The sequence below is a fragment of the Scyliorhinus torazame genome, chromosome 10 (assembly GCF_047496885.1).
Source record: "Scyliorhinus torazame isolate Kashiwa2021f chromosome 10, sScyTor2.1, whole genome shotgun sequence".
NCBI lineage: Eukaryota > Metazoa > Chordata > Chondrichthyes > Carcharhiniformes > Scyliorhinidae > Scyliorhinus > Scyliorhinus torazame.
The window spans coordinates 46,033,774-46,105,862 of NC_092716.1; the positions used below are offsets into that span (position 1 = coordinate 46,033,774).

At 47.3% G+C, this 72,089-nt stretch overlaps 1 protein-coding gene across 1 annotated transcript; it reads left to right on the forward strand.

Moving 5' to 3' along the window:
• Positions 1-23,704: 23,704 nt before the first annotated feature.
• On the forward strand, positions 23,705-48,910 carry LOC140430539 (thyrotropin-releasing hormone receptor-like). Its single transcript, XM_072518066.1, has 3 exons — positions 23,705-23,819; positions 24,814-25,703; positions 44,456-48,910. Exons 2-3 carry the CDS (start codon positions 24,906-24,908, stop codon positions 44,876-44,878), a joined length of 1,221 nt encoding a protein of 406 aa, XP_072374167.1. The 5' UTR covers positions 23,705-23,819; positions 24,814-24,905; the 3' UTR covers positions 44,879-48,910.
• Positions 48,911-72,089: the final 23,179 nt, after the last annotated feature.

Sequence of the window (72,089 nt, forward strand, 5' to 3'; positions counted from 1 at the left end):
GCCTACGTGGCGTACCCCGACAGCCAACAAGATACGGTCTCCCTACGAGACCTGGCGCCCGCCGGATCCCCACGCACACCCCAGCCACTAGTGTGTGTGAGAGAGGCAAGAGTGCGTGTGTGACAGAGAGATGAGCGTGTGTGTGTGAGAGAGGCAAGAGTGTGTGTGGGAGAGAGAGATGAGCGTGTGTGTGTGAGAGAGGCAAGAGTGTGTGTGAGAGAGAGAGATGAGCGTGTGTGTGAGAGAGAGAGAGGCATGAGTGCATGTGTGATAGAGAAATGAGCGTGTGTGAGAGAGACACGAGTGTGTGTGATAGAGAGATGAGCGTGTGTGTGTGTGAGAGAGACATGAGTGTGTGTGTGATAGAGAGATGAGCATGTGTGTGTGAAAGAGAGAGATATGAGTGTGTGTGAGAGACATGAGTGTGTGTGTGATAGAGCGATGAGCGTGTGTGCATGAGACATGAGTGTGTGTGAGAGAGAGACATGAGTGTCTGTGTGTGAGAGAGATGAGCATGTGTGTGTGACGGAGAGGCATGAGTGTGTGTGATAGAGAGATGAGCGTGTGTGTGTGAGAGGCATGAGTGTGTGTGTGATAGAGAGATGAGCGTGTATGTGGGAGATGAGTGTGTGTGATAGAGAGATGAGCGTGTGTGATAGAGAGATGAGCATGTGTGCATGGGAGAGAGAGAGGCTTGAGTGTGTATGTGATAGAGAGATGAGTGTGTGTGAGAGAGAGGCATGAGTGTGTGTGTGATAGAGAGATGAGCGTGTATGTGAGAGATGAGCATGTATGTGAGAGATGAGTGTGTGTGATAGAGAGATGAGCGTGTGTGTGTGAGAGGCGTGAGTGTGTGTGTGGTAGAGAGATGAGCGTGTATGTGAGAGATGAGTGTGTGTGATAGAGAGATGAGTGTGCGTGATAGAGATATGAGCGGTGTGCATGGGAGAGAGAGAGGCTTGAGTGTGTATGTGATAGAGAGATGAGTGTGTGTGAGAGAGAGGCATGAGTGTGTGTGAAAACATGAGTGTGTGTGATAGAGCGATGAGCGTGTGTGCATGAGAGAGACATGAGTGTGTGTGAGAGAGATTAGCATGTGTGCATGGGAGAGAGACATGAGTATGTGTGTGATAGATACATGAGAGAGAGCAATCAGTTTGTATGTGATACATGGATGAGCATGTGTGTGACAATCAAGCATTCCAGCAGCACTCTTTTCATTTAAACCAAAGGAACAGCAACACTCCTCCCACTAAAAATGAAAAAATAGTAAGATCCCAAGTACATTTTCTACTAAAGAGAACTTTTAAATTATAGTAAATGTATACATATAAAAAATAGCAAAAGCGTCCATAAATTAGGCTTTTGTATGTTTGTACCTATTACAGGAAAACAATCAACGTTTTGTGGTTTGGCTCTTCAACACAGTAATTGAATTCTCCGCTCTGTGATGTCGGAAACGGAAATCGCGATCCGGCAGAGAATTTTGCAAAATGGATAAAATTTATTTTGCACCCAGCACCAATTGCGAATCTATGCTCCGGTCCCTCACTGGCGATGATATCAAAGTTTGCACTCTGCACCAGCGGGTCCATACAAAACTGTTCTTTGCATGGAATTTAGTATCATTAACCTCATGCTCCACCACTCTGCCCCCCTTAGGCGGAAGTCTCATGCACAAATTAGTGCAAGTAAATGCAAGCAGGACCTGGGCACCATGGCTGCAGGGAGGGAGCAGAAAATTTGGTGCCAAGCCCATGGACTCGGGGTGACTCCCTCGGGATCTGGGTGGCCTGGCTCAGACTTTCAGCACTGCAATATGTGTTTAAACACACCCCTCTGGTGATATGTGTTTAAACGCACCCCTTAAAAACCAGCGCCACTCCCGATTTCGGCACCAAAACGGATTCTCTGCCCTGCCGGCGAACGCGATTTTGGCGTCGGGGAGTGGAGAATCCAGCCCCTGGTCTTCACATTGAGGATACTCTCCATCATGTTGCATGGCTCCACAAATATTCCCATCGTCAATGATGGCGGAGCCCAGCACATCTTTGCAAAGGACAAGGTTGAAGCATTAGCAATAATCTTTAGCCAGAAATGCCAAGTGGATGGTCCATCTCAGTCTCCTCCAGAGGTCCCCAGCATCACATATGCCAGTCTTCAGGCAATTCAATTCACCCCGCATGATATCAAGAAATTGCTGAAGGCACTGGGTACTGCAAAGGCTGTGGGCCCTGACAACCTTCTGGTAATAGTACTGAAAACTTGTGCTCAAGAACATGCCACACTCCCAGCGAAGCTGTTCCAGTACAGCTATGACACTGGCATCTACTTGGCAATGTGGAAAATTGCCCAGGTGTGTCCTGGACTCATAAAGCAGAACAAATCCAACCCGGCCAATTACCACCCTATCAGTCTACTCTCACCCATCAGTAATGTGATGGAAGGGGTCATCCACAGTGCTATCAAGCAGCATTTATTTAGCAATAACCTGCTCACTGATGCTTAGTTTGGACTCTGCCAGGATCAATCAGCTCCTGACCTCATTACAGCCTTGGTTGAAACATGAAAAACTGCTCCAGAGGTGAGGTAAGAGTGACTGCCCTTGACAAGAAGACAATATTTGATCGAGTAATCAAGGAGCCCTAGCAAAACTGGAGTCAAAGGGAATCGGGGGAAACCCTCCACTGGTTGGAGTCATACCTGGCACAAAGAGAGGTGGTTGTGGTTGTTGGAGGTCAATCCTCTCAGCTCCAGGGTATCACTGCAGGAGTTCCTCAGGGTAGTGTCCTCGGCCCAACCATCTTCAGCTGCTTCATCAATGACCTTCCTTCCAACATAAGGTCAGACTGTTTGCTGATGACTGCACAATGTTCAGCACCATTCACAACCTCTCAAGTACTGAAGCAGTTCATGTGCAAATGCAGCAAGACCTGGACAATATCCAGGCTTGGGGTGACAAGTGGCAAGTTATATTCGTGCTATACAAGTCCCAGGCAATGACCATCTCCAATAAGAGAGGGTCTAACTATCGCCCCTTGACATTCAATGGCATTACCATCACTGAATCCCCCAAAATCAACATCCTGGGGATTACCTTTGATCAGAAACTGAACTGGAGTAGCCATATTAATACTGTGGCTACCAGAGCAGGTCAAAGGCTAGGAATCCTACAGCAAATAACTCACCTCCTGACCACCCCCCCCCCCCCCCCCCCCCCACAAGCCTGTCCACCATCTACAAGTAACAAGTAAGGTGTGTAATGGAATACCCTCCACTTGCCTGGATGAGTGAAGTTCTAATAACACTCAAGGAGCTCAACACCATCCAGGACAAAGCGGCCCACTTGATTGCTACACCTTCCACAAACAGTGGCAGCCGTGTGCACCATCTACAAGGTGCCATGCTGGAAATTGCCACGGTTCCTTCGGCAGAATCTTCCAAACTCATGACCACAACTATCTAGAAGGACAAGAGCAGCAGATACCTAGGAGTCCACCCACCTGGAGGCTCCCCTCCAAGTCACTCACCACCCTTACTTGGAAATATATCGCCGTTCCTTCACTGCTCGCAGGGTCAAAACCCTGGAACTCGCTCCCCAACAGCACTGTGGGTCTACCTACACCCTAGGGACTGCAGCGGTTCAAGAAGGCAATTCACCACCACCTTCTGGCGGGCAATTAAGGATGGGCAATAAATGCTGGCCGAACCAGCAACGCCCACATCCCATAAATGAATTGAAAAAAATCAACCTGTTAACCTTTAACAACCATACTACTCCAGCTTGTCACATTAAAACAAAGAACAAACAACAAAGAACAAAGAAAAGTACAGCACAGGAACAGGCCCTTCGGCCCTCCAAGTCTGTGCCGACCATGCTGCCCGTCTAAACTAAAATCTTCTACACTTCCGGGGTCCATATCCCTCTATTCCCATCCTATTCATATATTTGTCAAGATGCCCCTTGAACGTCACTATCATCCCTGCTCCACCACCTCCCCCGGCAGCTAGTTCCAGGCACCCACTGCCCTCTGTGTAAAAAACATGTCTCGTACATCTCTCTAAACATTGCCCCTCACACCATAAACCTATGCCCCTAGTAATTGACCCCTCTACCCTGGGAAAAAGTCTCTGACTATCCACTCTGTCTGTGCCCCTCATAATTTTGTAGACCACTATCAGGTCATCTTCAACTTCCTACGTTCCAGTGAGAACAAACCATGTTTATTCAACCTCTCCTCATAGCTAATGCCCTCCATACCAGGCAACATCCTGGTAAATCTCTTCTGCACCCTCTCTAAAGCCTCCACATCCTTCTGGTAGTGCGGCAACCAGAATTGAACACTGTATTCCAAGTGTGGCCTAACTAAGGTTCTATACAGCTGTGACATGACTTGCCAATTCTTATACTCAATGCCCTGGCCAAAGAAGGCAAGCATGCCTTTTGCCTTCTTGACTACCTTTTCCACCTGTGTTATCCCTTTCAGTGACCTGTGGACCTGTACACCTAGATCTCTCTTACTTCACTGTGAACACATGTAAATACATTCATCAGAAAGGAAGTTAAACTATTTTTAAATGCAATTTTATCTCTAAATTTCCATTGGGTTTAGTCTTTAACCCATGATTTAGAGGGAATTAAATTATTCTCTCCACTACCAAACTCAGTATTGGCACGAAATAGAAAATGTTGGAAAATCTCAGCAGGTCTGGCAGCATCTGGAGGGAGAGAAAAGAGCTAACGTTTCGAGTCCGATGACTTTTGTCAAAGCTAACAGACAGAGAAAGTGGGAAATATTTATACTGGGGAGTGAGAATGAAAGTTGAATCATAGCCGAAGAAACCCAGGGAAACCGGGTGCTAATGGCCACAGAAACCAAGGGGAAAGAGTGCTAATGGCAGTCCCCAGAGAGAACAAAAGATGTGAAAGGTCAAACAGCAGGGAAACTAACATCAGAGGATGAACTGTAGATGTGGGGGTGGGGGGGGGGGGGAGGGGAAGGGGAAGCAAAGAGGAGAAAGGTTAAGGAAAGGTGGATAAGAATGGGGGGGGGGGGGTTAAATATATATTAAGAAACACAGTTAAAATGAAGTGGGATGAAAATAAATGGGTCGAGGTGGGGTAGAGCTGATCATCTGAAGTTGTTGAATTCGATGTTCAGGCCGGAAGGCTGTAGCGTGCCTAACCGGAAGATGAGATGTTGTTCCTCCAGTTTGCGTTGAGCTTCACTGGGACCTTGCAGCAGGTCAAGAACAGACATGTGGGCATGGGAGCAGGGTCTTTTGTTAAAATGGCAAGCAACGGGAATGTCAGGGTCCTGAATGCGCACAGACCGAAGATGCTCAGCAAAGCGATCACTGATATAGAGGAGACATTGGGAGCAGCGAATGCAGTAGACCAAATTGGAACAGATGCAAGTGAAACGCTGCTTAACCTGGAATGAGTGTTTTGGGCCTGGGATGTTAAGCATGGAAGAGGTAAATGGGCAGGTGTTACACCTTCTGCGATTGCATGGGAAGGTGCCATGGGTGATGGGAGAGGTACTGGGTATGGTGGAGGAGTGGACTAGATTGTCTCGGAAGGAACAGTCTCTGCGGGATGCTGACAGAGGGAGTGAATGGAAAATGTGTTTGGTGGTGGCATCACGCTGGAGTTGGCGAAAATGGCGGAGGATTATGCTTTGCATACGGAAGCTGGTGGGATGAAATGTGAGAACGAGGGGGACTCTATCCTTGTTCTGGGAGGGAGGGGAGGGGCGAGGGTAGTGGTGCGGGAGATAGACCGCACACTGTTGAGGGCCCTGTCAACAACTGTAGGTGGGAAATCACGGTTGAGGAAGAAGGAACATATTTTCGAAGCACCATTTTGGAAAGTGGCATCATCGGAACAAATGCGACGGAGGCGAAGGAGTTGAGAGAAAGGGATGGAGTCCTTACAGGATGTAGGGTGCGAAGAGCTGTAGTCCAGATAGCTGTGGGCGTCAGTGGGCTTGTAGTGGATATTAGTGGATAGTCTATTGCCGGAAATGGAGACAGAAAGATCAAGGAAGGGAAGGGAAGTGTCTGAGATGGACCAGGTGAAAGTGATGGAGGGGTGGAAACTGGAAGCGAAGTAAGTGAATGTTTCCAGGTCTGGACGAGAGCATGAAGCGGCTCCAAAATAGTGATCGATGTACCGGTAAAGGAGTTGTGGGAGGGGGCCCGGATAGGCCTGGAACAAGGAATGTTCCACATACCCCATAAAAAGGCAAGCGTAGCTAGGACCCATGCGGGCACCCATTGCTACACTCATAAAAAGGCAAGCGTTAGTATTGGCATCTGTCGAGTTAAGGTAATTATTTTATCAATTCTGTATTCTCACATATTTAATCTTCAACTGACAGTTTATAATTGAGATTGATGAGCAGTTTCCCTTTTTTAGCTGTTCGAAAACCAGCATTAGGACAGATTTCTGTTTTATTGATGTACTATGTAGAATCATTGAACATTACAGCAGAAATTGTCTGCTGTGAAGAGCAATCCCATTAGTCCACTCTGCTGTTCTTTCCTCCACACGCTCTTCTCGCAAGTATCTAATTATTGTATGAAGGAGAATTTCTGTACAGAAATTATGGATGGAAGTGTTGTTGTAGGCAATGTGTTTTTCATCATGTTAAAATGATATCCCAGCCCTGAATTATTTCAAATCTTCCATTATATAAATTAATTTAAAAAATATTCCTTTATTATGCTAAATTAGTTGCCGAGTGGAATCATTGGAGTAAAGGAGAAAGAAATACTAGTGACAGTGAAGCCACTCCCCAGTTAAATGTGGCAAATTGAGTTTTGTTCTCAGCTATTTGATATTTGTAAGAATAAGTTCCAGAATTTAGGCGAGAGACAGTTGCAGTTAAATACCCAACAAAATAAATAATTTTGCAAGTACAGGCTGAAGAGTTGTACAGTTGTACAAATTTTTGCATTTATTTATATGTCATTGTTCCTCCAATTAAACATTAGAAAGACAGAGGCTGTTGTTTTGGTCCCCACTCCTAACTCCGTTTCCTGGCTACTGACATTATCCCTCTCTCTGAAATTCAGTATTCCAAAACCAGCATCAGGACGGATTTCTTCTTTTATTTGTCATGCTATGTAGAATCCAAAAATATTACAGCAGAGAAGGAGGGTCCCATTGAGTCTCTTTCGAAGGGCAATCCCATTAGTCCACTCCACTGCTCTTTCCTCCTTGCATTCTTCTTCCAAGTATTTATTTATTGTGTAAGGGCTGAGAGTCCCTGAGGTCTAAGACCTGAGACCAAACCAGTTTATTCCTGGTGCCATATTTTATTCCAGGGTGAAATTATGACCATATATTTGCATCATTACTAAGATCGTCTATGTTATCCTCCAAAACTCATCTGCCGCTGAAACCCACATTAATACCTTGGTTCCTTCGAGACTTGACTGGTTCTATGAACTCCTGGATGGTATCTCATATTCTACCCTCTGTAAGCTTGAGGTCATCCAGAACTCTGTTGTTCATGCCTAAACTCAGACTATCCCGTTCACCTTTCATCACTGTGCTTGCTGAGGTATATTGGCTCCCAATGTCTTCCAGTTTTAGAATTTTTGTCCTTGTTTTCAAATCCCTCCATGGCCTCATTCCTCCCTGTCTCCTTAATCTTCTCCAGCCCCCCGTACTCTCTGAGATATTTATACTCATCTAACCGTGGGTCCATGAGCATCCATGATATTAATTTCTGCACCATTGGGAGCTGTGCCTTAGGTTGCCTCGGCACTAGGCCATAGATTTCTCTTCCTCCTCCTCTCCACCTCCCCACTGCACTTTTGTCCTTTACGATACCCCTTAAAACCTACCTCGAGCCAAATGTTCGGCCTTAAATCGCCTCATGTGGTTTTATGTCATATTTTGTTTAATAATACTTCTGTGAAGTGACTTGAGATTTTTTATTGCATTAAAGATGTTATATAAACATGAATTGTTTTTGTTCTTTTTAAACATTGGATACTTTCATATGTTAGATCTTATGGAAAGGTACATGAAAAAAAATGTAATTTTTGTTAATCAGAAACACCAGACTCGATACTCAATAAGCCCAATGAATACAAAGCAACAATCAACAAGGTCACTAGAATGTTGAACTACTTAGCAAGCCTAAGCATACAGTGCTCTAGTCGTCAGACTGCACATTGAACACTGCCCAGTCCTGGTCATCATGGAAAAATTTAGACATTGAAATACTGAAAGCTTTGGAACCATTGAAGAAACAATTAGAGGAGGAGTTTCAGTTGCCAGGGGTGTGAGTTCCGGTATCTGCAGGTGAGGGATTTTATCTGGAGGCAGGTTTTGACCTTCCCGCACCTGCTGCTCCATGGGGCTACAGGATAAGGTGGTGTCGAGAACAGGAGTAGGAGAGGGAAAGGTCTCAGAGATCTATAAGGAGCTGGTGGAGTGGGCGGCAGCCCGATAGGGGAGGTGAAGGGAAAGTGGGAAGAAGAGCTGGGTGGGGAGTTGGAGGCTGGGTTATGGGAAGAGGCCCTGAGGAGAATTAATGCATCCTCGTCGTGAACCAGGCTCAGCCTGATGCAGTTTGTGATGGTCCACAGGGCACACATGACTGTGGCCAGGATGATCAGGTTCTTTGAGGAGGTGGAGGACAGATGTGGGCATTGTGCAGGGGGTCCTGCGAAACATGTCCATATGTTTTGGGCATGTCCAAGTCTGAAGGATTTCTGGCAGGGGTTTGCTGACGCCATGTCAGAAGACTTAAAAATGAGGGTGGTTCCGAGTCCAGAGGTTGCGATCTTTGGTGTGTCGGAAGAGCCGGGAGCCCAGGGGATGAGAAAGGCCAGCATCCTGGCCTTTGCCTCCCTGGTGGCCCGGAGACAGATCTTACTAGGTTGGAGGGACTCGTAGCCCCCGAAGTCGGGGGTGTGGGTTAGCGACGTGGCTGGGTTTCTCAGACTCGAAAAAATTTCATTCGCCTTGAGGGGTTAGATGCAGGGGTTTGCACAGAGGTGGCAGCCGTTCATCGACTTCTTCAAGAAAAATTAAGCTGTGTGGGGGGGGGTTTTCTAAAAAAAAATGAAATGAAATGAAAATCACTTATTGTCACAAGTAGGTTTCAAATGAAGTTACTGTCGCCACATTCCGGCGCCTGTTCGGGGAGGCTGTTACGGGAATTGAACCATGCTGCTGGCCTGCCTTGGTCTGTGCTAAACCAGCAAACAATTAGATTTAGCAATGAGTGGCTTATTCCAGACAAATTTTTTAATGGGTTGAATAGCCTTCCTCATCTCTAAGGGTCTGCTAATAATAATCTAAGGGTCAGCTTGGCTCGGTTGGATGTACAGGGCAGCACGGTGGCACAGTGGTAGCACTGCAGTCTCACGGCGCCGAGGTCGCAGGTTCGATCCCGGCTCTGGGTCACTGTCTGTGTGTGGAGTTTGCACATTCTCCGCATGTTTGCGTGGGTTTCGCCCCCACAACCCAAAAGATGTGCAGGGTAGGCGGATTGGCCACGCTAAATTGCCCCTTAATTGGAAAAAATGAATTGGGTACTCTAAACTTAAAAAAAAAGTACTGAGCACATCAACATTTAGGGGTTTAGAAGACCAATGGACAGCAAAAATAAAAAAATTTGTTTAGGGCAGCACGGTAGCATTGTGGATAGCACAATTGCTTCACAGCTCCAGGGTCCCAGGTTCGATTCCGGCTAGGGTCACTGTCTGTGCGGAGTCTGCACATCCTCCCCGTGTGTGCGTGGGTTTCCTCTGGGTGCTCCGGTTTCCTCCCACAGTCCAAAGATGTGCAGGTTAGGTGGATTGGCCATGATGAATTGCCCTTAGTGTCCAAAATTGCCCTTGGTGTTGGGTGGGGTTACTGGGTTATAGGGTGGAGGTGTTGACCTTGAGTAGGGTGCTCTTTCCAAGAGCCGGTGCAGACTCGATGGGCCGAATGGACTCCTTCTGCACTGTAAATTCTATGATAATCTATGACTTGTCTCTGAGTCACAAGATTGAAGATTAAAACTCTAGTATCCAATGCAGGATGTGTCATGATATTCAAACGCACACATCATGATGGACACACCAACGGACAAATCAGAACACACACCACAACCAATCACACACAAAGACAGGAACCATATAAAAGCACAAACACGACACCTGGTGGACAGTAGGTCTGGGGACAAGGACACGGACACGACCTGTTTTAACATCACAAACAGGGAATCCCCACGTGCAGAGTATCAAGACAAAACTGTACATAGAAAGTTTAAATAAAATAGCGTTGTACCATATACAACTGTGTTGGCTCATCTGTGTGTCAGAACGCCCAACACCACAGGATGTGCACCTTTTGTATGCAACCTTAAACTTAAAGTTCTGTGTGCTTGCTCAAGTAGCTACTATTTGAAGAAAAACCGGAGTTGGCCTGGTTTCCTGGCGTACATCCCTCCCTCATTCAACACCAGCAGCTGATTGCGCAGTGCTGTTTGGGCTACCGAACTTTGCTAACACCCTAGCAATCACTGTCCTTCATTCGTTTAGCAGTACTTTGGATCATGCTGAAGATATATTAAGATGCAGTGTATTTCTAATTGTACACATGTCAGGAATCCACTTTAGAACTCAACAGAAAATAATGAGAATCCTGGAGCTCACTGGTTTTTATGTTGTATTTTCTTCCCATATTACTGAATGTGGAAGCATTTACAGAACTGTGGATAATTTGTATTGCTCTTTCCAAGGCCAAACAGAGATAAGGTGGGTTGAATGGCGACCTTCTGTGCTGTACAGTTCAATGCCTCTCTGTTCAGTGTCTGTTTCCCCTGCAGGATGCACGAATTTGAAGTTTTTATTGATCTAAAGAATCAGCTAAATGAAAATGCACAAATTTTGGGGAGGGTATGTTTAACACTGCAAACGACATTCGTGAAGAGTTGTAAACACTTTCAGCGTACGACGTACCTCCGATGTATTTTCAGTGGTCTAAATGTCCTGATTTTCAAAATGAGTTCCTGAGCATAACAACATTGTCAGAACAACATCATTGATCAGATGTATTTTACCCACTAAAACCTTAAAAACACATTTCACATTATATAAAATAACTGAGTGTCACAATCTCTGACAGAAGATGGCACTATTGAGTTTCCTAGCATATTTTGAATTTTCAATCGAAGCATTTCTTTATGTTCAAACAATGAAACCACTCGAAACTCGTGTTATTGTGGGGTGTGAGGAGGATGTTGAAAACCTTTCTGGGTCAAACATATCAGAACCACGCTGTTTATGTAAGTACACTTCTACTTCAGCAGACCGTTCTAATAAAGCCTATAGTGCTGGAAATTATATCATCCGTGTAATTAATACATTTAATTAGCCAAATGATCACATACTAATAGACTCAGTCCAGCACTGACTCAACCAGAAAATGCAAAGGGCGAAGAAAATCTCATCTTCAGATAGGCCAAAAGCCAAAGTTGAGAAGTCAGAAATTCACCCTGTGATAGATGAAATGTTGCACAATCATCATAGAATCATTGAATTCCTACTTGCAGTAGGAGGCCATTCGGCCCATCGAGTCTGCACTGACCCTCTGAAAGAGCACCCTCCCTAAGCCCACTCCCCCACCCTATCCCCATAACCCACCTAAACGTCACATCTTTGGACTGTGGGAGGAAACTGGGAATCCAAGGAGACACGGGGAGAATGTGCCACACAATCACCCAAGGCTGGAACTAAACCTGGCGCTGTGAGGCAGCAGTGCTAACCACTGTGCCGCAGTGCTGCCCTTGTAATCTAGTAATTCATATCTCCTGGAAGACATGGTACACAGAAATGATTGATTAATTGAAGGAGCATGCAACAATGCTTGACTGAAGATTTGCACGTCAAAACAGGGGGCTAGATTTTCTGTCCCAGGTTACCCAGGTTGCGTTCCCTGATGGGACGGAGAATCAGGCATTGGGGCAAAATCAGGATCGACGTTGGGCACTGATCCGAACGCAATGCTCCGACCCATCACGGTACACGAGGTCCACGCTGCGCACTCGTGGGAGCATGACCCATTTGCACCCATTTCTCCGGTCCCCACGGCCAGGAATCACGTGGGCGCGAATCACTTGTGGTCTCTACCAGCGCGGCCCTGGAATGGTGGACCTCACAGTGGGCCAAGAGGGTAACTCCATCCAAGGAGTTACCCCCTTGGCCCAACGTGAGGTCCGCCAAGCCTGGGCCATGCTCGTAGAGACCAGCCGAGGGCCACCTGTCATTCACAATTCACTGCCTCCTCCCCAGGTACCCCTGCAATAGGGGGACCCCCCACATGGACCCGTGCCTAAAGGGACCCCCCCCCCACACACACATAAGACCCCCCCCCCACACACACACACACATACAGAAAAGTGATGCCTGTCTGGAAACTGCAGGGCAGTCCAGATAGGGGCAGTTACCTTGAATTCCACCTATCCAGTCCTGAAGGACAGCAGTTTTGACCTGCAACTGGTTCCCACAGATCCATCTGCTGCAAGTCATTCATAGCTTTCTAATAGTGGTCTGTGATTGACAGCTTTTACAAATCATCTGGAGCTTTGATCATTCATCTCGTTTCCGGTTCAGTGGCCTAAGAGGCGATAGTCCAATGTTTACAAACATTGACCACATCAAAGAGTGGTAAGTGCAGTGCACAGCACTGGAATGCACTTAGCTCTCTTTGATGTGGTCAATTTTTGTAAACATTGGGCCACTGGTGGGATAGGTGGGGTGCACCTGCGCAATCAGGGATGGGGAGCTGCTGTGTGGTGCGGGGGGAGGGTTTGGGGCTGGTATGCAGTGAGCGTGGAGGTTGGCCGGCCGTGGGACCTTGCTATTCGGCCACCCACTCAAAAATGCAGCTCGATATCTGGATTCGTTCGGAATCTCTTATATCCCACGCTATGCATAAATTTGCATGGCAAGAAATACGGAATTGCTTGCTGGTTCACAAGCAATTTCAAGAGGGTCATTAGCCGGTTGCAATTCACCTCCGGCAAGAGAACATTGGGCTTAATTCTCTGTTTAGGAGACAATGTGTCACCAGAGTCAACACAGAATGCAATAAATTTGTTGTTCCTTTGGAGTTTTCAAGAGGTTAGCATCCTAACAGGTCAAAGGCATCATTCAATGAAGCTTTTGTAGTTTTAACTATCGATTCAATCTATTTGTATAATGAAATGGCTTGAGTCTTGAATATGAGACAAAAATGGTCGGAGGGCATTGAAAAGCATCTTGCCATTGTCTCAAACTATTTTCTCACCATTTTTAAAAAGCTTTATATACATTAGAACATAGGACATAGAACATACAGTGCAGAAGGAGGCCATTCGGCCCATCGAGTCTGCACCGACCCACTTAAGCCCTCACTTCCACCCTATCCCCGTAACCCAATAACCCCTCCTAATCTTTTTTGGTCACGAAGGGCAATTTATCATGGCCAATCCACCCAAACTGCAGGTCTTTGGACTGTGGGAGGAAACCCAAGCACCCGGAGGAAACCCACGCAGACACGGGGAGAACATGCAGACTCCGCACAGACAGTGACCCAGCGGGGAATCAAACCTGGGACCCTGGCGCTCTGGAGTCACAGTGCTAATCACTTGTGCTACGGTGCTGCCATTCCCAAAAATGACAACAGTTCGTCAATGAATGCAATATGAAGATAAACAGTTTCATCATATACCCAAAAGGAAAACATTTTATGACTTTAGTCAACCATGGAGGTTTTCATAGAATCTCTGCAGTGCAGAAGGAGGTGATTCAGCCCATCTAGTTTGCTCCAACCCTCAGAAAGAGCATCGTACCTAGGCCGACTCCCCCACAACCACACTTCACCATTGGACACTAAGGGGCAATTTAGCATGGCCAATCCACCTAACTAACACATCTTTGGACAGTGGGAGGAAACCGGAGCACCCGGAGGAAACCCGCACAGACGTGGGGAGAATGTACAAACTCCACATAGACAGTCACCCAAGGCCGGAATTGAATCCGGATGTCTGGCACTGTGAGGCAGCAGTGCTAATCACTGTGCCACCGTTAGTTTTCAATCTGAGAATTTAAAGAGATTTTTTAATCTTTTTAAATACGGAACTTCCCAGTTGGCAACATTTCAATCAAAGTTGTTAGTTCTAAATGGTTTCCCCTATTGATGTCGTTGCCTGTGATCAGAACCTAATTGTGGAAGGCTATTCAAAGTTTAGGTCAGTCCCTATTGAGATGTTAATGCATGTAAATTTGCAAACTCGATGAAATAGTAGAATTCATTACCACTAAAACTGACCATCATGATCATCTTGAAGAGAAGACAGTTAATATTTCACATTTGACAAGTGCAACAATAACATTTTACTGGCACTAATAATTTTTGTTCAATGCTGACGTTCAGAGTTTAACCCCTAACCCGATCCAGTTTCTGTAATTGATTCTGACTTGATGTTGTGGACAGTGACACCACTTGACTAACAAATAAACATTGCACCAAAATGCTGATGCACATAGATAGGTAGAAAGCATGTTGTCAAGAGGAGGTTAGGAGTTTACAAAGGGTATAGATAGGTTAGTTGAGCGGGAAAAATTTGGCAGATTGAGTAAAATGTGTGAAAATATGAACTTGTCTACTTTGGCAGAACGATTAGAAAAGCAACATAATATTTAAGTAGTGAAGGATTGCACAATTTGGTGGAACGGAGGGATCAGGGAGTCCGCCACAGTTAGTATGCAGGTAGAACAGATGATTCAGAAGGCAAATGGAATTTTGGGGTTTATTGTAAGGGGAATGGAGTATAAAAGTGAGGAAGATTTACCGCAGCTGTACTGATCCTTGGTGAGTACTGTGGAGTACGTCACATCTGGAGTACTGTGCATAGGTTCGATCTCCTTATTTGTAAAAGGATGTGATTACTTTAAAAGCTGTTCGGAGAAGGTTGTGACTCACTCATGGGATGAAGGGCTTATCTTATGGAAAGGGTGAACAGGTTGAGCGTATATCCATCGGAGTTTAGAAGAATGAGAGTTATCTTATTAAAATATATAAAATCATGATGGGATGGCATAGGATGAATACTGGGAGGATGTTTCCTCTTGGGGGGGAGACTAGAACTTGGGGGCACAGTTTTAGAATAAGAGGTCTCCCTTTTTAAGACAGAGATAAGGAGAATATTTTTCTCTCAGAGGGTCATTAGTCTACCACAGAGAGCCGTGGAGGATAGGCCATTGAATATATTCAAGACTGAGTGAGATAGGTTTCTGATAGGCAAAGGTGTCAAGGGTTGTGGGGACAAGCAGGAAAGTGGAGTAGGCATCAAATAGCGGAGCAGGCTCGAGGTGTCTGCTCCCAAGTCCTATATTCATACGTTCCTAGGTTCCTAATCCTAGGTTCCTAAAACAACAGTCTGGAGACTCCTAGGTTTGGAGAGGACACAAATCCCATTTCTGCCAAGCTGGACCCGGAATATTGACTCGCACTCAACTTGGTCGCATTCTCCTTGTTCGTCGGGGACAGATTGATTGGACTGTAATTTATTGCCTTTTGGAGTGAAACACAGAAAGTCTGGGGCTTAATCATGTAAGAATGAAGGTAATTGCTGCACCTGTGACATGCTAATCCATTCAAGCCATGCATTAAGAAGAGTTGGTCTTCTTATGAAAACTGCCTGTTGGCAGTGAACCTGAGTTAGAAAGGTTGCAAGGGAGTCTGAATCATCGTAATTACCGCAAAGGCAACAGATCCATTTTTTCAATCTACTTTGAGTGGTGATGTTGGTTTTCCACCCACTCCTTTACTAATAATAAATTTATAGCGTAATTGCAGGACAGGCAATATCATAGAAATGTTCATTCTCTCTGCAGATGAGAAAAGAAAAATCAAAAATTCATGAAACTTTAACAAATCTTAGGCATTTTAATGTCTTGTGATCTCATGCAATCCATTCCATTCCATTTCATGTGTGCTTTGCCCGAAAACAGATCCTTGGCTCATTGTCCACCGACACTTCACCCTGCATTACTTTCTTGACACTTTTTGTCTGTTTGCCAGTGCGTTCCGCTCTCAGGGGCAGGCTGAGGGGACAGGTCCCAAGTCTAGGTCAGCCAGAACGGGAATCGAACCACACGCTGGCTCTCTCGCCAACTGGATAAACTACCCCTGCCCTCCCCTTGTCATCATCCTTCTGTAGCGCTACACTTCTGAATCAGAGGTTTGGGACTAGATTCTAGTTTTTCAAAGCCAATTATTGATTCATCCCCGAGACAGTTTCTCAGAGTACCTTTTAATATTAAATGGAAATTGTAATATTACAATGTTCTTCTGCATCTCACAATCAAGGACTCATTATTATGTCGTTACATTATTATTAATATTGTTGCACAGGTAACAGGTCATCATATTAGAAATAATATCAGTACTGTTTGGTCACTGAGATATAAAGTTATGCCAAGGTATGATTTTATTTATATAAAATCAAAGGTTTTGAATGTTTTCTATGTGGGAGAACCCCCCCACCCCCTCGAGAATATTCACATATTCCAGGATCTGCCCCTCTCACCTCTACCCTGTAATAAACTCCGAAACAAAGGACAACAATACAATCAATGTGGAATCAGTCAACAGCAACAGAAACAGAGGGCACAGGATCCCAGTGTGGACCTGCTGCAGGTTGCATCTGATAGTTTACCATCCATAATGTGATCACTCATTCTGGCCCATGGTGTCAAAGAAGCCACGTACTGCTTTTGCAATATACTAGATGAAATTTCAATGACCAGTGAAAGAGTGTGGCCCAACTGTTAATAGCCAGACTGGTGTTAACTGTCTGCTCCACCTGTTAACTTTCCATAATTACCCATTATTGTTTGCTATTGCAGTCAATAATATAGGAAACATTTCTTGGTAACTAGTGCCAGGATGTTTCTCTGACACACAGTGAATCTTTCTGAACATCTCTTTCTTCATGGCTTCCTCTACTCAGCCACCATCAGGCATTTTTGGTCAATAGATCAAAGATATGAGAGGGTTGAAAGCCTTGTGATGTGTTTGCCTTTCCATGAAGTAACAGCTGCTGCTTTCTACACTTCTGTCTGAGGCAGTAGGTGTAAGGGGTGGGTTGGTAAATGAAAAAGCAGTGATTTTATTTCACTTGTTTCTGCCTGGACTGCTCTTTAGCTTCTAGGCAGGGGTGACTGATAGGGGAGTTTCTGAAATGGGGATATCTTTGTTACGGGATCTCTGATATGGGGTCTCTGATGAGGGGGTCTATAAGACGGGGGTCTCTGAGATGGGGGTCTCTGATATGGTGGTCTCTGATATGGGGCGCTCTGATACAGGGGTCTCTGAGATGAGGTCTCTGATATGTGGGTCTCTGATACAGGGGTCTCTGAGATGAGGTCGCTGATATGGGGGTCTCTGATATAGGGGTCGCTGATATGGGGGACTCTGATAGGGGTCTCTGATAGGGGTCTGATGGGGGTGGGTGGGGTGGTGGTCTGCTCACCCTCATACGTAAGTGCTGTGGGGGGTGGGGAAACCCATAATTCCCATGATGATGGGGTATGGATGCCCCTACCTGTCAGTGGGAGAGTGGGGGGTGCCGGGGGGGGGGGGGGGGGGGGGGGGGGGGAGGGGGGGGGGCGAGGCAGGATTTGCATTGTGGCGGGGATGGGGGGCCAGCCACCAGACCTTTATATCGGGCCGCCCGCTCGAAATGGCAGCTATCCTGTCAGCAGTCATAATGCACTCATTCTGTGCCAGCCCACTGTTCATCGATCTTTCAGCCACTATATCAAACCAGAAGGCTACTACTTAGCAATAAGTACTGCCTTGTACCTGACTGATAGTCCCCTCACAACAAAAGCACTTGCGGCAGGCCTCATATAAATGAGAGTCATTCTGGCACAAGAAACATCACTGAGCTAACAACTGGAGTGCTGAAGAAAAGGTCCTATTGCCTCGACCGCTGTGGAGGAACCCTCCTCGACTCACCAGAGCGAGAGATAGTGTGCTGCATTCTCCAGAGGCTGACCACTAGCAAGGCACGGCCTTAGCCACCACAGTGCAGTAGGTGGCCATTCGGCCCATCGGGGTTCGGTGGATTGCCCATGATAAATTAGCCCTTAGTGTCCAAAGATGTGCAGATTAGGTAGTGGGGCCAGAGAGGGGGCTTTTCTGGAGGGTCAGTGCAGAAACATTGGGCCAAATGGCCTCCTTCTGCTCTGTAAAGATTCTATGAATAAAGGCAGGGCAGAGGTAGGGGAGGGGTAAAAGTAAGAAGTTCATGGGTACACCATCTGCAGATTATACATTACATAATGTATAATGTACATTACATACCCTACGCAGTGCCTCACTCCATGCTCCACAATTGATCTCCCCTCCGCTTCCCATTTCTCCTTGATCTTAACCACCCGCTTGCCTCCCTGCTCCCCCAGCCATTTGTATATATCCCCAATTCTTCCCTTCCCTTCCACATCGGGAGTAGCAGTCACTCCAGCAGGGTGTATCCCGGCAACCTAGGGAACCCCCTCCAGACCTTTTGCGCAAAGTCCCTGACCTGCAGATACCTCAGCTCACTACCCCTCGGCAGCTCTGCCCTCTCCCTTAGCTCCTCCAGACTGGTGAACCATTCCTCCAAATACAGGTCCCTCACCTTGACCAGCCCCATTTGCCTCCACCTCCTGCATACACTATCTATCCCCCCCACCCCCCGGCTCAAACTCATGATTCTTGTGCAGTGGCGTTAGCTCCGACATCCCTTCCACCCTAAAATGCCTCCTCAGCTGATTCCATATCTTCACTGTGGACTGCACCACTGGGCTCCCTGAATACCTACTCGGAACCATTGGCAATGCTGCCGTCACCATAGCCCTCAAACCCGACCCCTTACAAGATTCCTCCTCCACCTAACCCACTCTACCCCTTCTCCTTCCCACCACCGCCGCATCTCAGCAGTGCCTTCGTACATTTATAGGGGCTGGTTTAGCACACTGGGCTAAATTGCTGGCTTTTAAAGCAGACCAAGGCAGGCCAGCCGTACGGTTCAATTCCCGTACCAGCCTCCCCGAACAGGCGCCGGAATGTGGCGACTAGGGGCTTTTCACAGTAACTTCATTTGAAACCTACTTGTGACAATAAGTGATTTTCATTTCTCAGTTTCGTTTCCTCTTGTCCACATTCGCCACCCAATAATAATGAAGCAGGTTCGGCAACGTCAACCCCCCCTGCTGCCTCTGCTCTGTAGCAGGGTCCTCCCCACCCTCGGCACCTACCCCGCCCATACAAAGTCCGAGATGATCGTGTCCACTTTCTGAAAAAAGTCCTTTGGTTTAAAGATCGGGAGAGCTTGAAAGATAAACAAGAACCTCGGCAGAATATTAAATTTGAATGCCACTGACGTTGACCATTCGTCTGAGGTGAGTGAATTTCGTTTGGCATTGCATCCAGGTGACTGCTGATTTTGACCGCCACAATATATCTATTCTCAGTGCCTTCTCGGTATCTGGTCAGCCTTCTTCCCCTTGAACGAAGGCCTCTCTCTTCCTGTTCATCTCCAGCACTGCGTCTGAGAACATTGGGATGTCCTCTCTGGCCTGTTGCACATTTTGCAGCTTTTTAATATTCCTGTAACTACTTCCAGCTACTGATTCAGCGGAATGGAATCAGAATGAAAGGCCATCAACCAGAAAAGTTTAATAAATTTTCTCTCTTCACAGTAACTTTAAGTAATGCTAGCTTTGCATGAACACAGGCCCCCGGCTGAGATACAAGGCACTCAGCAGTGCATTCAGTGCTGGCTGCGAGCCACAACAGGTAGCTTGAACTTTGCAGGCTGCCTGAATAACTTTGATCAGGCACAAGGTAATGGTGCCCCACAATCCTTGTTCCACATTTACTGTCAAGCTTCCCCTTCTCTTGCATGACAAGATGTCCCCTAATTTAGCCCCCATTGACCAGAACCCTAGGAGAATTCCCTTGCTCCTTCTTTGTCCTGAGAGATCACGGGATGGATTCTCTGTTTTCGGGACTATGCCCCCACGCCGTCGTGAAAACTGGCGTCAAAAGGCCACAGATTCACAGCCTTGCAGGGGGCTAGCAGGCAGCTGTAGTGGAGCTCGCAGCTCTAGCTGCCGATACGGCCCCCTGCACCTGCGGGTCAGAGGGCGTACAGGCGCACGGCGGAAGCCTCCAGCGGCCGTGCCGTGCCCCATGGTGGACTCAGCCAGCGGACCTGGACCGCCGAAATAGTGCCCCGACCCGGACACATAGCCCCCAGTCCTGAATGAGGCCCTCCCCTGCCCTCCGATCGGCCCACACCCGACTGGATATGCAGCCGCCTCGCGAGCGGCAGGACCAAATTAGAAATATGCCGTCGGGAATTCGGCCGGTCGGTAACGGAGAATAGCAGGGCGGGCCTCAGGCAATGGCCTCAGGTGGTGGATACTTGGCGCAGCATACTCCCTGAGTACGCCGATTTTCGGGGGACGGAGAATCACTGAACTGGTGCCGGTCCCGGTTTCATGCGTTAAACTGGATTCTCCGTCCCATTGCTGAATGCGATTTTGCCGTCGGGGTGTGGAGAATCCAGCTCCAGATCAGGCCTCAGTGATTTCTTCCATAGAATTTTACAGTGCAGAAAGAGGCCATTCGGCCCATTGGGTCTGCACCTGCTCTTGGAAAGAGCACCCTACCCAAGCCCACATCTCCACCCTATCCCCATAACCCATTAGCCCCACCCAACACTAAGGACAATTTTGGACACTAAGGGCAATTTAGCATGGCCAATCCACCTAACCTGCACATCTTTGGACTGTGGGAGGAAACCGGAGCACCCGGAGGAAACCCACGCAGACACGGGGGAACATGCAGACTCCGCACAGACAGTGACCCAAGCCGGGAATCGAAGTTGGGACCCTGGAGCTGTGAAGCAATTATGCTATCCACAATGCTACCGTGTTGCCCATTAGTTGCCCACAGCACTCCCTCTGACTGCGTTGGATTGATCATCTGCTCAAGTTTCTGAAGTGGATTGCAAACTTCTGACTCAGAGGCAAAAGTGCCACTACTGAGCCAAGGCTGACACCTGATAATACTACTTTCACTGGCACCCTTCACACACAGATTGATAGGTATAATTGAATGCTTGGTAAATGCAGTTCTTTTTTACAGGGCACAGTGACAGCGTAGCTGTGCTGAAACAGTCAAATTAATTTCCAGACTTGAGACGTGGTGCAGGGCACTTAATCAGAAGCGATTTAATACAATTGAGTAACATTCCGATTTAGTTTCCAACAAGTGAATTTTTTTTCTTAATGCTTCACTTATTACTAATGAAACAGACAGCACAATATATTTTTACAAAATCTCTTTCAGTTGTATCATGACAGATGATGATTGATGCAAATTCATGTCATTCTCTATGCAGTGATCCATTTTGGATATAAATCTATATGCAGCCTCTGAGCCTGGGTAAATTGTAGGTCAAGAGCAACAAACCTCATGCAATGCACTGTTTGAAATTCCTTCAAAGTTCATTTAGTTGAAGCAGAGGTTTGCCATCTTTTCCTTGTTACAGGGGTTCCAAGTAGCATTTCCTTTATTCACACCATCAGAAGCTACTATATTTACCTGTTTTTTCTTCTTTCGCACTCAGTAATCCCAGCTCACTGTGGACTACACCAAGGGAAGAATTTGTGCCCGAGTACAATACTGCTTTTATACTTTACTATCTATTGTTCAATGCATGCTAGCCACTGACATTACAACCACTGCAATGGGAAGCTCCTGAGAATGTGTGCCAGTGAAATGTGTTCCGTTCAGCCAAAAGGTCAGTAAGAGGCAAGTCAACGGCTGAAAAATAATAACAGAGAAACAGAATTGATTTCAGAAGCAAACATCGTCAGCTGTGGCCTAAATATATGATGGACTTTTGAGATAGGAATGAATAATAATAAACATGAAGCAATAGCAACTTTAAAATTCCAATTTCAGTATGTAAGATTTGCAGAATATAGAAGTAAACAGGAAATAAAAAAGTTAAATTTTAAAATGATTCAACGTAAGATATTTCAATAAATATATGATTATCCTATTTTGTTAAAAGAATAAAATTACTGAAGGCAAACCCTGGTTAAATCCCCACATTTATCCCATTACAGTCAGTAAAACATAAAAATAAAAATAACGTCTGTTTTCAGAATATTAAAACTATTAAATTCCCACCCTGTGAAAAGATTATCTGATCACTAACTTTCAGCTGTTGTTCTCCTCCCCACTCTCTCTTTTATTCTGTCCTATAAAGAATTTTGTCTAAAGTTCAGTTTCCAACAAATCACACCTTTGTTAATCAAACTGCTAAAGGTGGCACTGTACAATGTATCAGTTCCAAAAGTGTCCTTGCGAAGAAGGCACTACTAACAATAACCTAACTAGATCTAACTGAACTAACAGAGATTAAAACTAAAGTATTACAGCTGTCAGTTATACTGTGAACATACTGCAATGCCCACTGATCACGGAAGGCTTTGAGCATTCTCACAGACACTGCATGCTCCCTCTTCACGATCACCCGAGAATAGGCAAGACTGGGGAAGAGAAGTGGGCAGACTGAACAATCCCCATGTTTCAGCCTGGCTGGGGAGCAGGCCAATCATCTGCACAACCCTTTGCGAACCAGGTCAATCCCTATTGGGATGACTTTACTTGAGATTTACTTCGGTGTACAAACAAAATAACAGTGCAGAAGCAAAAACCCTCATTAGGACACTGCATCAGAGAGTGAGGACATTTTCCAGGTGGGCTTAATTAGCTTCTGAATGATCAGAATTAAATCTTGTAATGAATTATTGATATTGACAGCCAACCAATTTTTATGATGAACATTTCTCTCAACAGCAGCTGACATCACAAAAGATACAATTCATTACAATATAATAGACAATATGCACATAGTTTGAAAATAGCACGCAATACCCAAAAGGGTTAAATAACCGATGAAAGAATTGAACTACAGAAATTCATGCCACCACCAAAGCCTTTCAAAATAGATCTCTAAAATAACTAGAAAAATATATCTTGATTTCTTCATTGGTAAAATGTGAACCTTTACCTTTGCTGTTACTCCATTTAAGGCTATTTTGTAAACTAATTACTGAATCAGATAGTCAGAAAGTTCTGTGAAATTAAACAGTGGGTGATGAATGCTATCTGTCTATGCACCATGTAATTATCTGCAATGTAACACAAGGAAAAAGGCAAAACAGCAGCTTCAATAAGTTCAACAGGTTGTCTACTTACTGAAAGCATCTTATATTATAGAAATATCATCAATGATTTTACCAAAATAATTATATAATGCATGTATAATAACTTACAACTAAATGATGTGTTTAGAAACAAGCTGTAGAGCAATAGCAAGAGGAAAAGAAAGACTTAATAACTACATTGTGCTAAAGTCAATGTGATTTGAAATTGATGGGCATTGGATGACTAAATTGTCGAATTACGCGGAAGAATATAAGCAGTGTAACCATGGGAGCATATAAGCTGTGTAACTATGGTTACAAATATAAATTCAGATCAAAAGCATGTGACTAGTGGCTGATTGAAGGGGACTATATCAGCGCGCTTCTGAGCTGCTTGCCTACAATATAGTAACAAGTCTTCTACAGGGGGCTCTGCAGTCTTTCTCCATAAAACCCTGCCTCACCAGGTACAGAAATCAAGGATATGCACACAAATCTTTTTAGAAAGCGACTGTTACCAATGCAGTGGATCTTATTTTAAGGTATGCTATTACTTAGAAAACTATTAATTTTGGAAAAAGTGCAAGTTTGAAAGTAGGAAAAACTGGCAAGAATCTTCTGTTACAAAAACCTAAAAAATAAAATGTTCATTGCAGAATGCTTACAGTAAATTAAAGGCTGACTAACGAAGCTTTCAAAAACATGAAATGAACATATTTTACAATTTGAAAATTTAAACTCTGTTAATTAAACCGATTACATTCCTGACTCGCTTAATTGAAATATTAACTGTATTGCTGGAGAAACAAAAAGGAAGACAGTTGCAAATAGGGGTATGGATAATTTTTTCAAATGCCTCACAGCATGAAGGGAAGTTGATAATCTGAGATGTTGCCTACCTTTAGCTAATCCGTGTTCATTTCTTTTTTGTTTTAAATATATTCCAATTAATTGTTAATTATATGTGAGGTGCTTATGTGAGATTGTATGCTAAAGTTGCTATTTTGAATCAATAACACACTATGGATGCTTGTATTAATAGTTTAGTAACCTTTTATTATTAGAAACTAAAATCTACAAGTAATATTCAAGAAGGGAAAAATTGCATTAAAAATGCCAAGGGATGTAAACAGCTGAGTGAATGGATGAGTTTGTAAATTTCAGGACAATTTTATAGTAACAAAATAAATATGTTTATCACATATTTTACCACTTGATGCATTTTTGTAATAAAAGAAGAATGCTACAGGGTTATATTTTAAAATAGACTCCAAAAGCATTACATTTGAACAAATCTTTGAAAGTTCTCTGTTTTTTTTAATGAAGTCAATCTTTAGATATTGATGTAGCAATCATTTCTCAAGATATTTTCAGGAAAGTAAGCATATGCTTTTTGAACTTTTTTCAATTTTCAAAGGCTATGTAATCGGTTTGTGCTGAATAGGTGAACAATTTTGGTATGCTGTCTGTATATTAATGATGTAGTCTTGAATAGAATATATTGAGTGTAAATAATGGGAACTGCTTATTTTTCAGCACATACACACTCAGTGGGGCCACAGAAACATCATCGTCCAAGTTAAACCCTTTATCTCCTCTTAACGTTGAGAGAGACTTCTTTTTCCACTATGAAAAACGTGAGCAGATTTCTCACCCCCACTAATATCTCCCTGGCAAATGCAGCTTCTGCTGGAACAGACCTGATATACAAATCCATAGAGTACAAGGCTGCCTCAGTGCTGTTGGTGTTGGCCATTTGTGGAACTGGAATCATCGGGAATATTATGGTGGTCCTGGTGGTTCTGACTGCCAGACACATGAGAACCCCAACCAACTGTTACCTCGTCAGTCTTGCAGTGGCTGACCTGATGGTCCTGGTAGCTGCAGGGTTACCCAATATTTCCGACAGTCTGATTGAGGAATGGATCTATGGGCATGCAGGCTGCCTGGGTATTACCTACCTCCAATACTTGGGCATTAATGTGTCATCATGTTCCATCACAGCATTCACTGTGGAAAGATACATCGCTATCTGCCATCCAATCAAAGCCCAGTCCATCTGCACTGTCTCCAGAGCTAAGAAAATCCTTGCATTTCTATGGGTAATTACCTCCTTCTATTGCATGTTGTGGTTTTTCCTGGTGGATATCAACATCAATAGCAGGCAGAATGCTGAGTGCGGCTACAAAGTCTCCAGGAATCTATACTTGCCTATCTACTTCATTGATTTCACCATCTTCTATGTGATACCCCTGATTGTGGCCACAGTACTGTACGGTCTGATTGGGCGGGTCCTCTTCCTCAGTCCCCTTCCAAATCAAGCTGAGACAGGAACGGAGCGTTGGAGGGAGCGTCCTGGGACAGAAACGAACAGCTCACAGTCTTCCAGCCGGACCAGCAAGGGGGCCATCTCATCCAGAAAACAGGTAATGCCATGTCCTAGCAAAATTAACTGGACTCAGTTTTGAATTTTTGTTATTAATCTGGAAAACTAGGGTGAAGAAGAGAGAGTGCTGAAAGTAGACTGGATACAAAGTAAAGAAAGAAATTAGACATTTAGTGGAAAATAAAAAGAGAACAAAGAGCAGCTCATGGATGTATTTGTCCCTGAGGGCTAAATTAGGGGACATCTTGTCATGCAAGGGAAGGGAAGCTTGTCAGTCATTATGGAACAAGGATCGTGGGGCATCATCTTTTTCCTTCAGTGCAGTAAGGAACATTTCCCCTTATTGAAGCTTCTCAGCCTGGCTTTATTTTCCATTAAATGTCTCACTCAAACTGCTACGGTGATGGTGCAGCCCTTATTTTTAAATCACACCTTAACCTCTGGCAATTTCTTTCTTTGACCATCTCCCTTTGTCCCATTACTCAAGATTCTCGTTTTTCAACACTCACCTAAGTATCATGCTTGGAGGGCGGCACGTGGCACAGTGGTTAGCACTGCAGCCTACGGCGCTGAGGACCCGGGTTGAAATCCCGGCCCTGGGTCACTGTCCGTGTGGAGTTTGACCATTCTCCCCATGTCTGCATGGGTTTCACCCCCACAACCCAAAGATGTGCAGGGTAGGTGGATTGGCCACGCTAAATTGCCCCTTAATCGGAAAAAAATAATTGGGTACTCTAAAATTTTTTTTAAAATACCACAAGGGTATTCACCCTCTGCACCAGACAGCTTCACACCTTTGGTGAATTTAATCTCTTCCTCAACTCTTCTTGCACTCTTTCCTCCGAGTCACTGCTCTCACTTCCTCCATAAACCTTGCCTTGCATATTTTCTGTCCCCTCCTCAATTTTGCCATCTCATGTGGCCTTGCAGTTTTCATTGTAAATAACACTGATAAGGTAACCTCTGATAACTTCTTTATATTACTTTCCACACATTTTTTTCCCTTCCAGCCCCACTTCGCTCTGTGTTAACCCCTGGAAAAACACTCCTGCAAGTCACTTCCCTCTGCACTTTCCAATTCCCAACTATCATGCCTTTGGCCCACAAGACATTCCTGCAACAACTGATCTGTTAAATCGGACCTTCTCCGCCACCTTTGACCTCCATTAAAACCATTACACTGTCTCATCCTAGTCATTCAGCCCCATTCCGCCCTCCCCCCCATCCCTTACCTCTGTTCCCTTAAGTATAGGGATGCAGATTTGAATTACTTTGGCGGAGAAACTAGCTTAATCATCCATTGCCAGATCTGGCTGGACCCGTCAAAGCATTATTATTGGACCCCGATGTCCATCACTAAAACTGCTTACTATTCAAAGATCTTGCAGGAGTGTAATGGTGGCTTCTCTTTTTCACCACAAACCATCTCCCTAAACCACCCTTGCATGCCTCCTCCACCTTCACTCCAACAACAAGTGTGAGGACCTCATGGATTTTTTGCCACATATATCAAGACCTTCCATTCAGTTGCCTTTCCTGACCATTTCTTTCTCCGAATGGTCCCAACAATCTGAACCCCTAGGTGACATCATCCAAAAACAGCATCATTTTCCACAAGTATCTGAAATCGTCACCCAGCTCAACCTCACCTCCACCTCTTCGAATCCCTCCATTGTCTCTGCATGTCCAACTTCCAATAGTTCAGTGAGCAGAAATTTCCTTCAACTAAATATTGTGATGCAGAAGCCCTTTGGGCGGGATTCTCCATCCAGCGACGGCGGAATCACGATCAGACGGAGACTCGCGCGTCAGCCGAAGGTTGAGGCCGGTGCCGGGGGGTGAATGGAATGCCATGCTCCTGTGCCTCGACAGTGGCGTGAATGTGTTCTACACTGCATGCCGACGTGGCCATGCAAATCGTACAGTAAACGCCGCTGGCATGTCATTAACAGGCCCGCCGCAGCATTCTCCTGGTCTCCAACGATGCTCCGCCTCTGCCACAAGGAATTCTCAACGGTGATGTTCACTTGTGGTATTTAAAATCAGGAAACAGTTGCCATGGCTGCTGAGGGAGAGAGAGGAGGTAAGACATGTTCCCACAGTAAAAGGCACAGCTGTGGGCTGCCAGTCTGGCTGGAGGTGAGGGGGAGAGCGGGGGGGGGGGCTGTTAACCACCAGGGCTGTGGAGAGGAGCGGCCAGGGGATGGTTCCTTGGGGACGGGGTGACCCCCGGGTCTGAGGTGTCCAGGCACGGACGCCATTGCTGCGGCCTGCAAGGCACCCAGCTTGCAGCACTGTTGCTGATTTTCTCCTTGGTTCAATTGGCTCTGTTTTATTACCTTTGCTCTCGAGTCGCCAGGTATCTTTATGATACCGCCACGAGGTTTAAGTCCGAGTAATGATCAATAACCCAATACACCGATTAGTAAGGTTTAAATCAAAGCACATTTATTATACACAGTAATCGCTACTCATGCACAAATTCTACGTCTAAGCTACTTCTATAACTAACAGGCCTATTCTTAACTTCGGACTGGCTCACCAGGTCAGGGGAACAAATGGCCTTTCGTTCGGGTTCTGAGTCTGCGGGATTCGGAGTTGGTACGGATTGGTAGCTAGGAGTGCCTATCCCTTAGCGAGCGTTGAATTAAGACTTACTTCAGTCGATGATCACTGCACCGGTCACGGTCAATGTTGGTTCGTGTTGCTGGGTGACCCGGGCAGGAAGAAGAGGTGAAGAGAACGATTTGAACTTGGGGCTCAACTCTTATAGTCCCCAGGGGCTTCCCGCCTTTCGGGGCGGACCCTGTACCTGGTCCCAAGTGATTGGACTTTGTCCCAATCGCTTAGTTCGATTTTCTCCAATACTGGAGCGGTTCCCTGATCGATGGGCGGTCTTGACGTGCTCGTTCACCTCCTTTGTGTTGGCTCCTGCTGGCGCCGAGGAGTCTGACTTTGCTTTGTGTGTCCAAAATGTTACTCATTGTTCCTGGGGATTGCTCATCAGTATGCAGATGACTGTTACTTTGTTATGCTGATGGATACTGGTATATCGATGTTGTCTGGCCTTTGCAGAGGTAAATACACAGCAAACCTGCAGCTGCTGGTGTCTGTCTATGTTGGCTGACTTTCCCATCAGCCTTTGCCGTTCGCCATTTTAAATCAGGAGTTGGCCAATTTAGGTTGCCACAGCACACCCCACTGGTTGCCCACCACGGCCTGTAGTTGCGCAGAGCGCCACCTGCCTTATGCCCCCCCCCCCCAAGGTTGCCCCCCTCCCCCCCGCCCCCGCCCCCCGAGGAGCCCACAGATCCTGTCCCCCCACAACTAGGTGCCACCCGACTGGTGAGACACCATGCAGCCCACCCAAGTGAGACACCCACGGGAGGGCGCAGGTCAGGGGGCGCAGAGCGTACCTCTGGCACGGGTAGCACCAGCCACCAGTACGCCTGCCGGCACGGACGGGTGCTGGGGTCAGAGGATCTCTGATGCAAGGCACTGACGGGGCCAGGGGTGCGGTGCAGAGGGCAACATGTCCGGGAGACTGGCTGGGGTGGGGACCGGGGGGGAGGGGGACCGCCATGCTAACATGTCTGCCTTTCACCCCCTACAGAGAATGGATTTAGGTATCCAACCAGGAATGGTTGACATCTGCCTGGCCGCCACAGCCCTGACGGATGCAATGAGGCTGTACGATCAGGAGCTGGTGGGGTGGGACTCTGCAGAACAATCCTTCCCCAGAGGAGCAGGGGCCAGCTGGTGAAGAGGAGAGCTGGCCATCCAACAGGCCGAGGAGGAGGTGGATGGCAGCGCTCCATCAGGCCTCCTGTGTACCGGCAGCGCCTGTCATTCAAAGATCTGCTGGATTGACTGTGTCGCTGAAGACTCTGGCTGAACAGGGGGACCATGTGGTATCTCTGCTGCACCTGGAACCGCGATGGGGGAGGGCATCGGGTCCAGGTGCACCAGCCATCAAGATGACGGTCACCCTGAACCTTGATGCCATGGGATCCTTCCTGGGGACCTGTCTGGGATCTCACAGAGCTCCATGCACAGGTGCATCCGTGCCATTATGTAGGCCCTGTAAGCCTGGCCAGCGCAATACATCAAGCTGAATATGGACCTAGCCCACCAGTTTGCCCGGGCAGCGGGGTTCGCCACCATCGCTGGGATGCCCCTAATTCAAGGGGTCATCGACGGGATACCGGTCCCCCACATGAGGAGGTGGCCTTCACAAACCGAAAGGGGTCCAATCGATAAACATGCAGTTAGTGTGTGACCACTGTCATGTGAGAGTACCTTTAAGAAGTGGGTGCTTAAGAAATGTACCTTTAAGAAATTGGGTGTTTATCAGTGATGTCAGAGTGTGGGTGGAGCTGGGCTGTCTGTCAGCTTTTTACTTTAATTTTAGGCTGTTTGCTGCAGGGTTTGTTTTAGTTTTGTTTTCAGTGTTGGAGCTGAAGCCAGACAGAGCAGGTGTACTGTTGATCTCTCTGCCATCAAAAGACTATCTCTTGATCATTTGGTGAATTCAGAATTATAAATGTTCTCAGTAGTGAATGTAAACCTAATGTGCTTCTGTTAAAAGGTGTTTCTTTTGTCTGGATGTTGTTTGGGAAGTTATTAAGGATTACTTAGTGTTGTATTCTTTGGGGGTTGTATTTGAATTGATGGTTGCTAAGATGTTCACTGTGCTTTAAAAAGGTTAACTTGAGTTCATAGAATAAACCTTGTTTTGCTTTAAAAAATACTTTTCCATTTCTGCTGTATCACACCTGTAGAGTGGGCCGTGTGCTCCCCATACCACAATCTAGTAAAAGTTGTGGGCCAGGTGAACTCCATGATACACTTTGGGGTTCTCTAAACCCTGGCCCATAACACCACCTGCTGCTCATCGTGCACATCTATGTCCGATACCCAGGCAGCATGCATGACGGATTCATCCTGGCACACTCGAGGGTATCCCACACCTTCAAGGCACACCCACAGCTGAGGGGTTGGCTCCTGGGCAACAGGGATTACATGCTGCAGCCATGGCTGTTGATGCCTATCCGGAGGCCACAGGCAAACGCGGAAACCCGCTACAACGACACCCATGCCGTGACCAGGGACGTAATCGGGCGGTGCATTGGCATCCTGAAGATATGGTTCAGGTGTCTGGAGCACTCTGGAGGGGCCCTCCAGCATAGCGCTCGAAGGATCTCCCACATTGTGGTGGCCTGCGACATTGTGCAGCAGAGGGGTGACCTGCTGGAGGAGGAGGATCTACGCCAGGTCTCATCCGGTGAGGAGGATGTGGAGGAGGGCCAGGGTGGGCAGAGCATGGGCCTGGCCACCGGTGGGTTGATCGTCCTGTCCCACCCCACACATTTATCACCCCCTCTGCCCTCCGTTCAAACTCCCCCTCCCCTGTGCACCCTTCGCCGCACAGTCCAGAGTCTCCATGCTCACGGCCATGGAGCACATTGACTGTGCCACGACCCTCTGAGACTGCCACACCGCTCAGGAACAATGCTCTGTCACTCAGTGACTGTGCCAGTTCGCTCTGCGCCTGGTTGAGGCCAGCCAGCGCCTGGTCAATGTCATTGAAACCCGCAGCAATGGCCTGTTGGGATTGCTGCAATGTCCATATGGCCCTGGTACATTGCTGCCTGCGACATGGCCACCCTGCCCAGTGCCTTGGCCACTACCAGCACAGAGTGCCCCAGGCCTTGGACATCCTGACCCATGGCTGATACCGTCACACCACGGCGGTCACGGCCTCTGCCACCTGCACCCAGGCCCGGTTTTTGTCCATGGGTGGCTGCCTACATCCCACCCCGGGAACAGAGGGCTGGATTCCCCAGTTGCTGAAGTCAAAATTGCGTTCGCCGATTGGCCGGAGAATCACAGTTCCCGATCAAATCGGGGACGGCGCCGCTTTCGCGATGCTCCGCCCCCTCCAAAGCAGCGTACTCTCCGAGTACACCGCGCCACATATCCATGGCCTCAGGACATTGCCCAAGTTCCTCCTCCCAATGCTCTGCCCCCAACCGGCCAAGTTCCCGATGCCGTGGGTCACTCATGGTCTCACCCGTCGGGAACTCGGCATGGCGGCTGCGGACTCAATCCAGCGCCGCCACAGTCAGGGGAGGACCGATCCGCAGGGAAGGGGGACTTTATATTAGGCTGGGGGCAGTGTGGGGAGTGGTCCTGGGGCCGCAAGCCGGCCAAAGGGGCGGGGTACTATTTCGTGGGCCGGATGCGCGAGTGGCCTCCGCCATGTAGCATGGCGAGGCCGCTGCTGGCTGCCGCCCAGCGCATGAATCACAGAATCATAGAATCATTGAATTTACAGTGCAGAAGAAGGCCATTCGGCCCATCAAGTCTGCACCTCCACCCCATCCCCGTAACCCAGTAATCCCACCTAACCTAAGGGCAATTTGGCATGGCCAATCAACCTAACCTGCACATCTTTGGACTGTGGGAGGAAACCAGAGCACCCAGAGGAAACCCACGCAAACCCACCCGGAGGAAACCCATGTGTGGCCACGGACCTGGCAATTCTCTGGGCGACATTGCACTATTCAAATTGCACTGGTTCTATGTGGTGTCAGTGCAAGCCCATTAACGTGTCCTGAATCCCTCCGGGACCGGCACCGCTTTCGCCAATGTAGAACTCGCGCAATTCAGCCCCGGCGTCAGCACTTAGTCTCTCAAACAGAGAATCCAGACCCTTGAGTGGGGTTCTCCGTCGGACAACATCAAAATCGGGAAACGCGATTGGACGGAGAATCGGTTTTGCTGCTGAAATTGTGGCCCCCACCGGTATCACACCAAATCGGAATTCTCCAGTGCTTCGAAAGCGGTGTCAAAGCGTTCTAATCCGTACGTACAGTAAGCAGAGTTAGCATATCATTAGCAGGCCAGACCGGGGCCTCCACGATTCTCCACCTCTACTGGGGGAATTCCCGGCAGCAATGTTCACTTTTTAAAATTGTGAAACAGGCTCCGGGTTGCTGAGGGAGAGAGAGAGGGTGCGGGACGTTTGCTGACAGTTGTGCAGCTGGCCGGGGGGCTTCTGTCAGGGCCGGGGGGAGTAGCAGGGGGTGGCCAGGAGGTGGGGTTGGGGTGGACGGGCACAGAACATCATTGCCGCAGCCGGCAAGGCAGCCATGCAGCTGTGCACGCCTCTAACAGCCCACTGTGAACCTAGGGCCACAGGTCGTATAGGTGTCCCCCCAGGCCACCCACCGAACCCTCTGACCCCAGCTGACACATCAGCAGAATGGGCGCACTCCATTTGTTGGCTGAGTCCGCAGCCGCCGCGCCGGGTTCCCGACGGGTGAGACCACGAGTGAAACCACGCCGTCGGGAACTCGGCCGGTTGGGGGCGGAGCATCGGGAGGCGGGCCGCAGACAATGTCCTGAGGCCGTCGATATGTGGCGCGGCGTAGTCGGAGAGTACGCCACTTTGGAGGGGGCAGAGCATCGCGAAATGTGGCTACAGCTTGTCAGCCTTCCGAGTGTCAATTGCGAATCCGGCGAATCCCACACCGTTTCTCATTGGAATCAATTGTGTTCCATGTGGCGCCGGTGCGAGTCCCTCAATGGTCACTGAATCAGTCCAGGTGCGGCGCCAATTTTGCTGTCATGGAGAATCGCACCATTTATTTGATAATGCGACTGTGAAACTCCTTGGGATGTTTTATTGCTGATAGGCACTATATTAGTGCAAGTTGTTGTTGTGAATCTGAAAGTATCCTTCGTGGGTTTGGAATTTTTAGCTTTTTGTTGGGCTTTATTTAATTTCTCTTCAGCGATGGATACTCTCCAACTGAACAAGGGAGAAAATCTTTCCTGTTTTATTCTTACGTCAACTTCCAAGCTTTTGGGTGAATTTTGGTGCCTATCAAAATATGATTATTGCTACTGTGAAATTCAACATTTCTTACTTGTATATCGAGGGGCAGCACCTAATACTATTGAGACATTTGTGGCAAAAGGCAATAAACACTTTCCCTAAATACCTCTGATAATACAATCAGAGTCAGCTTGGTTCACATTGGTGGTACTTTCACCTCTTGAGTTAAGTCATGGTTCAAGCTGCATTCACAACTTGAACTCATATTTAATGAATTTCATAAGATATCTAAGCGGTGGTTTATTTGACCCTTTGAGCCATCTTCACCATTTAACAAGACAAGTTCTTGTCTACTATCTCTGCTACACCTCCAGCACTATCCCTACATCCATCATTTATCAGTCCCTGACTTGAATATTCTCAATGACAGAGCATCTACTGCTCCCTGGGGTAGAGCACTCCAAAAGTTCACAACCCTTTAATAAAAACAATTCTCTTCATCTCAGTCCTAAATAGCTGACCCTTTATCCAGAGGCTATGACCCCCAGTTTTAGACTCCCAAGCCAGGGGAAATATCATCCCAACATCAACCTTGTCAAGTCACTGAATCGTTTTATACCTTTCAATGAGGTCACCCTTCATTTTGCTAAACCCCAGGGAATGAACGTCGAGTCTACTCAATCGCTATACATAGGCAGGTCATTTCATCCCAGGAATCAGTCTAGTGAACATGCATTACACACCCTAAGGCATGTATATCTTTCCTTAGTTAAGGAGATCAAAACTGTCCACAGTACCCCAGGTCTCAGCAAGGCACTACACAATTGCAGTTAGACATTTTACTCTTATACTCCAATCTCTTTGTAATAAAAATGAATGTGTCAGTTGCCTTCCTAATTGCTTGTTGTACCTTTATGTTAACTGCCTGTGATTCATGTGCATGGATACCAAGGCCCTGAATATCAACGTTTCCCAGTCTCTGGCAATTTAATAAATATTCTGCTTTTCTATCAAACTTCACATTTTCCACATTATATTGGCCACATTTTTGCCCTTTCACTTAACCTGTCTCTATCCTTTTGCTGCCGCTTTATGGGCTCCTCACAGCTTCCTTTCCCACCTAACTTTGCATAACCAGCAAATTTGAATACATTACACTCAGTCCTTTCATCTAAGTTATGATGTAGATGATAAATAGCTGAGGTCTAAGCACTCATTCTTGCAGCACCATATTAATTACAGCCTGCCAACCCATGAATAACCTGTTTATTCCATTCCCCTGGTTTCTGTTCATTAACTAATCCTCGATCAAAGCTAAGATAGTGTTTCCTCTGTGCCCTAGTTTTGAGTAATAACCTCTTATGTGGCACATTATTGAATGCTTTTTGAAAATTTGAAGCCATTACTTCCACTTATCATTCCTGCTAATTACCAAAAGATTGATCAAACACAGTTTCCCTTTCATAAGTCCATGTCAACTCTGCCCAATCATATTATGATTATCCAACTGGCCTGTTACCACATACCTAACAATAGATTCTAGCATTTTCCCTACTACTAATATCAGACTCACTGGCCAATGGTTCATCATTTCTCTCTACCTCCTTCCTTGAACACTGAGATTACATGTTCTGCCTTGCCATCCATGGGGACTTTACTAGAATTTAGGGAAGATCTTTTGGAACCTTAGCATGGACAGAGTGAGATCCGGGGAACTTGTTGGGCTTTAGTCATATTAATGTCTCCAGGACTATTTCTTTAAAAATGTGAAATTTCTTAAGCTTCTCATTTCACTGCTATACTAGAGGAGACATTACATGAGGCCCTGTCAGACTCTATGTTAAAAGACCCTATGGCACTGTTCAAAGGAGGGAAACAGAGCAGAAGGTTCCTCGGCAACATTTGACCCTCAACCAAAACCATCAAAAACAGGTTTTCATTTCTATTTATCGCTTTGCTGTTTTTAGCATCATTTTCTTCCCTGTATTATCTGCACAACAAGAGTGATTATTCATCAAAAATAATACACACTGACTTCCGGGTGCGGCTATGCAGAGCTAGGTCGCAAATTCGGCAGCTCCCGCTTGGAACGGACTTTTGGGCTCTTTTACAGGGCCCCACGGCATTTGTTTGACATTTCCTGGTGTGGGAAGAAGACTGCAACATTCCCCCGACAGTGTCCCCCAGGAGTGTTGTGTCCTTTGGCTACCAGACCCGGCAGAAACAGTGAAAGATTTGGCTTGAGCTGCAGCAGTAGACGAGGACCTCTTCCAGCATGCAGGCGGGGGAAGGGCAAGCTTAAAGCTGCAATCTGGCTTGACTCTATCATAAGTGAATTCTAGCAGCAGAGGGAACAACTGTGAAAAGATCTACCAGGGCCATTGAAGAAGCAGGGACGAGGCTTCTGGTGGCGGCCATGGAGGAGTAGGTCGCGCATTCGGCAGCTCCCGTCTGGAGCCGACTCTCAGACCTTTTTCAGGAGTTTCCATAGACTTTTTGGGGCAGACTGGTGAAGCAAACACTGCCAACTTATATGAAACGGACCAGAAGTGTAACGGCCAAAGGAGCGGCACTGGAGCAACAGGAGAAGCGAGGGAAAGAAAACAAAATGGCGGCGGCCAGGGACAAAGGGGAGCTGCAGGAGTTCATCAAGCGCTGCTTCGAGGAGCAGCGCGAGGAGATGCGCAAAGAGATGTTGGCGCCTATGCTTTTGGCAATTGAAGGACTCGGGATCACGCAGAAGGCCCACGAAGCTAAGATCCAGGAGGTACAGAAAAGAGTCAGTCAGAACGAGGATGAGCTCGTGGGCCTGGCGGTGAGAGTGGAGCAGAACGAGGCGCTACACAAGAGGTGGGCGGGAAGACTCGAAGACCTGGAGAACAGGTCGAGGAGAAAGAATCTGCGAATCCTGGGTCTCCCTGAGGGAGTGGAGGGGGCTGATGCCGGGGCATACGCGAGCACGATGCTCGAGGCGATGATGGGCACAAAGGCCCCTTCGAGGCCGCTGGAGTTGGACGGGGCACATCGGGTGCTGGCGAAGAAGCCCCAGGCAAATGAGCCGCCAAGGGCGATGGTGGTGAGGTTCCACCCGTTCACGGACAGAGAGTGGGTCCTGAAATGGGCCAAGAAGGAGCGGAGCAGTAAGTGGGACAATGCAGAGATCCGAATATACCCGGACTGGAGAACGGAGGTTGCAAAGCGGAGAGCGGGTTTCAACCGGGCCAAAGCGGCGTTGTACCGGAAAGAAGTGAAATTCGGAATGCTGCAGCCAGCGCGACTGTGGGTCACATACAAGGGCCAACACTATTACTTCGAAACGCCTGAAGAGGCGTGGACCTTTGTACAAGCCGAAAAGTTGGACTCTAACTGAGGGTTTGTGAGGGTGGGGGGGATGTTTGAGGTTTGATGTGTGGTGGTTGTTGTATATAGGGGGTCAATCACGCGCAGGAAATGTTACACGGGCTGGGGGAGAGAGGCAAGGTCGCGACAGGAGCTGCGCCAGAGGGGGCGGAGTGGGCTTTGGAAAGCGCGGGGATTTTTCCCGCGCGCGGGAAGAAAGGCGGGAAGGGGAACGAAGGTAATGCATATGGATTGGGAGACTCCCACGCGGGGAGGTCAATGGGACAGCGGGGGAAGCTGGGGTCAGCAGGCATCAGCTGACTTACGGGAGTGACATTGGGGGAGCAAAAAAGCTAGACAGGGGTCTAGCGGGGGGAGGGGAGGGGGGAAGGGGGGTGGAAAGGGTTGCTGCTGCACTGGCCGAAAGGCAATGGGACACAGAAGAGGTGGTCGGGACGGGGGTCCCCCCTCTGGGGGACTGGAGGGTGAGGGAGGCGTGGACACGGGACTGGCCCAGAAAAGGAGATGGCTAGTCTGCGGGGCGTGGGGGGAGGTGAGAGTCCCTCCAATCCGACTGATAACGTGGAATGTGAGGGGCCTGAATGGGCCGGTGAAGAGGGCTCGAGTGTTCGCGCACTTAAAGGGACTGAAGGCGGACGTGGCCATGCTCCAAGAGAGACATCTGAAGGTGGCGGACCAGGTCAGGTTAAGAAAGGGATGGGTAGGACAGGTATTCCACTTGGGACTAGACGCGAAGAATAGAGGGGTGGCAATATTGGTGGGAAAGCGGGTGTCATTTGAGGCCAAGACTATTGTAGCGGACAATGGAGGGCGATATGTAATGGTGAGCGGTAGGCTGCAAGGGACGCGGGTGGTGTTGGTAAACGTATACGCCCCGAACTGGGATGATGCAGGATTCATGAAGCGCATGTTGGGGCGCATTCCGGACCTGGAGATAGGAGGCCTGATAATGGGAGGGGACTTCAATACAGTGTTGGATCCAGCACTGGACCGCTCCAAATCAAGGACTGGAAAGAGGCCGGCGGCGGCCAAGGTACTTAGGGGGTTTATGGATCAGATGGGGGGAGTGGACCCATGGCGGTTTGCAAGACCGCAGGCCAGAGAATTTTCTTTCTTCTCCCATGTACACAAAGCCTACTCCCGGATAGATTTCTTTGTTCTGGGTAGGGCGCTCATCCCGAGGGTGGAGGGGACGGAGTATTCGGCTATAGCCGTTTCGGACCATGCCCCGCACTGGGTGGAACTGGAGCTGGGAGAGGAGAGGGACCAACGCCCGTTGTGGCGGCTGGATGTGGGACTGCTGGCGGACGAGGTGGTGTGTGGGAAGGTGAGGGGGTGTATCGAAAGGTACTTGGAGGCCAACGACAATGAGGAGGTGCGGGTGGGGGTGGTATGGGAGGCGTTGAAGGCGGTGATCAGGGGAGAGCTAATTTCCATTAGGGCTCATAGGGAGAAAACAGAGGGTATGGAAAGGGAGAGGTTAGTGGGGGAGATTTTGAGAGTGGACAGGAGATACGCAGAGGCCCCGGAGGAAAGATTACTTGGGGAAAGACGGCGGCTCCAGACGGAGTTTGACCTGTTGACCACAGGGAAGGCGGAGGCACAGTGGAGGAAAGCGCAGGGGGCGACCTACGAGTATGGGGAAAAGGCTAGTCGGATGCTGGCACACCAGCTCCATAAGAGGATGGCAGCGAGGGAAATAGGGGGAGTCAAAGATGGAAGGGGAGCCACGGTTCGGAGTGCGACAAAAATAAACAAGGTATTTAAGGCCTTCTATGGAGAGCCGTACAGATCCCAGCCCCCAGCGGGGGAAGAGGGGATGAGACGATTCCTAGATCAGCTGAGATTCCCGAGGGTGGAGGAGCAAGAGGTGGCTGGTTTGGGGGCACCAATTGGGTTGGAGGAGCTGAGCAAGGGTTTGGGGAGCATGCAGGCGGGGAAGGCCCCAGGACCGGACTGATTCCCGGTGGAGTTCTACAGGAAGTACGCAGACCTGTTGGCTCCGTTACTGGTGAGGACCTTTAATGAGGCAAGAGAGGAGGGGACCCTGCCCCTGACAATGTCGGAAGCGACAAGTTCTTTGATCCTAAAGCTGGACAAGGACCCACTGCAATGTGGATCGTACAGGCCGATCTCGCTCCTCAATGTGGGTGCAAAGTTGCTGGCAAAAGTGCTGGCCACGAGGATCGAGGACTGTGTCCCGGGGGTAATCCACGAGGACCAGACGGGATTTGTAAAGGGCAGGCAACTAAACACCAATGTGCGGCGGCTCTTAAACGTGATAATGATGCCATCGGAGGAGGGAGAGTCGGAGATAGTGGCAGCTATGGACGCGGAGAAGGCCTTTGACCGAGTAGAGTGGGAGTACCTCTGGGAGGTGATGCGTAGGTTTGGGTTCGGGGTAGGGTTTATCAATTGGGTTAAGCTCCTTTACAGAGCCCCGATGGCGAGTGTAGTGATGAGCCGGCGGAGGTCGGAGTACCTTCGACTGTACCGAGGGACGAGGCAGGGGTGCCCCCTGTCCCCCCTGTTGTTCGCATTGGTGATCGAACCATTGGCCATGTCGTTGAGGGAGTCTAATAAATGGAGGGGGGTGGTCCGAGGGGGAGAAGAACATCGGGTGTCGCTATATGTGGATGACCTGTTGCTGTACGTGGCGGATCCAATGGAGGGGATGGTGGAGGTCATGCAGACTCTAAGGGGGTTTGGGGAGTTTTCGGGCTATAAGCTCAATGTAGGGAAGAGTGAGCTCTTTGTATTACAGGCGGGGGACCAAGAAAGAGGGATAGGGGACCTACCGCTGAGGAGGGCGGAGGGGAGCTTTCAGTATCTGGGGATCCAGATAGCCAGAAGTTGGGGGACCCTACATAAACTGAATCTGATGAGGTTGGTGGAGCAAATGGAGGAGGATTTCAAAAGATGGGACATGTTACTGCTCTCGCTGGCGGGTAGAGCGCAGTCGGTCAAAATAGTGGTCCTTCCGAGGTTTCTGTTTGTGTTTCAGTGCCTTCCCATCGTGATCACTAAGGCCTTTTTTAAGAGAGTAGGCAGGAGTATTATGGGGTTTGTGTGGGCGAATAAGACCCCGAGGGTAAGGAGAGGGTTCCTGGAACGCAGTAGGGACCGAGGAGGGTTGGCGCTGCCAAACCTGGGGAGCTACTACTGGGCAGCAAATGTGGCGATGATCCGCAAGTGGGTTATGGAGGGAGAGGGGGCGGCATGGAAGAGGATGGAGATGGCGTCCTGTAAAGGAACGGGCCTGGGGGCGTTGGTGACGGCACCGCTGCCGCTCTCGCCGACAAAGTATACCACGAGCCCGGTGGTGGTGGCAACGCTAAGGATCTGGGGCCAGTGGAGACGGCACCGGGGTGCAATGGGAGCATCGGTGTGGTCCCCGATCAGGGGTAACCATCGGTTTGTCCCGGGGAAGATGGACGGGGGGTTCCAGAGCTGGCATCGGGCGGGGATTGGAAGAATGGGGGACCTGTTCATCGACGGGACGTTTGCGAGCCTAGGGGCACTGGAGGAGAAGTTCGAGTTACCCCCGGGAAATGCCTTTAGATATATGCAGATGAGGGCTTTTGTGAGGCGACAGGTGAGGGAATTCCCGTTGCTCCCGGCACAAGAAGTTCAAGATAGGGTGATCTCGGGTGTATGGGTCGGGGAGGGCAAGGTGTCGGAAATACACCAGGAGTTGAAAGAAGAGGGGGAAGCGCTGGTAGAAGAGTTGAAGGGTAAATGGGGGGAGGAGCTGGGGGAGGAGATCGAGGAAGGTCTGTGGGCTGATGCCCTAGGTAGGGTTAATTCCTCCTCCTCCTGTGCCAGGCTCAGCCTGATACAATTTAAGGTGGTCCACAGAGCGCAGTTGACGGGGGCGAGGTTGAGTAGGTTCTTTGGGGTAGAGGACAGATGTGGAAGGTGCTCAGGGAGCCTGGCGAACCATGTCCATATGTTTTGGTCATGCCCGGCACTGGAGGGGTTCTGGAGAGGAGTGGCGGGAGCAATATCTCAGGTGGTGAAAGTCCGGGTCAAGCCAAGCTGGGGGCTAGCAATATTTGGAGTAGTGGACGAACCGGGAGTGCAGGAGGCGAAAGAGGCCGGCATTCTGGCCTTTGCGTCCCTAGTAGCCTGGCGAAGGATCTTGATAATGTGGAAGGAGGCGAAGCCTCCCAGCCTGGAGGCCTGGATAAATGATATGGCTGGGTTCATAAAGTTGGAGAGGATTAAGTTTGCCTTGAGAGGGTCTCGCAGGGGTTCTACAGGCGGTGGCAACCGTTCGTAGACTATCTCGAGGAGCGTTAGAGGAAGGTCGGTCAGCCGCAGCAGCAACCTTGGGGGGGGGGGGGGGAGATGGAGGGGACGTCCTGGGAGGGGGGGGGGAGGGGGGGGACTGCCTGGGAGGGTGGATGAGCAAGAGATAACATGAAGGGTTGGGGAAACTGGCACGTACGGGTGAGGGCCAGTGTACAAAGCTGTGTGAATATATCATTTTGCCATGTATATATCTTGCTCTGCGCGATTTCTCGTTTTTTTTTGTTACGAAGGGGGGGGGGGGGGTTATTGTTTGTAAGGGAGAAAAATTGTGTTAAAAAACTTTAATAAATATATATTTTTTTAAAATAATAGTACACACTAAAGTCCCACATTCAAATGAGAGTTTATCTGTTTTGGTGGTAGTAATTGATAGATAAATGCCAGCCAGGAACCCCCTTCCCCGCCCTGTCCTTCTTCCAGTTTGGCAATGGGACCTTTACCACCCCAAGAAGAGGCAGCTGAAATATGAGGCGGGATTCTCCCCTACCCAGCGGGGTGGGGGGTCCCAGCGTGATGGAGTGGCGGGAACCACTCCGGCGTCGGGCCACCCCAAAGGTGCGGAAGTCTCCACACATTTAGGCGCCAAGCCCTCACCTTGAGGGGCTAGGCCCGCGCCGGAGCGGTTTCCTCTCCACCGGCTGGTGGGAAAGGCCTTTGGCCCAACGCCAGCCGGGGCCGAAAGGTCTTCGCCGGGCGACGCGGGTCCCCGCATGTGCGGGAGCGTCATCCCCGCACATGCGCAGGGGAGGGGGTTTCCTCTGCCTCCGCCATAGTGAAGACCATTGCGAAGGCGGAATAAAAAGAGTGCCCCCACGGCGCAGGCCTGCCCGTTGATCGGTGGGCCCCAATCGCGGGCCAGGCCACCGTGGGGGCACCGTGGGGGCACCCCCCAGGGCCAGAACGCCCAAAATTGCGTTCGGCGATCGACTGTAGAATCTCCATTTCCGGCGAAATCGAGGGCGGCGCCGCTTTCGTGATGTTCTGCCCCCTCCAAAGCCGCGTATTTTAGGAGTACACCGCATGCCGTATCGACGGCCTCAGGACATGGCGCGGCTGGCGCCATGTTGCACGGCACGGCCGTGACCTGGCAATTCTCCGGGCCGCATCGGCAGCTACAGTCGGGTGCTATACACTGACTTCCTGCTAGCCCCCAGCCAAATGGAGAATCGGTGGGCGTTTGGCGCCAAATTTTCGGTCGTAAAAGGCCACCGTTCCCACGCTGGCGTCAGGACATAGGCTGAGAATTGGAGAATCCAGACCACTGTTAGGTAATTTGGACATTCTGAATTCTCCCTCTGTGTACCTGAACAGGTGCCGGAATGTGGCGACTAGGGGCTTTTCAGTAGCTTCTTTGCAGTGTTAATGTAAGCCTACTTGTGACAATAAAGATTATTTTTAAAAAGTCAACATAAACCTATGCTCTTCAGAGTAATAGTCTCCAAACATGCTTTAATTGCATTGATCCCACTTGATACAGTTAATTTTAATTCCTATAACCAAAAATTATGTGTTAAAGCATATGAACCATGGACCAACATATTCGCAACAAGACTTATATTGATTTCCAGGGAGTAGACAGCACTACCTGAACAGATTTCTCCTCCTGGATGTCCCATTATAGTCCAATGACCAGAGTTGTACACAGTACTCCAAGTGTAGTCGAACCCATGTTTCAGAAAACCTGGGACTTACGTTGTATCATTCTGGCTATATATCAAGAAGATAGACGTTTGGGTTATTGTTGCAGTTTAGCTAGTAGGTTTATGCAAAGTCCCACTGCTAAAGTCTGAGAGTAAGCTACTTGCTGGCTCTCTTAGGCTGACATCATATTTGCCTTGAGATATAGAAGAAAATGGAAGAGGAAAAGAAATATTAAAGACACGGGACGGAATCTTGTGAAGGCGACAGGGATCTTGTCTGCTGGCTGGGGAGCCAGCGCGGGACCCGGGCTGCCACCTTTGTGAAAGACCCACCAAACAACAAGCCAATCAGCCAGTGGGGAATCCAGCACAGACCTTTGCCTGTGATCAGACCCTTGTGAATGGAGGTCCTGCCTACCAAAAGCTGCCAACCAATCAGAGGCCTGTGGATTTTATGCACTGCAGCGCCACAGGGGGGGATGGTGGCTGCTGCAGGAAAGACATCCAACACAGGCCCAGGATCACAGAGCAACCCAGGTCACAGGTAAGTAACAACGGGTGGGGGGATAAAGGGGGTATTGGCAATGATGGCAGGGGTGTGGGTATCAACGGATTTCCGCTCCTTTCCCAACGCCAGGTCCCTCGATCAGCCAGAGTGCCTTTGAAGGAGGGTTTCATCCTCCAGAAAATGACAAGCAGCTCACACAGGTGTATTTGTCTTGCACACATGGCATCTTACCCCCTGCTGCTGGGTTAATACCAGAGACAGCGGGATGAGACACTTAAATGGCCATTAATTTCCCACTTAAGGAACTCAATTGGCAGCAGGGCAGGAAGGTTGACCATGGGCCTTCCGGCATGGGACTTAATTGAGGCGGAGGTAGGAAGACAGCAGGGTGCTCACACACCACATTCTGATCTGATTAAATGCCCTCTCTGTCTCCTAACAGGCCACTAGAGATTCCGCTGCTGACGTTTTCGATAGTCCTGTACATTGAATGCTGGCCAGGAATAGTTAGATAAAATATGGAAAGCAGATTAAAGAGGACAGCATGGTAGCACAGTGGTTAGCACAATTGCTTCCCAGCTCCAGGGTCCCAGGTTCGATCCCGGCTTGGGTCACTGCCTGTGCGGAGTCTGCACATCCTCCCCGTGTGTGCGTGGGTTTCCTCCGGGTGCTCCGGTTTCCTCCCACAATCCAAAGATGTGCAGGTTAGGTGGATTGGCCATGCTAAATTTCCTTTAGTGTCCAAAATTGCCTTTAGTGTTGGGTGGGGTTACTGGGTTATGGGGATAGAGTGGAGGTGTGGGGTTGGGTAGGGTGCTCTTTCCAAGAGCCTGTGCAGACTCGATGGGCCGAATGGCCTCCTTCTGCACTGTAAATTCTATGATAAATGTTGGTGGTTGGAAAATAACTTCATTTTTCAGTATATCTTCCAGTTTTCAAATGACAAAATTGTATTAAAGTGCATCCAAATCATGTTTACAACAGTTTATTTTCAAATGAAATTATTGTCACCAAATTGTGTTACAATAGTCTAAGGTTTGCAATAAAAGATGTCCCTGAAGCAAAATACATTTTACTAAAGATTACCTAAAAGACTCAACACAATGTATGGATGTGATTCCTTGCAGGTCACCAAGATGCTGGCAGTGGTGGTTATTCTGTTTGCTTTACTCTGGATGCCTTACAGAACAATAGTAGTGGTCAATTCCTTCATAGACAATCAATATGAGAATGCCTGGTTCCTTTTATTCTGCAGACTGTGTGTGTATGCCAACAGTGCTATCAATCCTGTCATTTACAACCTAATGTCCCAGAAATTCAGATCTGCTTTCAAAAAACTGTGCAACTGTAGCCGGGACGGCACTCAGCCACGTTCCTTGTACACAACTCCTCTCAACTACAGTGTAGTGCGAGCTCCGATCAATGGAAGCACTGAAGTTAATGGCAAGCAGCAAGCGAAGAAACAAACTCAGCAGGAGGAAGCTTCCAACATTAAAATGGAAGAAAATAAACCTGCGGCAAAAGGCCAGATGTACTTTAGCGTTGTTTAGAATAAGACCATTATGTAAGATTATTTGAATCAAAGTAGAACAGTAAAATGGAGAAACTTTCTCTGGCTATCAATCGACGATTATGTAAAACATTTAGACGACATAAGTGATGCCCATGAAAACATGGTCAGCATACCACTGGGACTATTTTCCATAATTACAAATCATCTGACACAATTTCAATTCCTGAGTGGTATTGCAATTCTCTGTTTGAAGCCATAACAGCCTTGCCCTGAAAATCTGCAGCCTTTGTTTCCAGTGTTAGCTGATGTTGACCCTCTGCTCCTCACCCTGCTCATCATTTTGGGCTCAGTATTAAAACATCCTGTCAGGTGTCTGCACCATTCGGGACACATCTCAGGACCATATATGTTGGATATGTTCACAATTCCAGTCGAAGCTTGTTGCTTTCAGAACAGGACGGGCGATGCCCATATACACTTCCAATCGACTCCTTTAAGAATGGGGCCATTTCAAAGAAATTATGCCAAATTTTGGGGTCTCTTTTCCCAAATGTTAATTCTACTGTCCCACAGGCTCTTGCACATCTTCTCACTGGGTACATTGACTTGCTGGAGGATTGTCAGACCAGGGCTGAGGGAGCACCAAACCTGAAAGATCCCCACCCTTGGTTACACCCCCTTTGATGCAGGCAATGGCTTGGACCCAGGCGGGCCCATTGAAATGGGGCGGATGGGTCTGGACACAGCATTTACTTCAATCATGCAGCCATACCCTAAACCAGGAAGTTCAAGGCCCACCTCCCAAGGGCCCCAAGTCTCATTTCAGTAATTGAGGCCCAGCTGTTGGTGCCTCCACAGGGAGCTCGCTCAGTTCAGAAAATTAATTTTGGGCCTTGTGGGTGCAATCCTTGGTGGAGTCAGCAGGAGTTGATGGGGGCAGATGGGTGGTTGATGGCGATAGGAGCTGTCAGCAACCTGCAGCAGTGTTATTTTCAGGTGTCCTTAGGGTGCACGCAGACTGTTGTCCTGTAAAATGGTTATTTTGGCCACCACTTTCCATCCAGAAAACAGACAGCAATATATTTTTCTCATGGCAATTTCTACCCCAATGACTTCATTACAGTTTTATTAATTATAGAATATAATTTATAGAATTTATAGAATATAAAATTTGCAGTTTCTTGCTGCTTCCTTGATAGTGTTGCTGCTTACTCATTTGAAAATGAAGAAATGAATGTAGATCCTCATCTAGAATAGATAGAGTGCAGGGGTGGGACACAGATTTAATCCATGTCCTCGTCTGCCTATCTATCACAACCATTCTGCTATAGGGAATGGGGTAGCAATTTCTCCAGCAGTTTCACCAGCAATTTCCCCAGAGTGGAACAAGTATGTGAGGAAAACATGCATTCGGTTTAGATTGGCTTCAATGGGGACCTAGGATCTCTCATGGTGATTGAAAGTGCATGAAATTAGAGCCTGTGGATGTTTTAAAACAGAGCTTTGAAACTCTTCAATGAAAAGGTTTAGGCCCTAGTACATTCAGTTTAAATGTAGTTCTCTTTGGACCCATATTAGAATACATTGGCCAGAATTTTCCGGTCATTTGGATTCTCTTTTCCCACTGGCAGCACACCCCCGCTAGTGGGTTCCCGGCGGCATGGGGTGGCTTCAATAGGAAACCCCATTGTCAAGTGGCGGGAGTCAAGAATCCCACCATCAGCGAATGGTGCGCCACCGAGAGTACGCGGCTGGGGGAACGGAGAATCCCGTCCAGTATTTTATCTTTCTCGGGATCTGGGCATTGCTGGCAAGGCCAGCATTTGTCGCCCATCCCTAAATGCTCTTGAGCTGAGTGGCTTGCTAGATCATTTCAGAGGGCAGTTAAGAATCAGCCACACTGCTGAGGGTCTGGAGTCATGTGCAGGCCAGGCCAGGTAAGGATGGCAGATTTCCTTCTGAATCAGATGGGCTTTTACAACAGTTGATGATGGTTGTCAGGGTCACCATTTGTGAAATCAACAACTCCAACTTTGATTCATTGAATTTAAAGCCCCAGCAGCTGCCAGTGGGATTTGAGCCCATGGCCTCGGCACATCAGCCTAGGTTTCCTGCTTACTAGCCCAGTGACATTCCCCAAACGCCACCCTCACCCTGCATATGGCTGCATTTGGAATTGTAGCTCAATTGAAAGAATAGATGATTTCAGACAAAGGTTTGAAATTTACTCTGGATTACAATGATCAAGATTTTGAGATCACTCTTCAATCTTCTAATTTGAGAATATACCTCTTTTCGCAGTAGCTTGTGGCTATTTTCCTGAGATTCTTTTCCAGCTAATTGTTTTCCTATGTGCTTGCGCTCTGTAACTATAATCTATTTTACTTTATTCCTGTACCAAAACCCAAGTTTAATTTTAATTGTTTAATTTTTACTCCACTGTATTATTAGCATGGTAAATGTATCTGTGTATATTCTGCACACTTTATCGTGTAGTAACAGACGTATCTCAGATATCAATTTGTTTAGGGGCTTGCTACTGGCTCAGAACTGTCCTTCCTTGTTATTTTATATGTAAACAGCTTTTGTGATTAAGTCCAGTTGATACAATGATACTTACGTATTTCAATAGTGTTAATTGTTAAAAAGATTAAGTAACCTTCAAAGTAATGCAAAGTTAATGTTTGCGACAGTATAACAATATGTCAGAATGTATTTATATAAGTGAGGTAGTAAACTGATTATCAGCTCAGTTACATGCATGCATACATTCTGACAGAGAAATTGGACAGTATCACAGTGTTAAATGGTGTTAGTTGCGAAACTGTTTAATGTAAATCACAGTAGTAATTTTTGATATATAATATAGCGTCCCACTGCATGAGAAGTTTCTACAGAGTCTTTTTGCCCGATAATGTAGTGTTTAAAGCTCTGATGTTACACTGTTGTAATTCCTGGGTCGAGGCTGGGTCTGTCAGTTTAACACGGACTAGCTTTAGCCTATGTCTGTAGCTCTTTCAGTTAGCAGGAGGAAGTATAATGTAATGTCTAAAGTGGTGACATCATACTGCTGTAATTAACCTAGTCTAGGCTGCATCTAGCAGTTTAACATGGAACAGCACTGACGATATTAAAGCTGCTTTTAGCAGCTGAAGGAGGAAGCATTAAAGGACGCTGCATACGGGATAGGTTGGCTAAATAATTTTCACATAATTAAATAGCTTAATAAAACAGCAGGCATTTATTTAATGTATTCCCTATGCCATCTTCAAGAGAACAGGCTATAAATGCTATATTGTTAACAATTAACTTTGGCAGTATAGGACAGTCACTGCCCTTCAAACGTATATCTTGTGAAACATGCTGAGACGTATTAGTCTTGTGTGTCCATTTTCCTATTGCAAAGGCCTGTTGCTCGTACATGCTCCCTGTGACCCAGATATCCAGGCAGACCAAGCTACTGTATCCAGTTCCAGTGCTTCTTGATTACCGGTTACAAGTCGAATGAGCATCTTGGTTATTGCTCCATATGAGTCAGAATGCTACTACTTTACCAGGCAGTTGAGCTGGTGAGCTGTTGAAAACCGCTTAGCACAAGTGAATTTCGACATTTGACTGTTCCAGGGCTGAAGCCAATACTGTTACCAATAAGTCAATGGACTATCCAATTAATTACATATTTGTCAATTTGTTCTAGAAGCAGCCTAGACACAAACGTTGTTGGGACAGTAATTACACATGAGTTAACTGCAGTGGGGCTTTGCATTTGTTGTACATATACAATTTTAAAAAATGGATTTTGCATAATATGCTTCTAATTTGCTTTTATCTTTAGACTTGATCCTGTAAACTGATGGTAATTATATAAATGAGATATGTTACATTGCTGGCACACTCTCAGCTTGCTGTAGCTTTCAGAAAAATTAGCTGCTGTTTTGACCAGATGTATTGTTTGGTTCAAATGTATCATCGATTTCTAAATTATTTTGATTGTATCACTGTAGTATAAAGTGTAGTGTAATATGAATGTCCTGTTTGAGTATTGACAAGGAGGATATCAATATGTTACTTTGGCTTGAAAAATAAAAATGTAAACAAGCAACTTTTGTTTGACCTGATAATTCTGAATTAGTTTAATTCCCATTCTCCTCTAGAATGGCAATGTAGAGTGCCAGCAGGTGGGACGTTCGTGCATGGGAGGCAGCGATGGACTGAAATATTTAGCTTGAGCAAATTTCCTACTCCCGATACTGTCTTATCACATTTGCTGCAAGAATGAAAGACTTGCATTCATATAGCACCTTTCACAAGTTTAGGATGTCCAACAGCACAACACAGCCTGTGACGTATTAGTGTAGTCAGCGTTGGAATATAGAAAATGAGGCAGTCAAATTACAGACAACTAATTTCTATCTGCCTCCACCCTGGCAGTGCCAGCAGGTGGGACGTTCGTGCATGGGAGGCAGCGATGGACTCAAATCAAGGTGGCAGGCGGAGGCGCACTGATCACAAAGTGACCAGGTTAAAAAGCCTATCTCCATTTGCTGAGACATTGACCAGTCCTGCAGATGAGTGCAACGCCCCCTTTACCTTACCCCCTCACCGCCTCATTCCATTTTACCCCCTTCAACACTTCGATCTCCCTTCACCCCCAACCACCTCATTCTCTACAATCTCAGACATCTGCCAAAACATTGACATGGCCAAACAGTTGGCTGAAATGCTCCTTAAAGAATGTCAAAAAACCTTGGGAAAAGTTTCAGCGATTAGCTATTGATCTCACATAAGAACAAAGAACAAAGAACAAAGAAAGGTACAGCACAGGAATCGGCCCTTCGGCCCTCCAAGCCTGCGCCGACTATGCTGCCCGCCTAAACTACAATCTTCTACGCTTCCGGGGTCAGTGTCCCTCTATTCCCATCCTATTAATGTATTTGTCAAGATGTCCCTTGGGCTATGCTTTCCATATTGAACAGTGCACAATAGCACCATATCCAGTAGATATATTCTAATGAATCTGAAGACTTTTCCACTTTTACAAACTGTTCTTTCACTTGATAGCTTGCCAGTTGTCAGAAGTAACAACCTGCAACTTCTTTATTAAATGGTCACTTTGCTTACCTTTTCCTACTGTCATAACTCACTTTAATAAACACAGATATAACTCAGGGTACAGCATTTCACGATAAACCGTAAAGGGTGCCATACTATTTTTATTTGTCTTTTATACTCTTTCCACCTCCAGTCTATAGATCACATCAATACTAAGTAGGTGCCATTTAGAAAAGCTTGCAAAACACGGCTGCTTCCACAAAAATTGCAGAAGTCCTGAAATGCTCATTTGCAGAATGATGCCAGCAACTTTCCCAAACTACCCCCTTTCCTGCACCACTGAAAATAGCCGGAGATAGAAATGGTGGGGTGGTGGTGGGGGGCTTCCACATCTGTGCTCCAGTGCCATTTATTTATCCCGCCTCACAGCCCACGATTCCTATTCTTCAGTCTAAAATCAGATTTGATTTGGCAGAACAAGTTGCACTTCAACAATTGCTAACAGTGAATTTACTTCCACAACAATATAAAGAGAAAGTCTCAAATCTTATGCCACTGGACTCACTACTGGGATTTTCCATTGTGCACATATATACCATGAAGTATGAAAACAGTTAAAGAGTGAAGAATGACTTTGCAAATTAGTGCATCAAGAACTATCATAAAAATGTTTTGATGGTATTTATGTGTCACCAAGAACAAAAGAAAACAAATCACTAATTCAATAGAATCCTACTGGATGGTTTGAGTAAATGACTTCACTACAACCAACACATTCCACGCTACACTTTGGACATGAACCTTTTGACCTTAGGTTGATGGTCACAATAACTCACTGTCACTTTCATTTTTAGCATAGATATTTCATTTGGTGGAGGTAAATGTCTACTTGGAAATTACTTTTTAGCTTTTCTGTTGTCCCTGAACTTTAATCCTTTTAATTCCCTGCCTCAGGGTAAATGGAAATAAACTATGCTCAGTGCCACTGATTGGTATTTGAGTGATTATGTGCCTAATCCGTGGTTGAAATAAAAGAACGGCATTAAGGCAACAAGAAAATAATAGCTCTGACAAAAGAAATCTGCTTTCAGACTATAAATAGCTGGAGCGTTGGATCTTAAAGATCTTTTGTAATGTAATAATGAACAAATAGGATTTCATGTCTGGTGTAGAGAAAAGATCATAAATTACTATGTGCAAAAAAGCAGTGTTGAAAGAAGTCAGTGGAGGTCCAGTGGAGAGGTAGTAGTGTCCCTAACTCTGGGTTCAATCCCACTTCAGGACTGAGAGAAAAGTTTAATGAAGCTATCTCAGATCGAGGGTGTGGATGAGTGGCAGAAAATGTACATTTAAAGAAGAGACGAGTGGGGTGCAAAAAAAGATTAAGTTCTTGAAGGAGGAAACATTGTCAGAGGACTAGGAAGACAGGCCATAGTGAAATTTAGTGGTAAAGACCACACTGCCATTACAGGTGGTGGAAACACCCCTAAAGGACAAGGGGTGCAATTTTCCCAAAAGGGAACAAAGTCCCCTAGCCAGCGGGTTTAACCGCATGTTTCCTGGCACTCACAGTACCGAGGGACACATGGCTATTCCCGGCCGAGGCCGGACATGGCCCTGTTTTATACAATGGAGATCTCTGCTCGTCAGAACTTCCCAGTGTAGCGAGAGGCCCCTGAAACTATCCCTGATCTCCTACCCAGCCTGAACTCAATATGGGAGGGGGCAACCCCGGCCCGATCACATGAGTGCACAAAATGCCAGCTTGGCACCATGGCAGTGCCAACCTGGCAGTGCCCTTGCCCGTTGGAAGTGCCCCAGGCACCTTGGCAGTGCCAGGCTGGCACATAGGTGGCACCAGCACTGCCAGGGAGCCACCCTGCCCAAAGTGAATGCAGCAGGGGCCTCCAATCCCCTGGAAGACCCCCACAAGTGCCCTTCCATCAGGTCCCCATTTGTGGGGACCAATGCTGAACCGCACTCGCCCGAGGTCTCTGAGGCGAAGGGGTTGAATCCCAAAGCCTCAGGTACCTCGGGATTCTGCACAATAGAATGAGACTTACTGCCTCGCTCTAATATACAGATTCGCTAAAAGGCATTCCTGCCCATTGTTGCGGGATTCACATTGCAACGTCTCGCGAGATTGCGTTGAATCTCGTGAGGCATGAGCCAGGTAGATCCAGGGAGTGGGGTCTCCCGGCTATCAACGGCCACGCTGTTTTTCGGGCGCAGCGTGGTCATTGGATTGCGCCCAAGGTATCATCACCTGGGTGTCAATTTTCTATCAAAGCCACAATGTAATGAAATCACACACAATGAGGTAATGGATGTAACAAGGGCCTTGTTGGCAAGTGAACAGACATTCTTGGAGCAAGATACACAGAGAAGCGATGATTGTTGATCTGCTGGCAGAGGTCACAAGTTCAAAAGGAGTGGTATGACTAGGATATTTCATAGAATTTACAGTGCAGAAGGAGGCCATTCGGCCCATCGAGTCTGTACCGGCTCTTGGAAAGAGCACCCTACCCAAGCCCACACCTCCACCCAATCCCCATAACCCAGTAACCCCACCAAACACGAAGGGCAATTTTGGACACTAAGGGCAATTTAGCATGGCCAATCCACCTAACCTGCACATCTTTGGACTGTGGGAGGAAACCGGAGCACCCGGAGGAAACCCATGGGGAGAACGTGCAGATTCCACACAGACAGTGACCCAAGCCGGGAATCGAACCTGGGACCCTGGAGCTGTGAAGCAATTGTGCTAACCACTATGCTACCGTGCTGATGGGGAGGAGGTTTCAAAACCTAGCCCCCAATTGGTTTCTTTGGGTGGGAAAGTTGATGAGAGGGGCGGATTGGGCAGCTGTGATTGTTGCTTGTAAGGAGACAGGGACAAATAACTTGATGAGATTTTTCAAGAATTTCAAGGGAGGTACAGAGGATAACTGTGGTTTATTTAAAAGGGAATCAAGCCAGGGAAGACTGCAGGAGGGGAATGTAAAGGATTCGTTGAGGGCTGTGATGGGGCTGGTGATGAGGTGTTTAACAACCCAAGAGAGGCGAACTGAAAGGAGGCACGATACTGTAAAGGGAAGGAGAGAAGACAGGAGAGAAGGGACCAAAGGGGCAATGAGAAAGGGAGAGGACTTGCATTTATATAGCACTTTACACAACCACTAAACATCTTAAAGCACTTTACAACCAATACCTTTGATGTGTGGTCACTGTTGCAATGTAAGAAATATGGCAGCTAATTTGTGCACTGCAAAGCTCCCACAAGCAACAATGTGATAATGACCAGGAAATCTGTTGTTATGTTGCCTGAGGGATAACTGTTAGCCAGGGCACCAGGGATAAACTTCCCTGCTCATCTTCAAATAGTGCAATGGCATCTTTTACACTCAGCTTAGAGTTGGGGTTTCAATTCAGCTTCCATAGGCACAGTAAACATTACAATAGGTATGTCCTGGTTGTATATCGAGAACAGGGAGGGAACACTAAGGGAGACTCCAAAGTTAAAGTCAGCAGTCTCATGGTGGAATAAAGTCGACTTGTAAATAGGGTGGAGTCAGCTGAGAGGATTGTCAAACTGATGTCCAAGTTGGGAGTTAGGGGTGACGGTGAGTCATGAAGTATCCGTAAGTATATCAGGGCATATCATCAATAGGAACGCCTGCTACGATTCCTTCATCTCCTCCCATTAGTTCTTCACTTTGTCTGTAGGCAGAAATTGCCTCCAAGTAAATATTGAGAAGGTTGAAACCAGTGTCTTCAATCCCTACCACAAACTCTGCTCCCTCGCTGCTGGCCCCATCCCTCTTCCTAATAATAATAATCTTTATTAGTGTCACAAGTTGGCTTACATTAACACTGCAATGAAGTTACTGTGAAAAGCCCCTAGTCGCCACATTCCGGTGCCTGGCAGCTGTTTAACGCCAGACTGTTCACAACCTTGGTATCATATTTGATCCTGAGATGAATGTTCACCCACATATCTGCACCAAAATTAAAACTGCCTGTTTCCAAGTTTGTAATATCACCTGATTTTGCTCCTGCCTCAGCTCTTCTGCTGCTGAAACCCTCATTCATGTGTTTGCTATCTCCAGACAACTATTCTAATGCATTCCTGGTTAGCCTCTCACATTTATCCTTCAAAACATTTAGATCATCCAAACCGCAGCAGCCCATGTCCTAATTAACAGCAAATCCTCTGTGTTTTCTAACTTATGCTGGTTCCAGTTGCAACACCAGGATTTTAAAATTCTCATTCTTGTTTTCAATTCCCTCCATGGCCTTGCCCCTCCCAATCTCTGTAATCTTCTGCTGTCCACAGCCCTCCAAACAATCTGTGCACCTCTTGGGCCTCTTGAACACTTTAATTGTTCCATAATTGGTGACTGGGCCTTGAACTGCCAAGCATCTAACATCTAGAATTCCCTCCCTTAACCCCTCCACCTCTCTATCTCGCCTCCACCTTTTAAGACCCTCCGTACAGTCTGCCTCTTTGACTTAGTACCTCCCCAATGAAGTAAATATTAAAGATTTTTGGATTCTTAAAAAATTCATTCATGGGATGTGGGCATCGCTGGCTGGGCCAGCATTTATAGCCAAACCCCTGAGGCATCCTTAAGAGTCGATCTGGAGTCACAGGTAGGCCAAACCAGGTAAGGACGACAGATTTCCTTCCCTAAGGGGATTAAAGGTAACAAAGAACAAAGAACAAAGAAACATACAGCACAGGAACAGGCCCTTCGGCCCTCCAAGCTTGCGCCGCTCACGTGTCCTATCTAGACCAACTGCCTGTATCCTACTATACCCCATAACCATCTATAATCAGATGGGTTTTTATGACAATGGTTCCATGGTCATCATTAGACTTTTAATTCCAGAGGCGCGATTCAACAGCCTCATCGTGCCTGACTTGGTGTTGGGATGAGGCCGTTGAATCTAGCGCGAGATCTCGAAATGTTTCGCGAGATTCAATGGAATCCCGTGAGATGTCATGATCTGGATTTCGCCCTAACTGGACTTGACCCAGATCAACATAGTTAAACGAGCCATACGGCCCACACAAATGTGGACAGGCGTAACTGCACCTGAGGGGGTCTCCCAGGCCATTGGAGACCACTGGGTGGTCCGGGACAGGGGAGGGTGGCACCCCAGCTCTCCCCCTGGCACTGGGCACTGCCAGGGTGCCCTGGTTCTATTGCCAGGCAGTTGGGGCAGTACCAAGGTGCCAGGCTGGCAGTGCCTGGGTACAGGGGTGTCAGGTTGGCACTGCTTGGATCAGGCCGATGGGGGAGGCATACCAGGTAGGGGAGGTGATAGGCAAGTTCCTGGAGCCCTCCACAAGATTTGGGGGGTGAACGGGGGCTTGAAATGGGAGGCCTGAAAAAGGGTTGGGGTGAGTTCGGGACAGCCAGACAAAATGGCGTCCTGATCTATGAGGAGACTTTCCTGCTGGCGAGCTTCAGCTCACCAACAGGAAATCCCTGTGACTGTGGCCTCGGCAGAGAGAATCTCCCCAAGGCCAAAGAAAACGGCAAAGCGCCATTGAATAGCGAGATGTTTTTCGGCGCTACAGGCGCCAAGAAACACCCTGCGAAACGCACCATTCAGCGAACTTTAACTCAAGTCTGCTGAATCGCACCCCAGACTATTTATTGAATTTAGATTTCACCACCTACAATGGTGGGATTCAAACCCGGGCCCCCAGAACATCACCCTGTGTCCCTGGAACAGCGACAATACCACAATGCCACTGCCTCTCCAAAAACGTGAATGACGTTTTAAAAACATATTTCCCTTTCATTTCCTACTTCATGCTCTACGACAGTTTCTCTCTGCAAACTCACATTAATAGCTCTCTCACTGGTATTATTGATCCACACTTGTATACCGCAGGGATCCATTCTCTGCCTCAGCCCACCTTCCATTTAGAAGCCACAAGATCCAGGCTAATCCATTTTCCCTCATTTCCTTTTCTTCTCCTTTACTGCCTACTCCTTTATCTCTTTAGTCCTTTCAGACTCATGCAATGAATGAATTATTTATACGGCTTAGTAAAGCAGCAGCATATAGATGCTGAAAACCGAGGCCTGATAAAAGAAAAAACTTACATTTACATAGCATATTTCACATCCTCATGACTTCCTAAGGTACTTCATAATCAACTATATTTTGTCACTAGTATCTTGTGGGAAAACATTACAGCCAATTTGCACAGGACAAGATCCTAAACAGAACAATTACCAGATAATCTGATATGGTAGCTGTAAAATTCTTAAATGGATTAATGGTCTGACGAGTGGAATATATTCTGGAAATGGATTTTCTAAGAGTAATTGAGAGAGAATATAAAAACAGCAGCCACTAAATGGTTAATTTATAGGATGCCTCATAAGGGACAGAGAAATATTCAACCAGTAGAGCAGTGATTATTTCTGTGAATGTGGGATTAGGTCACCTTTTCATGGTAATGTTAAGGGAGCTTGATTCAGCCTGTTCATTTCATAACTTTCAAATGCTTGATTGCAGCATGCAAAAAGCAGAACCGATTTCGATCTTCAGAAGTTCACAAGGTTCCTCTAATCCCAGTCCGCCCTGCTACCGCTGCCAGCGAGGACGGAGAATTTGGCACTCAGTCGGAGAATCCCGCCGGCATGAAGGAACAGAGAGTTCTGCCCGTTATCTTTCATCATGATAAAGGATACCGACTGCAGCACCCCAAAAGACAGAAGTAGGTAGCTGTAGCTGTTAGAGAGGAGGCGAATCGGGAGCATGGCTTAGATTGTAACATCATATATTTTTTCAGTTCTCCAAGTCTCCTCTTCAGATTTTCCCCTCCTGCACGTCTCGGGCATGTGAGTTGCTTCCAGATCTTTTCATTTTGTAGCAGCTACTGAGCGAAACAAGGTCATAATATATCTTCAGATTTTCCTGTCAGTGCTCGGGGCAAGCAGCTGACATGTATGCCTCATACATGTTAGGCTAGGCAGTAAAAGGTCTTTAATACTTCGGGAAATAGATACAAATAAAGGTGCCAGCATTTCTTCTGATTTGGAATTATGCCAATTTATAATTGTAATAGCACACTTTTAAGCTCAATTTTGTATGTACATATAGCCAAATGGGGATAAACAAGTTCTCAGTTGGGAACATTTCAACTCGTGCTGCACAAAGTCTCTTTTCTTTCCTGCAAAGATTCACAGTCTGCAACGAGAGGGATTGTGAACGTCTCCAGCTGAATAAAGTTAGGCAAGAGAAGTTTTCAGCAAACAAATAGAGGTCTGTGCATTTCTGTTTGCTGTGAAATAGTTTAAAAAATCTTTAGTGAAAATCTTAATGAAAAGTACACTGACATTTGAAGACAGCTGCATCAACAAGTATTATTGAGCGACTGGGAGAGTATAGTCACAAATGAGTCCTTCGGTGAAGCAGTTCGAGAATTTTACTGCTAATAAAACTCTCAATGTTCTTGACAATCCGGTTGTTAATGGGGCAATGCGGAAAAGGAAAAGGACAATATTTCTTACTGAAGCAGACCCATAAGTGATTTAGATGCTCAATAATTTGCTCAACCCAGTAAAGCCAAAAGAAATGCCAGTGTCGGACATCTTGCATTATCTTCAGCTGCACTACAATGTTAAACCATTGGAGATAGCAGAGAGGTATAGGTGTGGAATAATGAATCCCAATGAACAATCAATCGCAATGAATGCCCAGTGAGGGCATTGGGACATTATGTGGTTTTGAAAAAGCTGTTAATTATTGTAATTTTGGAGAATTTCAAACATTTCAAACATTTGGGTTTAAAACGTGAGCGCATTCGCGCTGCTGACATTGCCAAAATTTACATTTGACAAAGCTTGCCAAACAGTATTGTCCGTGCATATGGCAGAACATGACTCAAGAGAAGTCAGGGTTATCAATCGCTAGTTGTCTACTAAAGTAAATAAGTTGCAGCTGAGTAAGCAGGAGGCCCCAGTGACGGCATTTAGTAGTAGAGGTACTAAAAATCCTGTTAGCAATGATTAAATCAGCATCGGCCGCAGAATTGTGTATTTGTAAAGACAGAGTGCCAGAGCAGAAGAAGGGTCATCTTGCCAAGGCTGTTTGAAGGAAACGATAGTCACTGCATTCAGTTTCCGAACATCATCACATCAATGAGGGGTTAGTTGACATCCGTACGACCTGAAAAAACAAGGATGTGCAGTGGAAATCCACAAGGTGTCACATTTGAAGCAGCATTTGGTGGAACTCCAGTAAACATGGAGGCTGATACAGGGGCACAATTTTTTAATGTAAGAATGAGTTGTCAGTTGATATTGTGTTATATAGGGAGCCTGAGTTGTAATTCTTGAAAAGTACAGATTACAGTTGCTATGTGATCTTCATGACCAACACTTAGGGATGAGTTTGACAATGGGTCTGGTGAGAAGTTATCTTTGATGGTCAGGGTTAGGTAAGGACATAGAAGTGAAACAGTGTAGTGCATGTCAAGCAGTGGAAAAGAAGCCACCATCAGTAGCTTTGCAACCATGGAAATAGCTGATTATAGTGTGGTAGAGGCTGCATATAGTGTATGCAGAATTTGTAGGGCAACATTATGATAGATTCCCATTTGAAAGGGTCTGACGGGTTTCCGATGAATCGAAGAACAACCAATTAGCAAAATTCCAGATACTTTGCAGAGTTTCTTTGCTACTTAATAGTTTCCAGAGGAACTTGTGTCTGACAACAGAGCTCAGTTCTGTTCAGAAGAATTTGTAAAATTTATGAGAATGAATGGGTTGAAACAATAAGGGGCGGGATTCTCCTTTCTGTGGTCTAAGTCCCCACACTGGCGGGAAAACTGGCACGAACCACTCCGGCGTTAACAGCACCCGAAAGTACGGAATTCTCCACACTAAGTGGACGCTGGAGGGGTTGGCGCCGCGCCAGTTGGTGCCGAAGGGACTGCGCAAGTTCGCGCATGTGCCAAAGGGCCCGTGTGGTCTCGCGCATGGAACCGCCGGCGTGTTTTGGTGCATGCGCGGAGCCCTACAGGGGCCGGCGCGGAGGGAAAGAGTGTCCCCACGGCACAGGCCCGCCCGCACATTGGTGGGCCCCGATCGCGGGCCAGGCACCGTGGGGGCCCCCTCGGGGTCGGATCCCCCCACATCTCCCCCGAGGACCGCCCCCGCTGATTTACCTGCCAGGTCCCACTGTGTGGGACCATGTCTAACCCACGCCGGCGGGACTGGCCAAAACGGAAGGCCGCTCGGCCCATCGGGGCCGCAGAATTGCTGGGAGGGCCGCTGCCAATGGCCCCCGACCGGCGTGGCGTGAACCCCGCCCCCCGCCCAAAAACCGGCGCTGGAGAATACGGCAGCCGGCGTCGTGGTGGCAGGGCGGGATTTGCCGGGTCGGCGAATCCCGCTGATTGGGTTTCACTATATCATCCTGCTTCCAATGAAGCAGCAGATTGCACAGTACAAATTATTAAGCGGTTCTTGTTAAACAAATGCTAAATACAAGTCGGAAGTAACACTTGATTCATTGAATCACAAACTGGTGGATATTTTGTAGGCAGGATTCTCCGTTCCCGACGGTGATTTCGTAATCGGGGGTGGCGCCTGTTTGACACAGGTTTCGTATGCTCCACCCCCTCTGAAACAGCATCATCGTGGTGTGCACCGCACGCCGTTGTGACGGCCTCAGAGTGCCACCTGAAGGCCCTCCCCGATGCTCCGCGCCCGGTGGGTCGAGTTCCCGACCCTGCGGTTGACCTCTGGTCTCAGTGGTCGGTAACCCGGCGTGGCAGCTGCGGACTGTGTCCAGCATCGCCACAGTCAGACGGGAGCCGTGCTGCTGGCCAGGGGGCTTCCGTGAGGGCTGGGCGGACTGGTGGGGGGTGGCCAGGGGGGCACTATCTGGCAGGTCTGGTCCACGCATGCCCGGAGCCATGTTTTATGGCGTGACCGCTGCAGGTTGTCGCTGTGCACATGCGCGGCCATTCTCTGGCCGTCTATTTCGTTGAGGTTGGGGTCTTACGCGGCGCTGCTAACCTCTCACCGGTTGCACAATCGGTGAAGGGGCGTCGCCGATGTTTTCCACGTAAAATGCCACAGATTCTCACACTTACCCTCAGAAACAGAAGATTATTGTAACACACCTCGCAACTCTACCAGCAGAACTCCAGCAGAATGGTTTCTTAGAAGACAATGTGGATAAGGTTTTCAATGTTGATGTTACATTCAGCAGTCAGGAGAAGAGAAACAATCCAGACAGAGCGTCATAATGGCGGTACCAATTGTTGCTCCAACACAAGTTGAAATCAGTTCAGATACGAGTCAGAATCAGACATGCCTAATAAAGGGAAAATGTAATTGAAGGTGGAAATCACTCCTTGTTTGGAGAAATATTCTCCTCAGACAGCCCAAAATGGGTCAAGATCCTGCCCCAATTTCTGGACGTTGGAGTTTCTTAGGAAACGGAAACCTGTGGTCATGTTGGATTTTGAAATGAATGAGAAACAAGAAATATATGCACATTGTATAGAATTTGAACTTTGTGGAACTTTTTCATGAAGGAGGATGGAACGTAATAGCACTCTTTTGTGATGATTTGTGTATGTTAACCCGGAGTAACCTTGCACAGACTAGTTTTCTCTCATGATCTTGAGCGTCTTTATAGAAAGAAAATGAGTGGGCGCAGTTTACGCCATCATTGTGATGAGGTGGGGCCTGATACAGCTGGCACCCATCTCCAGAGAGATCGGGTGCAATCTTTAAAGGGCACCCCAATCAGCAATGAAACCTAACGGTCCCCAGCCCCCACTATGGAGGTATCAGGGGCTACCCAACCTCCCTACCACCCCCACCCCCCAACCAATCATTGGGGGCTCCCCTCCCACCACCACCACAGAAGTGTTTTTTTTTAAAGAATTATTTTTTTAAAGCATTTATAATTTTAACATTTAAACATTCTAAACAACAGAGCGGTCCGACACACACAATATCACAATAACGTACCCAACTTCCCCCTCCGCCTGCCCTACCTCCTGATTGCCCGTATATTAGATTCCCTATCCTTATTCTACACACCACAGAAGTATTGCCAACGTTCCACCCCCTCAGTGCCTGCTCCCCCCATGCCTGCAAGTTCTCCGCTCACAGCCTGCTCTCCCCCTCCATCACACATTAATGGAAATCCCCCTACCTTGGGGCTCCCATGATGGCCCGCCCCGGCACAGGTTGGCATTGCCATGCTTGGCTGCCTTGTCGGCTGAGGCAATGGTGTTCCATGTCTGTCCACCTCGACCCCACAGCCACCTCCTGGCCACCCCCCAACTCTGGCAGAAGCCCCCCCCCCGGCTGGCGGCACAACTGTCAGCAAACTATGGCGATGTTGGACACCCTCCGTACCCCCTCTCTTTCCCTCAGCAGCCGCCACACTGGTTTCACAATTTTTAAAAGCACAAGTGAACCTCGTTATTGTCTGCCCATTGGAGGTGGAGAATCGCAGAGGCCCCGGAGAAGGATATGCAAACAGTGCCTACTGTATGTGCGTTCAGGAACGCATTGACGCTGCTGTCGAGTGGCTGGAGCATTGTGATTTGGCGTCAAATCGGCACCTGCTGTGATTCCGGCATCAGAACCAATTCTCCGCCCAATCACCTTTCCCGATTTCAGCATCAGCGAATGGTGAATCCCACCCATGATGTGTCTGTCAGGATTTTCTTTCCACGCGTCGTCATTCTGATGGTAATCGTGGGCTGAAAATCGCCTCCCTAGTTTGCAGTTGGGTATTTTGAACGGCAGCTGCTGCACACAGTCTCTTTTCTAACCTGCAAAGTTATCACAGTAATTTTACTTCTGAATTGAGCCATTCAGACCTGTACCAAATAATGAGCTCATCTGTCGTGCACCTGGCTTTCCTTGAACATTGACACTAAAGTACGTCTATCTCACGTACTCACCAATGTGTTAGAACAATATATTATTTTGCAATGACCTTCATTAATTAGCAATTATTCATTACATGGAATTACTTACTTACTCTTAGGTAGTGGTGGAGACAATACTTTAGATGACTCATGGGCGCTGCAGTGACTAATTGCAATGAAAGGAAGATGTAATGTAAATGTCGCCACAGTCCCAGAGGAACAAAGGCTGCCCTACTCTTTGAGAGCTGACTGGTGGCGATTTAACCTGAGGGTCACTGCACTTCAAGCGAGGGGCAATGTTGAGAAGGCCCAGTCTTCATGAATAACCTGAGCCTGTACGGGAATTGCTCCGCATCACGAACCAGCCGTCCAACCAACTGAGCTAACCAGCCCCCAAAAGGAGGATGTATCCTCTCGTGTACAGAGTAACAGGCCAACACTAGTAAGGGCTAAAATGTCTGCCAGAATGACATGCCATTTTGCCTGTTGCAAAATAAGTGAAATGAAATGAAAAATGAAATGGAAATCGCTTATTGTCACAAGTAGGCTTCAAAATGAAGTTACTGTGAAAAGCCCCTAGTCGCCACATTCCGGCGCCTGTTCGGGGAGGCTGGTACGGGAATTGAACCCGCACTGCTGGCCTGCCATGGTCTGCTTTAAAAGCCAGCTATTTAGCCCTGTGCTAAACCAGCCCCAGTGTAACTTTCCTTGGCAATAGACAAAAAAAAGCATTTAGAAAACTAAAAAGATATATATTTTAATTGCCACAATTCTTTTTGTCGGAAGCTGGTTTTAAGAATTACAATGCATTCTACTGACTTTTAACAAAGTTCCATTTTTGAGTAAAGTCCATTTTCAGCTTTATAAATTTCACCTTTAAGGAACACTTTACATATTTGAATGACAGGCTTTGTACAAAATGTTACTGAGAAGCCAAATTTGGTTTTCATTCTCATGAAAGGTCATTGACCCACAATGTTGGACTGGATTTTTCCGCAGGTTCCAGGACATCGGTATCAGGATGAATAAGAATCCCAAGCCCACACTTGTCTGGGAGTGAAACCAGCGAAGAAACCTTTCTGAAGGCAGCCATTCAATTGGCCGCCATCACATTTGCTGTCCAATTAAGCATGGCGTGCTCTTGATTCCCTCAATCAATCAGAGGGCCATCAGTTCTCACCTAGCTGGCTGCACCAGGGGAGGTGGGCACTGCGGACGCAGGTAGGAGATCACAAAGGCTCACCAATGTGGAGGTTCCTTCAGAAGTGAAAATTTGAGTAGGGCCAAGCCCGTAGGTCCCTCAGAGAAGAGGTGAAATCCTTCCATGGAACTGTTGTGTTTGGTATTGATCAGTTCAGAGAAGGTTCACGAAACTAATACCTGGAATGGACAGGTTGTCTCATGAGGGAAGGTTGGACAGGTAAGGCTTGTATCCGCTGGAGTTTAGAAGTGTAAGCAAAGGCAGATTCACAATGAAACACACCGTGCATCAATCAGAGCCTGATAACTCTGCATTTGCTGATAGGCTCATTTGTATTTGTTGAGCCGATCAGCAGCCAATGCAGAGCGACATCAGATTCTGATTGGTCGAGTCCCCTTAGGAAAACAGGCCTATGGCCATACTAGTCTGAAAATGTCTGATCTCAGAAACTTAACAGATTCGGGTCTGGTTAGTACTTGGATGGGAAATCACCTGTGAATACCATGTGCAGAATGGGGAAACAGATTGGTCTGATCATTGCATGCACGGGGAATAAGATGCAACTAGGTGAGGAGGGAGCAAAGCAGAGGCAGAAGATCATGGGCTGGAATCTCTGATCGCCGATGCTGAAATCGCGATCGGCCGGAGAATCAATTTTTACCCTGGAATCGGGGGTTGCGCCTATGTTATTCTCTAAGTCTGAATAAAGATTGTAGACTTCCAGTTAACACAAATACTTTATTCAATGGGTTTGTTCTGTTTCCAGAGCTTAACTAGATATAATACAGTCAAGAGGTATGACCAATGAAGCTAAGGTAAGCTGCCTATGCTGAGCTGTCTCTGTCTGCTGCTGCTCACTAGCCCTGTGCTTCTGAAAGAGGCGGATCCTCCCTTGGGCTGGACCCTTTATACCCGTCTCTGATGCCCTCTAGTAATGCTGTGGCTGTTACATCTATCTGCAGTCCCTGGTGTATGTACAGATGTATGTACAGATCACTACACCCCCCCCCCCTTTTATTGGACATGTTTTCTAGACTGGCCTCAAGAAAACTGTACATAACAAGTGGTGAGAATATGCAAACTTGCACACTGTGAAAATGATAAAAGTAATACAGAAACAATTAACTGTGTCGTGAGTCCATCATGAGAAATGTCCATATTCGTCTTGTGCGTGTGTTGAAGTATCGTCACAAATCTAGCCAGTCGGGTGCCTTACGGCTTCTGCTGGAGCGTCTTAACGGTGGTAGTAGGGATGATGGTTTGATGTCATCAAGAGTACTGTCTGGCGTTGTGTGGCGAGGAACGTCCTGTGGACAAATGGACTCGGTCAAGTCCAGTGTGGGAAATACTGGCGTTGTAGGTCAAATCTCTAATTGATCCCGGCGGTTACGGTGAAAAAGTACTCCTGCAGACGATTTGACAATGTACGACCGCGGTGCCTCCTGCCTGCTCACCTTGGCTAGCTCAGACCATCCGCCTTCTGGGTTCCTGATTCTGATGGTGTCATCTATTGTCAGTGGCTTGAGTGGGATCGCATGTTGATCGTAGTATAGTTTTTGTTTGGAGCATAGTGCCCGCATGTTGTCGAGAACCGGTGCATTGCCGGGGTCTCGGAATTGCTTTGCAGGTTGGGTTGTCCGGATGTCTCTGCCGAAGAGCATTTGCGCTGGCGACAGTCTTGTGCTCAATGGGGTTGCTCGGTACAATAACAGAGCTAGGTTGATGTCGGAATGTGACTCGGCTGCTTTGCTGATGAGTCGTTTAATGATGTGGACACCTTTTTCACCTTTTTGATTGCGGGTAGCGATTCTGTGTCGCACCATTGTCTGACCTCGACTTTTTTTTGTGGTATTGATTCTGTATGTCATTGTTCATGGAAGCTGTTTTGCTTGTTTGTTCCGGAGCAGATGTGAATTTGTGAGATTCTTTATCATGCCATGGCATGTTTGTAGTTTTGTCATTGTTTCGCAGTGTGCTGTGGCATTGTCCTTCCCGTGCAGAGTTGTACCATGTTGTACAGGTCGTTGTTTCATTGTTGTTGTTTCTGTCATTTCTGTCTTTGTTGTTTTTGCTGGCGTTCTTGTTGTTGTCGTTCTTGTTGTTCTTTTTGTCGCGCTTGTTGATTCTGTTTTCGTTGTTTTCGCTTTTGTTCTTGTTCTTTTTCTTGTGGTGCTTGTTGTTTCTGGGATGCTTCTTGTTGCTTTTGTCGTTCTTGTTGCGCTGCATGTTGTTTTTGTTGTTGCTGTTGTTCTTGTTTCTGCTGTGGTTCTTGCGGTATTTGTTGTTCGTGTTGCGCTCAACGAGTGTGCCATGTGGATGATTTGAGTCATTGTCACAGTTATTGGTGTCAGTGTCCTTTGTGGTCTCTGCTACATTGAGCGTATCGTCTTGAGAATTGTGAGAATGATCTGATGTTGCATTGATGTTGGTGACATCAGTCATTTGTGGTGGATTTGATTCATCTACTTTGCTTACTTGGTACGCCTCTTCTAGAGTCATTTCTGGTTCACTTGAATCACCATTGATTTCTTGGTGCTCCTCTTTTGGAGTCATTTCAGGTTCATTTGAATCATCTGTGATCTCCTTTTCTGGAGTCAAAATCTTCAAGATTTCTCTTGACGTGGTCTCTCTGGACTCATGGGTGGCCGTCCTCTGATTATTGAGTGCTTCTGTGCAGACGAGCTGAGATATATCAATCTCGCTGTGATCCTGCACATCCTGTATGGGAATTGTGATTTCTTCGTCACTTGTCTCACATACAGTGGGTAGACATTCAGTGTCTTCTTCTGGTGGCTCAAATAAGCTTGATAGATCTTCATGGTCTTGTACATGCATGGCGTTCGCTATGGAGTGTTTTCTTGCTTCCATTTTTGAGTCTGTCACGAGCTGTCTGTGGAGGCTTGTGTCACTCTCTTTGTGGAGTCCTTCATTGCTCTCTCTGTGGAGTTTGTCATCGCTATCTCTGTGGAGTTTGTCATCGCTCTCTCTGTGGAGTCCTTCATCGCTCTCTCTATGGAGTCTGCCATCGCTCTCTCTGTGGAGTCTGTCATCGTGCTCTCTATGGAGTTGTGCAGTGTTCCCGCTGTAGAGTCGATCTGTGCTCTTTCAACGGAGTCGTTCTGTGCTCTTTGTGTGGCGTCGACTTCGTCTTGGGTATTGCTGTCATCCAATGTATCGACGATCTGCCATGGCACCATGGTATTGGATTCATCTACCATGAGAAGAGTCGTATTGAGTTTTTCAACCGTGTTGCTGATGCTGTGATCAGGATCTCCAAATAACTCAGCCATGTCTGAGTAATATTGTGTGTATTGTTCGATAGACAAATCCTCCCTTTTTGTTTCAGAGCTGTGATCGTTCTCTTCGTGTTCAATGAACAAATCATCTTCTTGAGTGGAGGCTGGGACCTTCCGTGGTGTGTGGACCACTCTCTGTTTCTTGGCGTCAGGCCGCAGCATAATCCTGCACTCACGAGTCGGGATGTCATGTATGCTGGGCTGAAGATTCCCCAATCCGAAGAACTCATCGTCGGGGTCTTCACGGTACAACACCTCTCGTTGTGGTTCGGATTTGGTACTGGGGTAGCCATCTCCCAAGATGAAATCTTCGTCTGAGTCGTAGTCTACAAGGACCATATCATCTTCTAGGGCAGTGCTAACTGCTTGTTCCAGGGTGTTGTGAAAGTTATTTTCAACTGCTGGTGTAAGTTCGGGCACTGTTCTGTCTTTTGAGGCAAGAAAATTGGGTTTTGCAGCTTTAAATTTCTTTTTGTTCATTTTTGTGCATTTCCCTTTTAAGTGGGCATGCTCCTGGTCCTCTGACGTCATGACGCTCGTGACATCATGCGTAGGACTCGATTGGCCATGCGCACTCCGGGTTTCCTGTGCTGTGTGCTCTTTTCGCAACTGCGCATGTGCGGCTCCTTTCTCAAGATGGCTGCCGCTCAGAACTTCCTTCAATCCTGCCTCTGCCTCGTGGTAAGTTTTGGTGCCATTTTTTCCGATTTTCTTTTCTAGACACTGATTCTGTGTTTGTAAAGACTAACAGTATTGATTTTGTTTTTGTTCATAAGCAAGGCATTTTTGTATAGCAGTTTCTAGAGTTAGATGCTTGTTTTGTGATAGTTCTTTCCTCAAATTTTTATCAGATAGTCCAGAAATTAATTGGTGCATTATCACAGTGTCTCTGAAATCAGCATAATCACAGCCTTATAGTTTGAGATTTGTAATAAAATCAGTGATGGGCCCTCCATTTCTCTGAAAGAGTTAAATCTTTCCAGCATTCTCACCAGACGCATTCTTACAGTGTTCATCAAATTTTTTGAGTACAACTTCTAATTGGGATTTGTCCTCACCTTCTAAGTAATTAAAGCAATTATAGATTTCTCTAGCTTCATGCCCTCCTGTTGAGAGTAGTAGGGCTATTTTCGTTGCGTCAGAGGCAGTGCTTAAATCATTAGCTGTAATAAATATTTGGAACAGCTGTTCAAACATTTTCCAGTTATAACTTAAATTACCGGTTGTTTCCAGCTGCCATGGAGTTCCAACAAGTTCCATCGAATCAGTTAGTCGTCGAGGATCCATTTGTTGCGAAGTCTTCCACAGTCGAATATCCGGTTTAAGTTTTTCTTCTCTTGCTGGTGTCTAGCTAGCTGTCTGAAATCACTCCAGGTACCATATGTTATTCTCTAAGTCTGAATAAAGATTGTAGACTTCCAGTTAACACAAATACTTTATTCAATGGGTTTGTTCTGTTCCCAGAGCTTAACTAGATATAATACAGTCAAGAGGTATGACCAGTGAAGCTAAGGTAAGCTGCCTATGCTGAGCTGTCTCTGTCTGCTGCTGCTCCCTAGCCCTGTGCTTCTGAAAGAGGTGGATCCTCCCTTGGGCTGGACCCTTTATACCCGTCTCTGATGCTGCCCGCTAGTGATGCTGTGGCTGTTACATCTGTTTGCAGTCTCTGGTGTATGTGTAGATGTATGTACAGATGTACAGATCACTACAGCGCCGTTTTTCCGATGCTCCGTCCCCTCAAAAATGGAGGACCTGGGGAGTACGCCGCACACCGTCGGGATGGCCTCAGGATGTAACCTGAGGCCCTCCCCTGATGCTCTGCCCCCAATAGGCCGAGTCCCCAAAGGCGTCGGTCTCGTGTCCTCATGACGTTCGGGGACCTCGCGTGGCGGTTGTGGACTGTGTCCAGCGCCACCACAGTCGGGGGGAGATAGCTATTCCGCTGGCAAGGGGGCCTTAGGTGGGGTCTGGGGGAACTGGTGGAGGGTGGTCCAGGGGTGGTGAGGCTGGTTACAGGGGACAGGCCAGGTCTGCCTGTGGTCAGCGCCATGTTGGACAGCGCGGCCGCCGCAGGCCTCCGCTGTGCGCATGCGCGGCCACAGACCATTCTGAGGCCGTATCCGCAGGTAAAACCGGGGGCTTTACGCGGCGTGGCTGCTAGCTCCCCACCGGACAGAAGATCGTTGCGGGCCGGTGCCGGACTTCTGGCCGTAAGACCAAATGGATCCTGCAGACATAGCCGCAGAATTGGAAAATCCAGGCCCTTGTGTTTTGCTTTTGTGAAAAATGGCGCAGCCAGCAGATTTCCCGACCCAGGCTAGCCAGCAACAGCGAGGCACGAGGCACCGGGCGAAAGCCAAGGTGAGCCAGCCAGTCAGCGCCATCAAGCAGCAAGGGGAGCAGGCGAGGGGAAACCCGACCCAGCCAGGGCTGAGGGGGGCAGGCTAGCCAGCAACAGCAAGACGCGAGGCCAAATCGAGCCTTACCAGAGGAGGTGATGAGTGAGGCTGGAGGCTGCCTTGAAGACCCCAGGCAAGCAAGGTTAGTGAGAAAACAAAAACACGAGCGTTTTGAAAATAATCAAAAAAATATTCTTAAAGCAATTACCTTTTTGAAAAAGCATTGGCACCAAGGTAGTATTTTCCCCATGTGACTCCATCAACCATGCAGTGAATCTTTTCCTGCAGACTAATGGGACTAATTATCTCAAAACATTTAAAAAAATAGAAATTTACAAATCCCTAAATGTGCAAGCACATTGTTATTTTGTATGTGAGTGTATATTTTGGTGGTTTGTGCCTTTGCGTTCTGTGGAGTAAGGGTTGGGCGTGATCAGGAGGGGCGTGACATCATGAGGGAGGCCCCAGAAATGAAGGTGAGCGTGGGGGCCCCACAAAGTGTGAATCCGCCCCTGAGTGTAAGAGGCAACTTGATTGAAACATATAAGACCCTGAGGGGACTTGACAGGGTGGATGTGGGGAGGATGTCTCCTCTTGTGGGAGAATCTAGAATTAGGAAAACTGTTAAAAATAAAGGGTCGCTCATTTACGATGGAGTTAAGGAAACAAATTCTGAGAGTGCCGTGAGCCTTTGAAATTCTCTTCCTCAAAAAGTGGTAAAAGATGGATCTTTGATAAGCAAGAGGTGAAAGGTTATCGGGGGTAGGCAGGATTGTGAAGTTGAGGTTAAAATTAGAGCAGCCATGGTCTTACTGAATGGTGGTGCTGGTGCCAGGGGTGGAGTGGCCTACTCTTGCTCCTAATTCATAGGTTTGTATGTTTGGGCTGAGTTTGTAGCCTTTTCTACAGGTGGGCCATGGAACATCCCATTCCCATGGCCCCCTACCAACCCAGCCAACCTCGATGAAGCTGGTGGCCTCCCCCTATGGCTGCCCCGCTGATGTGTTATGTACTCTGGGATAACACAGGCTGCAACTCGATGCAGTTTTGACCAAAAGATACTCCAAACTTTGAAGTAAATTCAATGTGATTTATTGAACCATTAGCACAGTTCTCTATGAGTTTGACTCTCCTGCTAATCTTGCTATAGTAACTCAGTCTAACTAACCAGTCTGCTCTAAGCCACATGGTGGGCGTGATGCTTCTGATCTGCCCCTGTCCTACTCTCTAAGTGTTGCCTGTGGAAAGAGACAGAGCATGTGTGCCTTTCCTTTTATATGGGTTGTGTAATGCCCCCCTGTGGCAATGCCACCTCTGGGTGTCTTGACTGCTCATTGGTCTGTATGTCTGCATGTCATGACATCTCCGGTGCTCCCTCTAGTGTTTACTTAGTTGTAGTGTATTTACATTAACCTCTTGTGTATATACAGTGATGCATATCACTACTTCCCCCCTTTTTTCGTGTTACATATTTTCTGTACTTGGTTAAAGAAAATTGAACAAAATAGGTAGATAAGTGATGACATGTACAAGTCATGATGACAGTGATGATTATACAATACCAAATAATATGTATGTGTCCAAAGTTCATGAATTTATACGGTCGAGTGGCTTTCTTGTTTTGTTATTGAAGTGTCGATGTTGATGTTGTCATTTCCTTGTGAACGTCGTCAGTGTTCCTGTGCTTAAGGAACCAAGAAGTCATCAGGAGGTGTTCAAATGGTCAAATCATTGTCTGAGGTAGATTCTTTTTTTTCCGATTCTTGTGGTAGCGATTCTTGATGTCATCTTTCCTGTCTGACCTGGACTGGTGTCTGTGTTTGAGGTATTGAAGCCATATTTTAGCTGCCTTGTAAGCTGGGCTGCTTGTTTATAGTGGAGCAAACTTGAATCGGTGAGATTTGCTGTCATGCCATGGTATGGCTGTACTCTTGCCAGTGTTAGGAGCTGTGCTGTTACATTGTCCTGCATTTGCAGAGTTGTACCATGTCGTACCAGTCTTGTTCCATTGTTGTTGTTTTTGTCGTGCTTGTTGTTGACGTTGGTGCCTTTGGTACGCTTCTTGTCGTTGTCGGTGTTGTTGTTTTTGTAGGTATTGTTGTGTTTGTTCTGCTCAATGACCACACCGAGTGGAGAATTCGAGTCCTTCACAAAGTTACTTGTGTCAGTGTCCTTTGTGGCATCTGCTGTTTCATTGAGCATGCCGTCTCTGATTCCTCAGCGCTCGTCGTCTGGAGTCATGTCCGGTTCACTTGAATCATGTTTGGCTTGTCGATGCTCCCCCTCTGGAGCCCTTTCTGGTTGACCTGAATCACCTTTGGTTTCTTGATGCTTCCCATCTGGAGTCATTTCAGGTTCTTGTGGAGAGCCTCGAGTAGATGAGGTTTAAATTAACGTAGAGTCACTGGAATCACTAGTAGCCTCACTTTGATTGTCGAGTGCCTCTGTACATACCAGCTGAGATCTGTCAGTCTTGCTGAGATGTCACACATCTTGTATGGGAATTGTGAAGCCTTTGTCACTTGTCGCACATACAGTGGTTAGACCTTCAGTGTCTTCTTGTCGGTTAAATGAGCTGGGTACACTGTCAGAGTCTTCTTCTGGTGGCTCAAGTAACCTGGGTAGACTGTCATAGTCTTTCTGTTGTTCACGTGAGCATGGTAGACTGTCATAGTCATCTTGCTGTGCACTTGAGCGTGGCAGACTTGTATCGTCTGCTGCTGCTTTCTCAGATAAGGTTGCTAGACCTTCATGGTCTTGTTCATGCAAGGACTGCGCTCTGGAGTCTTGCGTTGCTTCCATCGTGGAGTCTGTCAGTGAGCTCGCTGTGGAGGCTTGTACCGCTCTCTCTGTGGAGTAGAGGCATCGCTCCCTGTGTGGAGTCATGCAGTGGTCTCGCTGTGGAGTCGATCTGTGCGCTCTCAACGGAGTTGTGCAGTAGTCTCGCTGTGGAGTCTTTCTGTGTTCTCTGTGTGGAGGTGTGCAGTGGTCTCGCTGTGGAGTCTGTCATCGCTTTCTGTGTGGAGTCGGGGACTCTTCGTGGTGCGTGGGCCACTCTCTGTGTGGAGTCGGGGATTCTTCGTGGTGCGTGGACCACTCTCTTGGCATCAGGCCGCTCTCTGTGGGCTTGTACCGCTCTCTGTTTCTTGGCGTCAGGCCGCAGCAGAATCCTGTACTCATGGGTCGGGATGTCATCTATGCTGGGCTGAGGATCCTCAAATCCGAAGAACTCGTCCATGACTGTGTCGGATGCTTCAATGTACAACACATCTCGTTGCGGTTCGGATTTGGTACTGAGGTCGCCACGTCCAATGAAGAAATCATCGTCTGAGTCGTAGTCTTCAAGGACTAAATCATCTCTTAGGGCA

Excerpts from the sequence above, each read along its gene's own strand:
- LOC140430539 (XM_072518066.1), top strand. The coding sequence starts at position 24,906 with ATGAAAAACGTGAGCAGATTTCTCACCCCCACTAATATCTCCCTGGCA. Across the intron at positions 25,704-44,455 it reads CCATCTCATCCAGAAAACAG|GTCACCAAGATGCTGGCAGT; the intron begins GTAATGCCATGT and ends GATTCCTTGCAG.